Source organism: Vombatus ursinus, unplaced genomic scaffold, assembly GCF_900497805.2.
Source record: "Vombatus ursinus unplaced genomic scaffold, bare-nosed wombat genome assembly UNPS02014852.1, whole genome shotgun sequence".
Taxonomy (NCBI): Eukaryota; Metazoa; Chordata; class Mammalia; order Diprotodontia; family Vombatidae; genus Vombatus; species Vombatus ursinus.
In genome coordinates, this window is record NW_020954630.1 from 940,796 (window position 1) to 1,012,884 (window position 72,089).

At 38.6% G+C, this 72,089-nt stretch overlaps 2 pseudogenes; both read left to right on the forward strand.

Moving 5' to 3' along the window:
• The first annotated feature begins 20,392 nt into the window (after positions 1–20,392).
• Positions 20,393–21,955, forward strand: LOC114027100 (annotated as a pseudogene).
• A 21,336-nt stretch (positions 21,956–43,291) lies between these two features.
• LOC114027184 lies at positions 43,292–52,242 on the forward strand (annotated as a pseudogene).
• The last annotated feature ends 19,847 nt before the right edge of the window (positions 52,243–72,089 follow it).

Sequence of the window (72,089 nt, forward strand, 5' to 3'; positions counted from 1 at the left end):
ACACCACCCACTTGTAATTCATCTGGCCCTTTAAAAACAGCACTACATGCACCATCCCTTATCCAGAAAGTCCTCTGGAAGGACGATGAAGGAAACTGGCAAGGCCCATCTGTAGTGTTGTGGAGAGGGCCGGGGTATTTATGTCTTACAGATTCTGATGGCCAGAGCCACTGGGTACCAGAAAGAAGAACAAAACGAGTTGAAGAAGCCCCAGGAGAGACAACAAGGGCGGGAGAAGAAACACAGTCAACAGAAAATTCAGAGAGAGCAGAAAGAAAAGAGAGTTAGGATGTCTAATCTGAGTAAAACTGTTTTCAGTTTTTGCGCAATCAGGACTTTGCCACAGGTTGCACCAGCTCCAGTGCCCTGGGAGACACGAGAGAATGGCTGGGGGCACTTGGCGTTGGCAGCATCCATCTTTTAGGAGTTCCAGATACAGGACTTATATAGTGGACAGCAATTGCTTGCCTCAAAAATAGAGGAACTGGCCAATAAATTTGCCCAAGCCCTCCAAGTGAAGGCTGATATTGATCAGCAGCTGGAGGAGCAGATTGAAAAAGTAGCATTGGCTACTCAGGACATTGGGAATGAACTTATGTGGCTGGAATTGAGACAGCAGTTGCCATGCGATGGCTGATATTGATCCATTTGTGTAACACCCTTAAACCATAACGCCACTTGCGACACCGTTTCACAAAGTATATGACACTCTCCTTTCTTTCCTAATTGATGTAATGTTACCCGTGCCTTTCCCAGATCTAGGCTACAAATCTTTCCTCTGTACTCCAGGCTTTGCAGGTGTTAATTAGACTGGCACGGTACATATCTGACACTTGGCACCAACACGAGACTGATGATATTGTTCATCACCTTAGTGATTGGATTAAGCATATGTCTTTCCCCATCCCCTCCTTTGTAACCCATTGGGCATTTATACTCTTTTGCATTTATACTGTTATTGTTACTACCCACTATTTTAGGAGGTTTTCTTAGGATTCTTAGAGGTTTTGTAGAGGCACTCAGTACCGAAGGCCTAGTATGGAGACCCCGTCTCCACCCCTCTATTAAACAAAAAGGGGGAATTGTGAGGGACTGTCTGATGTTGGCAGCTACCAGGTTGGGTACTGTGGCAAGGGTAGGGTAAGATCTGGGTATTTTGGAAGTTGAGGCAGGGACTGTGGTAGGCAGAGTCGTGTGTACTGGGATGGGCTGGATTCGGAGAAGCCATGAGGCAATTGGGCAGTGCTATGAGATAAGCTGGGTGCAAGGAAGTAGCCGAGCCTGAGCTCCTGAGGCAAGGGGCGGTGCCACGTGGGAGTGGGATGGCAGAGGACTGAGTTCCCTCTGCTTAGTCCCCTCCCTATATGCAACGTCATCCCCAGATGCCTCTTGTGACCTTCCTGACCTCCGGGTCCCTTTGTGCAGCACTGACCCAGTCCCCTCCTGAGTCTGACTTCCTAGGTCACGTACTCTTGTCTATGAGTCAATCCCAGATGCCTCCTTCCTGTATCCAATCCTAGCCTCCTACGTCACTCCCTCCCCCTTGGTGTGCTAAACTCAGACAGCCCCTTCTGGTATCTGACCCTACAATCTTTGGCTAGTAGCGGGCTGGGGAGGAGGGGCTAAGTAGGTACTTAGGAACAAGCGTGGTCAGATCACACACGTGCGCGCTCCCCTGGCTCCTGCCCTGTTGCTCTGGCCTTGTTGCTTGGGCTTGCTATGATGGTTTGCTGTGTTGGCCTCTGAATAAAGCTCTGGTGTTGGCACCTCCCGATGGCTTGTCTCTGTGTGGTGATCCGGCTGAGGACCGAAGACCCAGGAGTGGGTAAGACTCTGGCAGTGCACTTCTTTTAAGAGAAGTGGGTACTGGCGCACGACTGGCAGAGGGCCGGCGTGCGGCCCGTATACCATATGACTTAGAAGAAAATGAAAGCTACTCTGTGCCATGAGTGTTCCAGGAAGAAGGAGGAAGCGGGACTTTCATGTCAGTAGAGAACACACACACATACACACTGCCCTCCTGTTGTTACTTCTCTGTTGCCTGGTGTGCTAGGCAGTGAGGTAATGAGGTGAGGGGGTTGGATTCTCACTCTAGCTGCAGGGAAGAAAAACCAGGGAAAGACAGATGACTGTGGTTGTTGTGAAAGGGAAGAGGAACAGTCCTTAGACCCCAAAGCAGGCCTGCACAACACATGGCCCACAGGCAGTATGTTGTACAGGCCTGTTTTACATCCTCTATATTTTTCAATGGCCACCTAAAATCCTTTGGCAGACTGTAAGTGACACATGGGCCAAATGTTGTGCAGGCCTGCTCTAAAGGTACAAAGTAGAGTAAGGGTTTGGATTCGTAGAAATGAGAGAAATGGGGAGGAGCCAGGAATATGAAGGGAGGGAGGGGGGAGCCATAGCCTCCACCAAACTTAAGCAAAGCAAGCACTCATAGGAGGTCGGAAGAAGTGATACAAGGACATTCTCAAGGTCTCTCTGTAAAATAATCTTCCAAGCAAATGTACCTTTGGCAATTGAACAATATGGTCAGCCCATTAGAGTTGTACTCTCTGCAGTAGAATTTGGATGCTTGGCAGTCCAGTTTGTGAAATGACCTCAGTGCCCTGTACCTCATCTTGTCAGGTGATCTTCAGAATCTTCCTGAGACAATTCAAATGGTCACAAGTGATTCAGTTTCCTGGCATGGCACTGGTATACAAGTTGCACAGACATAAAACAATGATGTCAACACAGTGTATCTCTAGACCTTCAGTTTGGTGGGTAGTCTATCCTTCTCTCCCACATTTTCCTTCAGAGGCTCCCAAACACTGAGCTAGCTGTGGTAATGCTTCATGAGCCTCATTATCTATGTGTACTCTGGAATGCGTACTTCCAAAGTTATCCACAACATTCAATATTTCTCCCTTTGCTGTAATGGATGGTTTCACATACAGGTGGTCTGGTGCTGGCTGGTGGAAAGCCTGTGTTTTCTTATTATTAATTGTTATGCCAAAATTAGCAAAGCAATAGAGAATTGATCCATACTTTGTTGAATCTTGGTCTCAGAGGCTGCACTGAGTGCATAATCATCTGCAAAGAAAAAAAGATGTACCAATTCTTCCTCAACTTATCCTTGGCTTATAGCCTTTTCAAGTTAAATAATTTAGTGTCAGTGCAGTAGGTCAGTACTTGACCTTGATGCTGTTTTCATCCTTACTGAAGTCATAAGACAACATTGCTGAAAACACGATGCTAAAAAGCATGGGAGCAAGCACACAGGCCTGCTTCACTCCACTGATGACCGGGAAAGTGCGAGAGCATCATCTGTCATGCAGAATCTGGGTAAGTATGCCATCATGAAAGTGTAAAATACTGATCAACTTCTCTAGGCTCCCAAATTTTGTCATAATTTCCCACAAGTTCTCACAATTGACAGTATCAGAGGCCTTGTTCAGATCAATGAATGCTGTGTATAGGCCTCCGTTCCTGTCCTGGTATTTTTCCTGGAGTTGTCTGGCAGTGAACTCCATATCAACCCTTGGCCCTTTCTGAAGCCCTACTGAATCTCAGGTGGATGACCACCTATCAGGTGAAGAATCAGCCAATTCAGGAGGCCTCTGGCAAGAACCTTGCCAGCAATGATAAAAGAGAGACCCTGATGTGATTGTCACTGGATAATCTATTTCCTTTATTTTATAGAGATGGACAACGGAAGTGTCCTTGAACTTCTGGGGCGATAGCCTCCTCTTGCCATATAGCCCAGAAGATTTCAGTCAGCTTTTGTATGAGCAGTGGACCCCTACCTTGTAAATCTCAGCTGGAATAGAATAGGCATCAGGCACTTTGCCACACCAGAGGAGCCTAACGGCATTTTGCAGTTGGAAGTTTGGATAGACAGGGATTGACTTCAACCTGAGCTATACATATAGTCAGTGGCTTCAGCACTGATTGATGAGAGATTGTTTAGAACATTACGAAAGTGTTCAGGCCATCTCTCTAGGATTATGTCCTTATCACTAATCAATGTGGTTCCATCAGCACTGGGTAGTTGACATGCACCACAGGTCCATAAATAGCCTTCAGGGCATCATAAAAGCTCTTTGGATTGTTACTGTCAGCATAAAACTGCTTTTCATCTGCCTTCTTACTGAGTCAAGAATTCTGCCTCTCTCTAAACTTTGATCGCACTTGAGGTAAATGCTTCTTTCTTAGAGATGAATGAACTATCCTGCTGGTAAAACCCTGTAAAGTTCTCATTTTTCATTTCTCAATTTCTCCATCATTTTCACCAAACCAATCATGGTGTTTGTGGGTGTTTTAGCCAGATGAGTAAAAATGCAGTGTTGTACACCAGGTCTCTGAAAGCTGCTCACTCCTTTTCTATTCCACTGTTGCCAACCACGTATTAGCTCAGCTTTTCCTCTAAGTTAATAACAAACTATTCCTGCTCAGAGAAGCACCCTAATCTGTTGACATTAAATCTTCTGGTAGTCATTTTGCTTTGGGATTGCAACCTTGTTGAATGCAAATATTTAATTTGGAGAGAATAAATCTAGGATCAGTCCAGCACTCTGTGCCGTGTATCACCTTTGTCACTCTCAGATCCTGTCTGTCTCTTCTCTTTACAACATAGTCTATTACATGCTAAGGTTTACTGGGAAGGTGTATCCATGAAGTTTTATTGCATTTATGCAAATAGAAGACAGCACTGGTGATAAAACAGGCCATGAGATGCACAAGTCTTCAGTAGTAAGCAACCATTGCTGTTGCTGTTTTCAACTTCATTCCTCCCAAGGACTCCCTGCCATGTCTGGCAGTCTGTGCCTGTTCTAACATTAAACTCACCTAGAAGTATAAGCTCAAACTCTTTTAGCACATTGATGATAAAGGTCTCCAAGTCTTCATAAAATTTTTCTTTGACCTCATCAGGGTTGGTTATGGTGGGAATATGGGAACTGTTGATGACAAGCTCGTGACAATGCAATTGGCACTTGCAGGAAAGTGCCACACCACCATCATCATTGCCTACGCTCCCAGCATGATGAACCCTGATGAGGTCAAAGAAAAATTTTATGAAAACCTGATGACCCTAATCATCAATTTGCTAATTGTCATTCACTCCTTTTGGTAGGCATATAAGCTTGTTTACTAGAGTAGTTTAGATTGCGAAACCTACACCAGTTTTATGGCACTTCCTTTCACTGCAGTCAGCCCAGAAAAATGTGCATCCAGTTCCAATTTTGTTGTTCTGGCCTTCATTTGTCACTCTTGTTACACTTAGGGCTGATATTTGAATGTGATATCTACTGAGTTCTCTTACACCAGTAGATGTTTGACTTGTAGGTCTATTAGATTTTGTGTTGTCCATAAGCACAAGCACATTCCATGTACCGATGGTGAGTGGAATCATCTTTGCAAAAGTTTTTGTACATTTTTTTGCATGTTTTGACCACAGGGTGGGATCCCCTCCTGCTGCAGTAAGCAGGCCAGAGTTGGGTGAAGCACACAATTTTTCAGGTGCCTATTCTGTCCCCTACTTCATGCCAGGAGGTCAACAGTGCAGTCCTTTAAAAAGGCTGCTCAAAACAAACAAACAAACAAAAAACCACAAAAATAAAATAAAATAAAATAAAGGAATAAAAAGGCTGCTCAGAAACCCAGGGAGCTATTGATTCCCACTGCTGCTTCAAGCCAATGAGATGACCCTCTGGCATAAGCCACCTGTGTGCACTCTGTTGGAGAAAAAGCAGATACATCAGGTAATAACTTTTCACTGCAAATGGCAACCATGTTCATCGGGAATTAGGTAGAACTTGGACCTGACAGGGCCTCACTTCAACATAGTCAAAACTGAGGAAGAATGAAAGAGAGAGAGTGATTGCTGGCATAAAATCTTAGAGGTGAGGGGAAATGCCAACAAGAGATCAGATAGAGTAAGTGGTGTAGAGAAATCAGGTAGAGAAAACTAATGAAGAATAAGTATACTATGTTGCCTGGGACCAGAAGGGAAGAGAAAAGAATGACTGATAATGGCAAGTTCTGAGGACTGAGATAAGAGAGCTTAAGTTGGACAGTTTCAATCTTCTCAGGGAAGCATAAGTCTAAGTTATTAGATCAAATTAGTGTGATCTCAGCTCCACCTGCAGCACAAGATTCTAGGATCATACATCTAGAGTTGGAAGGGATTTCTGGTAATCTAGTCTCATTAACTAATTGATAACCATTTACTAAGTGCCGATTCTCTGCCTTTCACTGCCAAACCTAAATGCCAAAGGCAGAAGGTACTTGTAATGAGGTGAACTAGAAAAAGCCTCATGCTGAGGGTGGTGTTTGCAAAACAAAACAAAAAACAAAAACAAAAAACAAAGAAAAGAAAAACAGGATTCCAAGGGGCAGAGGTGAGGAGGAAGCAGAAAGAGGATAGCCAGAGAGGGACAAAGTATGATGTGTGAAGAACAACAAGTTTGGGAGTACTTGTTTGATTAGACCATAGAATCTATGAACCGGAGTAATGTGCATTAGTGTAGAAATTTAGATTGGGTCTAGATTGTGAAGTGATGTAAATGTCCCAAAGAGGAGGCTGTATTTGATCCTAAAGCTTATGGGGGCCACTGGAATTTATTGAGCAGGGATGGGAGAAGGGAGGTGATGATGAGCTTTAGGAGAATCACTTTGGCAGCTGCACAGAAGATGGAGGGAAGTGGGAGAGGTGAAGCAAGGAGACTAACACAGGAGGCTATTATGATCCTGATCTAAGCTGGTGGCTTGTGAGTGGAAAGGACAAGGATTCCCATGGAGGAAAAACAACAAGATTCTTCCACTTATTGAAGATCTGTAGTTGGTGAGGTTAAAGAATCAAGGATGACTTTATATTTTGTACCTGAATGATGAGGAAAATAGTGATGCCCAAGACAGAAATAGAAAAGTTTGGAAAAGGGGATGGATTTTGGGGAAATATGAGTTCTGTTTTAGTTGTGTTACTGATTTTAAGATCCCTATGAGCCATCCAATCTGAACTGACCAGTGGAAAATTGGTGATGTGGTGCTGGAGCTCAAAAGAGAGATTCTAGGTGGATATATGGATCAAGGAGTCACCAGCATAGAGATGGCCATTTAAATGATGAGAGTTGATGAGATCACTGAGTAATGAGGTGACCAGGACAGAGTATTGACTTCTACCCCCAGTTAGGAGGCATGTTAGGGATCATGATCTAGCCAAAGAGACTGAGAAGGACTGCTGAGACAGGTTGGAGTAGAACCAGGAGAAATGAATGTTGCAAAAACTCAAATAGGAAAAAACTTCCAGGAGAAGAAGGTGGCCAATAGTGTCAAATGCTGCAGAGATGTTAAAAAGAATGAGAACTGATTAAAGCTCATTGAATTTGGCAATTAAAAGATTATTGTTAATGTTGGAGAAAGGGGATGTTAATATTCGGTATTGGTGTAACAAAAGATAAAAGTGAAACAGTCCTAGATGAGCTTATATTACATTCCATATACCATTGGCAGTAACTTTGTGTATATAGAGGCAATTATGCTAATATATACTAATAGTGCTAATATATACTACTACCAATAATAAGTTAGCATTTATATTGTACTCTAAGTTTTACAAAATGCTTATGAATCTTATAAAAGTGAATGTTGAAAACTAAGAATTAATAAATTTTAAAAAATTGAATTAATAACTTTGAACAAAATGGATAAAACCTTACCCAAGAAAATAACCCCCTCAAAATCAGAATTGATCAAATAGAAACTAAAAACTCCACGAAATGTCAAAGAGTATTAAAACAAAGTCAGAAGATTGAAAAAATAGTAGAAAATGTGAGATATCTCATCTCAAAACCATCTGACCTGGAAAAAAAATCAAGGAGACAAAATTTAAGAATCATTGCTGTACTTGAAAACCATGGCCAAAACTAGAGTCCAGACATTATTTTTCAAGATATCATAAATGGAAACTGTCTAATGGTAGTAGAAACAGAGCCAAAGAAAGAAAGACTCCACTCATCACCCCAAAAGAAAAAATCCTGGGAATTTTCATCAAAGATGAAATACTGCAAGTATTCCATCTCTCATAAAATTAGTTCAATTACTAAAGAACCACAATCAAGATCACACACCTAGCATAAACTAGAGATCTATGAATGCAATATTCTAAAAGGGGAAAGATAGAATCTTGTAATCAAGAAGAATTTACCTTGCAAAGTAGGGTATAATCATGCTGGGCAGAAATGGATTTTTAATACAATAGAAAATTTTCAAGCATCTCTAATGAAAAGACCAGAGCTGCATAGAAACATTCAAGTGAAGTCAAGAAAAATCTAAAAAGATACATTTATGTGAAGAAGTTGAATAGCTCCATGGTATTAGAATGCTAACATTCTAATGGAGTTCCAGAAAAACAAATGTCCCCTCAGAACCTTAATGTCCTCATAGGACATAATAAGGGAAAAACAGAGGACCTAGAGGTAAACTGGTTCTGTTTGAAGAGGGGCAAGAGAAGGTAAAATAAAAGGAATACACTAATGTAGAAAAGAGAAGCATGTTAATCTCAACAGGAAAACAATGAGGGAGGATGCCATCTTAAGAGGAAGGATAATGCTTGGGAGGGAATAAGAGCTACAAACAAAGTAGACTCCCATATTCTGAAAAGATAATCAAAAGGGGGGAAATGAGAATTGAGCCAGAATCTAAAAAGGAACATATCAGTTGGGGAAGGGCTGAGCAAATTATGGTATTATTTATTCATGTAATAGAATATTATTGTGCCATAAGAAATAACAAAAGATGACTTCAGAGAACCCATAAAATTGATGCATGCAGAATGAAGTAAGCAGAAACAGAACAACTTATTTAAGAAAACCAACATTGTAAAGAAAAACAATTTGACAGACTTAAGGGCTCTGTTAAAAGCAAAAAGCAAACAAGTCTTTAGAGGACCCATGATAAAATATTACCCGCCTCTTAACAGGGAAATGCTGAATACAAGGTACAGAAAGAGATATACATTGTTGTATAATGAGTATCATATTGTTTGTCGTTCCAATAAGTGCAGGAGAGTCTGGAAGGAAAGGGAATGGGGAGCTAAAAATTTAAAAATTAATGTTAAAAAGAAATAAACAAAATAAAAAAAAGATGTATACATTGTTGTATTTGATCATTGTGGAGATTTATATTGTTTGATTATCCTTAATTGTCACATTTTTCTTTCTTTTTATTTTAATGGGGGAGCAGGTTGAAGGGAGAGAAAAGAAGGAAGTTCAGAAGGAAGTAAAGAAAAGTAAAGGTTTTGAAAGTAATATGTGGAATTTATTACACGATAAAAATAGAATTATAAAATGAACATTCACAATTTCATATGCAATGTTCTTTTTGGGTTCTGCTACGTATAGGCTCTTTTTGGTATTTGAGTTCAGAATAAAAATATTATCTATATCTTTTTTTAAAATGGGGCAATAGGATTCAGTGACTTGCCCAGGGTCACATAGCTAGTAAGTGTTATCTGTCTGAGGCCAGGTTTGAACTCAGGTCCTCCTGACTCCAAGGCCAGAGCTCTATCTACTGTACCACCTAGCTGCCCCAGTTTTTATCTTTTTTAAAAAAAGAATGTAATAGGGATAAGAACCCTCTTTGAAAAAAAACTGCTGGGAAAACTGGGAAAGAGTATGACAGAAACTAGGCATAGATCAAAATCTCACACCATATACCAAAATAAAGTCAAAAGGGGTTCATGATTTAGATATAAAGGCTGATACTATAAGCAAACTGGGAGAGCAAGGAATAGTTTATCTATCAGATCTATGGAGAACAGAAGAATTCATGACCAAAAAAGAGATAGAGAACATTATGAAATGCAAAATGGATAAGTTTGATTACATTAAATTGAAAAGTTTTTACACAAACAAAGCCAATGCAACCAAGATTAGGAAGGAAGTAGAAAATTGGGAAAGAATTTTTACAGTCTCTGATAAGGGCCTCATTTCTAAAATATATAGAGAATTAAGTCAAATTTATAAGAACATAAGCCATTCGCCAATTGATAAATGGTCAAAAGATATGAACAGACAGTTCTCAGATGAAGAAATTAAAGCCACCTATAGTCATATGAAAAAATGCTCTAAATCACTATTGATTAAATAACTTTGAGGTACCACATCACACCTATCAGATTGGCCAACATGACAAAACAGGAAAATGATAAATGTTGGAGAAGATGTGGGAAAATTGGAACACCAATGCATTGTTGGTGGAGTTGTGAAATGATCCAACTATTTTGGAGAGCAATTTGGAACTATGCCCAAAGAGCTATAAAAATGTGCATACCCTTTGACCCAGCAATAGCACTTCTAGGGCTATCCCAAAGAGATCATACAAAAGGGAAAAGGGCCCACATGTACAGAAGTATTCATAGCAGCTCTTCTTGTGGTGGCAAAGAACTGGAAATTGAGAAGATGTCCATCAATTGGGGAATGGCTGAACAAGTTGTGGTATATGAATGTAATGGAATACTATTGTGCTATAAGAAATGATGAACAGGCTGACTTCAGAAAAACCTGGAAAGACTTGTATGGTCTGATGCTGAGTGGAGTAAGCAGAACTAAGAGAACGTTGTACACAATAACAGCCACATTGTATGATGATTAATAGTGATAAACTTAACCCTTCCCAGCAATACAAGGATCTAAGACATCTCCAGAAGCCTGTTGATGGAAAATGCTATCCACATCCAAAGAAAGAACTATGGAAGTTGAATTGCTATTTTTTTTTCTCTTCCATTGAGTTTTGTTTCCTCTTTCTGATGGTTCCTCCTATTGGTTTTAATTTTTACTTACAACATCACTAACGTGAAAATATGTTTAATAGGAATGTAAATGTATAGCTTATATTAGATTGTGTTCCGTCTTGGGGAGGGTGGTGGGGAGGAAGGGGGAAAAAATTTTAAACTCAAAAGTATATGGAAGTGATTATTGACAAATCAAAATAAATTGATAAAAATAAAAAATTTGAAAATTTGAAAAAAATTTGACAAAAAAAATTGGAATAGGAGGAGACAAAGTGGAGTCACTGATTAGTGCCACTTTTTTCAAGAATTTCAACCACCAAGCAGAGGATAGCTAGTTGGGATAATAGGTTCAAGTAAGGGCTTTGAGTATTGTATATTTATATTTTTGATCTGAAACTGTTCAAATCCTGTATGAAAATTGTTTCTTTAGACACATATTCTACAAGGTTTTATTTTTTAATTAAGACAAAGTTCTTTTCCTATTCCTTTTGGGTATCAACAGGATCATCTGTTAATGGTGGTAATATCTTAAATCTTCTGTTTTACACAAAAATGTCTTTTCTTTCCTTTTCATCACAAAACTGCTCCATGTGAAAAGAACCTTAAAGGGAGAGTGGAGCTTACAGGGCAAGGGAAGGTGGAAAGCTCACTTATCAGAAGATTTTAGTGGGAAGGGAAGACGGAGCTTGAAAATAATGGCCAGGGAAGCAAGCAGGAAAACGGCCTAAAGAGAGGCAGGTACCAAGGGAAGGGAGGTGGGGTAGGGAAGGAGGGAGAGAAGAAGGGCGGAAGAGAAAGAGAAAGAGGAGAGAGAGAGAGAGAGAGAGAGAGAGAGAGAGAGAGAGAGAGAGAGAATGTTTTGTTAATCCACAAATCTAATAACTAAGAATTGGCTGCATGTTAGTCTAGAGGAGTGTTTTGTGCTTAGTAAAAGTCTTTCTCCTGGTTCCTCAGCTCAGGAATCCTCTTGGCTCAAAAAGACTAGCCAGGCGTGAGCACACCCAGTTAGGTAACCTTAGACCTCTCTTTCTCTTAATCGTCCCAGTTTTGGGAAATGGGCAGTCCTTAGGTCAGACACCTTTCATTTTCCATTTGCCTTTTACTGCTCACACACACCCACGCTCCAGGCTCCAGGCACAACCCACACCAACACTGACCCCAGCTCTGAGGAGGGAGACAGAAGGCTGTGCATTTTGGTAAAGCCACAGTGCCGGTTGGCCTACCTCTGTGGGAGGGTGGGCTCCCTGCTCTACAGTCTGCTTTGTTTCTGTGCTTGCTTAGCTTTGGCTCTTGTTGAGTCGAGATGGAGTACATGTGTGTTGGCTGAGTCCTCACTCCCTCAAAAGAGCCCCAGGGTTGGTTCCTGGAGGGCAATCCTCTCTCAGGTGAATGATTGTCTTTTCATGCTTTGCCAGATCTATGAGTGAGGGCTGTTCTTGAGGAGAGGTGGGTGAGAGAAGCTGAAAACAGGCCCATTGCCTCCAGTCAAAGGGCTCTTCAAAATGATTTATAAAAGTGCTCAGATTCAAAGCACAACAAAGTGACTTTTAATCACACTGAAACCAAACTAAATATTTACCATTTCCACCCAAAATATTTTAATTCAGAGACCTGAAGACAAATGTTGGCACCATCATATGGCAGAAATTACCATTCAGGTACAGCCATGGAGAAATGTGGAATGCCCACATTATGGGCAAACAATGTCTATTCAGAATGAACACTCCCCTTAGTTATTCGCTTTATCACATTATCCCTGTATGACTCATTTGGGGCAATGAAGACACTGACCAGTTAGGTACTTGTTTAAGATCATGTAACTAATGATGAAGGGGATTGGATTTCAGATAGACTAGGATTGGGTCCTTTCCCCCAACCCCCAATGAACTAGTAGATACATTCTCTTGTCTGTTAACATTGTTTAGGAACTTTGAATCATTCACAACTAAAGTAGCAGAGTGATATTTGTGCATTTGAGAATTTTTAAAAATTTATTTCTATGTTGACAAAGCTTTACCCTTCAAAACCCCAAAGGCAAAATATGGGCATTGTAAGTCACTTTAGAATTTTAATATGTTCGTGATGTCATGATAAGAAGTATCAATAAAAAGTATTTTTAACAAGATCTATAATATAGCTATTCTATGTGACATCAAGAAATTGACCTAATTTCTGTGGACCTCAGTTTTGTCATCTAAAAAAGGAATATATAGGGCTAGATGATATTGAGTACTCTTCCAGTTCTAGAATTATGGTCCTATGATCAGGCTTACCTGTCTTGCAAGACTGCACCATCTAAAAAAAACAAGATTGTTGGGGCAGCTAGGTAGTGCAGTGGATAGAGCACTGGCCCCAAAGTCAGGACGACCTGAGTTCAAATTCGACCTCAGATAAAACACTTGACACTTACTAGCTATGTGACCCTGGACAAGTCACTTAACCCCAATTGCCATAAAAAAAGAAAAATAAATAAAAATAATAAAGACAAAAGCTTTAAAAAAAAAACAAGATTGTGTGTGTATATCCACATAGGTATATATTTATGTATGGATATTTATCTATATGTGTGTACATGTGGGCAGCTAGGTGGTAAAGCTGGTAGAGTGCTATGCCTTGAGTCAGGAAACCTCATATTTTTGGGTTTAAATCAGGCCTCAGATACTTACTAGTTGTGTGACCCTGGGCAAGTTACTTAACTCTGCCTCAGTTCCTCATGTGTAAAATCAACTGGAGAAGAAAATCTCAAACTACTCTAGTATCTTTGCCAAGAAAATCCGAAATAGGGCCACAAAGAGTCAGACACAACTGAATAAGGCAACCTAATGTATGCATATGTATATATGCATACATATATTTACATATGTGCATATCATGTATTAGACATGTGTGTGTTTGTATGCGTGTGTGTATGTAAACCCCAAAGAAAGAAATGAGAGGCAGAGTGGAATAGTGGATGGAAGGCTGGCCTTAGAGATGGATTTGGGACAAGAATTTAAGACCTATCTCTGATACTGGCTGTGTGACCTTGGGCAAGTCACTTAACCTCCCAATGCCCCAGGCAACTTTCTAAGGCTGTAAGTTGGTGAATAGGTGCTGACCTGCACTGGTAGAGGGAGTTTTTTATTTTATGATATTTAATATGAAAGTGAATATGCATTAGAATGTCTTGTAGTTTTTGTCAAATAGGGAATTCTTTCCTATTTAATTTTTGTTTTTCTGATTTATCCACCACTGGGATATTGAGTTCCATTGTTTCTGAATCTCTCTTCTTGTCTACTTGATTTTTAAAAATCTAAGAAAACTGGAAAGCAGTCTGGCAGAAATTAGGCTTAGTCCAACATCTTTGTATTCACCAATATTCCATTCCTACAGTTCCCTCCCCCCAATGAAAGTCATGGATCCTGTTCAAAACACATTTTAAACTCCTGCTGCCTTTCATATACCAAGACAGTAAGAGTAGTGGGGATGGGTTTGCCTTGAAACATCCATGTTGTCACTCAATTCATGCAAAGTGTGTGAAACAGCTGGGCTAGATAGAGTGATTCAATCTGTGACCACAGACAGGTGCCAAAATAACTGCTTCCTCCCTTCCCTCTACCCCAACTCCCACTGGGAATGAGCCCATGCATTTGGCCTCATTAGTACATTCTAAACAACTGAGGTAACTTGTCATGAAAAAGAAAACTATGGATTCTGATAAAGTATGAAGGCTACTTCTGAGTTTCAGTGAATTGAGATCTGTCTGGTTCTTTCTCAACCTTTCTTCTTCTTGTCCCCACAAATCATCCAATGGTATCTATAAACATACTCCCAGAGAAGCAGATGGAAGGGCTATACTTCTGTTTATTTATGGAATCTTAGAACCAGAGGATGTTTTATCGACCAAGAAGGAACTGTGGAGTTTATCTAATCTAAATTCCCCAATTTGCAGACGGCAAAATAAGCCAAGGGAATGGATATTATTTTGGCCAGGATCACAAAGCCAGTTAAAGGCAGGTCTCCTCACTCTGAACTGCAGTCTCTTTTTTACTTCACCACAATTAGCAATGACTTCAAAAATTCTCTGTCTACAGAAGTTGCACAGAAAGATAGCAGTATGTTGTGGAAAGATCCTCGACAAGATGAGTCAGGGGTCAAGCCACGGTGAGCAGCAACCCAGGACTACCCAGGACAGCGCTGGAATGGAAGATGATTGAAGTGGGATAGGGTTCCCATTTTCTTTTGGCAACTGAGATTGTGGTCTCTTTCTAATGAGACAAAAACTGCTCTGAATGATAATCTCTATTTCCCTGGTCTACCCTCAGTTTGACATCTTTCCCTCTCCTTCTGGGGCAGGCAGGACTTTCCCCTACATGATGGCATCAAGGAGTACCCTTCTTTCCTCTGGTGGTCTGAATAGCCCTATATAGCTTCATGCCTCACATCTCACGTTTCTCCATCAACTCTCATCCCTGTGAGAAAATAAGAACCCTGGGAAATAGATAACATCTCAGACTGTGAGCCAACAGAGGTTGGGGGAGAAAGGGAAGGGGATCATTCATTCTGTTCACTCAATCTGACTGCTCTCTGTGCTGCTCTCACATTAACTGTTTTTGCACCAGAAGAAAAAAAGTAGTTGTATCTGTGCCTAAGGGTATAAAAATACAGATGACAGAATGTCAAGTTCTAATGACACAGGTTACTATGTGCAAACTCTTGAACCATTTCTCAGATGCAGACAACTTTTCAACCCTGGCAGTATTCTTTTTAAAAATATTTCATTTTTTCCCCAATTACATGTAAAAATAATTTTTAGCATTCATTGTTTTTTCTTTTTAAGTTTTGGGTTGTAAATTTTATCCCTTCCTCCCTCCCCTCCTCCTTCCCTGAGATGGTAAGCATTCTGATATAGGTTATACATATGCAATCATGTAAAATATTTCCAAGTTAGTTACTTTGGACAAGAAGACTTGAAAGGAAGAAAGAGAAAAATAGTATGCTTCAGTCTGTATTCAGACATTAATTCTTTCTCTGTGGTAGTAAATAGCATCGTTCATCATGAGTCCTTTGGGATTATCTTGGATGATCGTATTGCTGAGAATAGCTAAGTCATTCAGAGTTCTTCAATGTACAATATTGCTGTTGCTATGTACAGTGTTCTCCTGGTTCTGTTCAGTTCACTTTGTATCAGTTCATGTAATTCTTTCCAGGTTTTCCTGAAATCATCCTGCTTGTCATTTCTTATGGCACAATAATATTCAATTAAAATCATATACCATAACTTGTTCAGCAGTTCCTCAACTGATGAGCATCCTTTCAATGTCCAATTCTTAGCTGCCATAGAAAGAGCTGCGATAAATATTTTTGCAGAAATACCCCCCCACCCCTGCTTTTTAATCTCTTTGGGATATAGACCTAGCAGTGGTACTGCTGAATCAAATGGTAGGCAGTTTTATAGCCCTTTGGGCATAGTTACAAATGTCTCTCCAGAACAGTCAGATCAGTTCAAAACCCCACCCTCAGTGCATTAGTGTCCCAGTTTTCCCACATCGCTTCCACATTTATCATTTTCCTTTTCTTGTCACATTGACCAATCTCATAGGAGTGAGGCAGTACCTCATGGCTATTTTAATGTGCATTTCTCTAATCAACAGTGATTTACACAATTTTATATGACTATAGATAGCTTTGATTTCTTTGTCTGAAAACTACCTGTTTATATCCTTTGACCATTTTTCAATTGGGGATTGACTTGTATTCTTATTAATTTGAATCAATTCTCTCTATATTTGAGAAATGAGGTCTTTATCAGAGAACCTCCCTGTAATTTTTTTCTTCCGGTTTTCCGATTTCCTCCTCATTTTTGTTACATTGAATTTGTTTATGCAAGAACTTTTTAATTTTATACAACCAAAATTATCTATTTTACATTTCATAATGCTCTCTATATTTTGTTTGATCTTCAATTTTTCTCCTATCCATAGATCAGACAGATAAACTATTGCATTCTCTCCTAATTTGCTTATGATATCACCCTTTAAGTATAATTTTGACCCATTTTAACCTTCTCTTGGTATACAGTGAGAGATGTTTTTCTATACCTAGTTTGTTCCATACTGTTTTCCAGTTTTCCCAGTAGTTTTTGTCAATAGGAGTTTTTGTCCCAAAAACTTGGATCTTTGTGTTCATCAAACACTAGATTACTACAGACATTTACTACAATGTATTGTGTATCTAATCTATTCCACCAGTCTATTTCTTAGTCAGTACCAGATTATTTTGATTACTATTGCTTTCTAAAACAGTTAGAGATCTGGTATGAGACAAAAGTTGCTTTGAATGACATCTCCATTTCCTTATCTAGGTCACCTTCCTTCACATTTATTTTTCATTGATTCCCTTGATATTCTTGACATTTTGTTCTTTCAGATGAATTTTGTTATTTTTGCTAGTTCTATAAAATAATTTTTGGTAATTTGGTTACTAGATTAATTTAGGTAGAATTATCATTTTTATTATATTGGTCAACCAATCAACAATTGATATTTTTCCAATTTTTCAGATCTGACTGTTTTTGTGTGAAAAGCCTTTTCCAATTGTATTCATATAGTTCCTGAGATTGTCTTAGCAGGTGGACTCCCAAGTATTCTATATTGACCAAAGTTATTTTAAATGGAAGTTTTCTTTCTATCTCTTGCTGCTGGACTTTGTTGGTAATACATAGAAATGCTGATGATTTATGTGGGTTTCTTTTGTATCCTGCAACTTTGCTAAAGTTGCTAATTATTTTGATTAGTTTTTTTAGTTTATTCTCTAGGATCCTTTAAGAATACCATCCTATCATCCACAGAGTGATAGTTTTTTTCCTCATTGCCTATTCTCATTCCTTCAATTTATTTTTCTTCTCTTACTGCTGTAGCTAGCATTTCTAGAATAATATCGAGTAATAGTGGTGATAATGCACATCCTTGCTTCATTCCTGATCTTATTGGGAAAGCTTCTAGCTCATCCTCATTACAGATAATACTTGCTGATGGTTTTAGATAAATGTTACTTATCATTTTAATGTATGCTGCATTTATTTCTATGCTCTCTAGTGCTTTTTTTTTTTAAATGGGAATGGGTGTTGCATTTTGTCCTACATCTTTGGAGATAATCATATGATTTCTGTTGGTTTTGTTATTGATATGATCAATTATGCTGATAGTTTTCTTAATATTGAATTAGCCATGCAGTCCTTATATAAATCCCAGCTGCTCATTGTGTATGATATTTGTAATCTATTACTATAAGCTTCTTGTTAGCATTTTATTTAAAATTTTTGTATCAATATACGTTAGGGAAATTTGTCTATAGTTTTCTTTTTCCATTTTTGCTCTTCCTGTTTTAGGTATTAGTACCCTATTCATGTCAAAAAAGGAATTTGGTAGGATTCCTTCACCTATTTTTCCAAATAGTTTATATAGTATTGGGATTAATTGTTCTTTAAATGTTTAGTAAAATTCACTTGTGAATCTATCTGGCCCTAGGGATTTGTTTTCCTTGGAGAGTTCATTGATGGCTTGTTCAAATTCTTTTTCTAAGATTGGGTTATCTAAGTATTCTATCCTCTTCTTTTAATACATACAATTGATATTTTTATAAATGGTCATCTATTTCATTTACATTGTCAGATTTATTGGCATATAATTACACAAAATACTGTTAATAATTGTTTTAATTATTTCTTCATTAATGGTGAATTCATCCCTTTCATTTTTGATAGTGGTAATTTGGCTTTCTTCTTTCCTCTTTTAAATCAAATTAACCAGTAGTTTATCTATTTTACTGTTGTCATTTTTCATAAACTAAGCTCCTAATTTTATTCATTAGTTCAACGGTTTTCTTACTTTCAATTTTATTAATCTCTCTTTTGATTTTCAGGATTTTCAATTTGGTGTTTAATTGGGGATTTTTCATCTGTTCTTTTTCAAGTTTTTTAATAGTATGCCAAATTTACTGACCTGCTCTTTCTCCATTTCAATGATATAAGCATTGAGTTATGTAAATTTCCCTCATAGTACTGCTTTGGCTGCATTCCATAAATTTTGTTATGTTGTCTCATTGTAGTGATTCTTTTTAATGAAATTATTTATTATTTCTATAATTTGTTCTTTGATTCAGTCATTTTTTAGGAACAGATTTTTTAGTTTCTAATTAATTTTAATCTCTCCTTCTACAGCATTTTTTGAATACAATTTTTATTACATTCTCACCTGAAAAGGAGGCCTTTAATAATTTTGCTTTTCTGTATTTGGTTTTGAAGTTTTTATGCCCTAATACATGGTCAGTTTTTGTGTAGATTCTAGGTAATGCTAAGAAAGCAGAATGATCCTCTCTATTCTCATTCAATTTTCTCCAGAGATCTATCATATCTATCTTTTCTAGACTTCCCTTCACTCCTTTAACTTCTTTCTTGTTTAGCTTTTGGTGAGATTTCTCTAGTTCTGAGAGAGGAAAGTTGATGTCTCCCACTAGTATTATTTTATTGTCTATTTCTTCCTGTAACTAATTTAAGTCCTTTAAAAATGTAGATGCTATACCATTTAATGCGTATATGTTTAGTATTGTATTACTTCATTTTCTGTTACCTTTTTAGCAAGATTTAGTTTTTTTCTTATATCTTTTAATTAGATCTATTTTTGCTTGTTCTGACATCATGATTGCAATTCCTAGTTTTGTTTTTTTTTTTTTTTTACTACAGCTGGAGCATATTAGATTATGCTCTAGCCCCTTACATTTATCCTGTGTGTGTCACTGTACTTCAAATGAGTTTCTTGTAAACAGCATATTGAAGGATTCTGATTTTTAATCTATTCTGCTATCCACTTCTATTTTATGGGTGAGTTCATCCCATTCAAATTTACAGTTATGATAACTAACTGTGTATTTCCCTCCATCCTACTTTCCTCTTGTTTATCTTTCTCTCTGTCTTGCTTTTCACCCTGTACTATAGCCAGTAGCAACATTATTGTAAGATAATCAACCCTGAATGACTCAGTTATTCTCAGCAATACGATGATCCAAGACAATTCTGAAGAACATATGATGAAAAATGCTAGCAACATATAGAGAAAGAACTGATAGAGTTTGAATGCAGATTGAATCATACTTTTTAAACTTTACTTTTATTGTATTTTTTTAACCTATATCTTCTTCACAATGTGGCTATGAATATTTTCCAAGGTGGTACATGGAAGGTAGGCAGGGAAAGGATTTGGAACTCAAAATTAAAATAAAACAAATTTTAAAAATTGTTTTTACATGTAATTGAAAAAATTTTAAACATTAAAAAAGAAACAGATTGGGTCTTTATTTTAAGTCAAACCAAGATTTCACATGTAAATACTATTGAAAGATTATTTCTTAATATCTCCATATGCTTTCAAAGGTACTGGGGGGGAGAGGTTAGATTAAATAATAACCACCACAATAAGAATAATAGCTAAAATTTGTAGACTACTTTAAGACTAGTGACATGTTTTATATGCATTACCTCATTTGTTCCTTATAATAACTCTGTGAGTTAAGTAATTAAATGGAAACATGTGAGGGTAGAATGACAAAAACCTCAATACTATGTACCACCAGAAAACTATGAGGTGAGCCTATTTCTGAGCCAGAGTTTTAGCATGCTTCTTGCTAGACCTAATGCCAGAGTGCATGTGACTCTGAGGCTGAAGCTAAGAGCATAGACATGTCTGTCCTGGGTGGAAAGCGAGACTGAAAGGACAGCAGTTGAAGGTAGAGCTTAACCCTGTCCCTCTCATTACCCACATCTCAGGTTATGGACACCAAGACCCCAGCAGAAAGCAACTGGGACTTGTCCTGGTGGGTTAAACAGGAGCTGGGAAAAGTACGACAGGGAACAGCATCCTTGGAAAACGAGCATTTGAGGCAAGACTAGCAGCAAAGTCGGTGACCAAGAACAGCGTGAAAACAAGCAGATTGTGGAATGAGCGAGAAATTGTAGTTGTGGATACTCCTGGGATTTTTGACACCCATGTGTCTGATGTGGACACTTCAAAGGAGATCAGTCGCTGCCTCATTATGTCCTCCCCTGGGCCTCATGCCATCATCCTGGTGGTCCCACTCAGTCGTTATACCAAGGAGGAACAAGATGCAGTAAAGAAGATCCTGAGGATTTTGGGTTCCAAAGCCAAGAAATATATGATCCTTTTATTGACCCGGAAGGATGATTTGGAAGGTTCTGATTTGCATCAATACTTAGGTGAAACTAGGAATGAAGCTTTGAAAGACTTGATTGGTCAGTTTGATGGAAGATACTGTGCATTCAACAACCGAGCAACTGGAAGTGAGCAAGAGTCCCTGCTAAGAGACCTTCTCAGCTTGGTTGAGGAAGTAGTACAGAAGAATGGAGGGAGGCTCCTGCTACACAAACCAGATGTATCAACTGGCTGAGAAGATTCAGAAAGAAACTGAAGCATTGCAAAGATCCTACATGCAAGACCGGGAAAGACTGAAAAAGGAAATAAGACAGGAATATGAAGAGGAAATCAAAAACTTAAAGGATGAACTAGAGCAAAAAGAAAGAAAAGAAAATATGTTTAGGGATCTTGTAGAAAAAGAAGCTTTCTATGCAAATAAGCGAAGAATTGCCAGACATGAGGTTGTGAGCCAACATAAATTCAATGAAAGAATCATGGATATCTTGACATCAGGAGTTTCTGCCATTCAAAACATATTTAAGGTTTAAGGAAAACCATCTTTTGCTCTATGCTCTAACTTCTTCTATTAATCCTCAATCCTCTTCCTGGGATTTTTCTCAATTCTCCACAATCCTCAGTCCTCAACTCAGCTCCCCTGAATCAGTTCTACAGCTCAGGTCTTCAAGAATAAAGATGGTTGTCAATAATTTATCATGAGAAATGTCCAGATTTCTCTGAGAATAAAGGAATAGGACCCCTTTTTTGTGAAAATTGAGAGAAAAAAATTTTTTTACTGCTTTGGGGACTCTTCCACCAAGATCTGGAGGAAAGTAAGGAATACAGAGCAAAGCTTGTACTAGGAAATCAGCTCTACTTCCCATGTCTTCTCTTTAAAAGCACCATACCAAAATGGACAATTTTACTTACATAAAATTTAAAAGTTTTTGTGCAAGCAAAACCAGTACAGCTGACATTAGAAAAGAATCAGTAAATGGGGAAAAAAATCTTTGCAACATGCTTCTCTACTAGAGGTCTCATTTCTAAGATATCTGGCAAACAGATTCAAATATATAAGAATAAGAACCATTCTCCAGCTGATGTGTTCAAAGGAAACAAACATTTTCCAGAGGTAAAAAATCCAAACTATCAATAACCATATAAAAATGCCCTAAATTACTAATAAGTTTTAGAAATGCAAATTGAAACAGCTCTGAAGTTCCATCTCATATGTATCAAATTGCAAAATTGACAAAAAAGAAAATGATAAATGCTGGAAGGGCTGTAGGAAAACATTCACATTAGTACACTGTTGGTGTATTGAGAACAGCTGAGAGAGAACAGGTCCAGACATTCTAGAAAGCAAATTGGAAGTAGGCCACCAAAGCTGTTAAACTGTTCATATTCTTTGATTCAGTAATATCATTGCTAGATTCTATATCCCCAAAGAGATTAAAAAAAAGAGGACTCAGATGTACAAAAAATTTATAGCAGTCTTTTTTGTGGTGTCAAAGAATTGGAAATTGAGAAAGTGAACATCATTTGGGCAGTGGTTAAGAAATTACTGTACTTGAACATGATGAAATACTATATGGTATATTATACTTTAAGAAATTATGAAGGGGGTAGTTTCATAGAAAGCTGGGAAGACTTATAGGCATTGATTCAAAATGGAGTGATCAGTACTAGAACAATTTATACCATGACAACATTATTGTAACAAACAAATACCTTTGAAATATTTAGGAACTCTAAACAGCACATTGACTAATCATAATTCCAAAAGACATGTGATGAAACATGTTGCATGCCTCCTAATTACAGAGGTGATGAGTTCAGAGTACAGATTGAGATATGTCTCATTTTTGTAAAATGTCAGCAATGTGCAAATAAGTTTTGCTTGACTATGTATGTTTGTAATAGGTTTTGTTTCTCTTTATTTCTCAATTCAGGTGAAAGGGAAGAGAGGTGAGAAGGAGACAGAGTAGATTTTCATCCATTGAAAAAATAATTTTTTCTAATAAAAAAGAGCAAAATACCAACTGGATGCAGGACTTCACCTTTCCATTACTAATGACATCAAGAAACATTTCATATTAGCTATTCTCATTGACTTTTAGCAGTTATCTCCTTATATTAATGAAGTGATATTCCAAGGGTGAGGAAATGAAATCATATTCAATTATCTTCATATTCAGTAAGGCTGGAGTTGCCCAGAGAGTTCCTATGTTATAATGAGATGACTTATCTCATTATTCATTTACTGAAGTTTACAGAATTCTCTCATTGGTTGTTAATGATACTAAAAATAACAGTGATGATGATGATGATGATGATGACAATAACTCATGTATAGAGTTTTTAAAAATTTACAAAGCCTTTCCTCTCAGAAACTTTGTGAGACTATGGCAGGTGTCATCCCAATTTTACAGATGAGGAAACTGAGGCTCAGAGAGACTAAATGAGTTATTCATTGTCATATGCCTAGTAAATGTACAGAATAGTATTCAAATCTGCATCTCTCCTCACTCCAAGTCCAATACTTTTTCTATTATAGTGTCACCTTTCCTGTTAAATTAGTGTTGGCTAAAAGTCTCAGAATTCAATCTGCCTAGTACAGATCATTTTCAGTGTATAATCATAGGATAAATGGAGTAACCAAACTGTAATGACCAGAGAAGGTAAAAGAAGGACATTTACTCAGAAGATGAGAAAATGTAGTTCCATGTATTTATTCTCATTCTACTAGATTATATGCTTCAAATAATAAAAGTTCATTTTTGTCATTTTCCAGGAGTTATTTCTGTGGGGTGTTGGCGTGAGGAGAATTGGGGGAAAAGGGGGAAAGAACATTGCCATTTCTCTAGACAAATGCAGGAAGATGTCTTCCAGGTAAAATTTCTGGTTGTCTTGTGGGCAAGAGTTGGTTTATTCCCCATGGTAATGACCCTTGCTTTGCAATTCTTCATGTTCAGTGTCCATTGACCTTTCTTGGACCCAATCTCTGCTGACCACACCCATTCCCAAGAACTCTTCTCTCCAGTTTCAGGAGGTTGATTTTTTTTTGAAGTATTTATTAATTTTCAGTCACATTGGTTAGGTCCTTGCCTTGAATCAGAGCTCCAGTTATCTGAAGTCAGATCCTCATAGTTGAATGACAGAACCTCTTGATTCAGAACAACATCCTGGAGAACATTTCATTGGACTCTTGATGGTTCTTCCAGCTTCCTTTTGTCCTCTCAAGGTCACTCTCCCAACTTCTGCCTGATATCAAGATTTAGGGATCTGATGGCATGTCTCTTACAAATCCTAAAAATACCTCAGACTATTATAATATGCTCTTAGAAAAACATAGTGCCTGTATGATGGTGGGAGATTATCCTCACTCTTTCATCTACAACTCTTCTCATTCTGTCAAATGTACATATGTCTGCCAGGTAGTGGAATTCTGATTTGCAGTGGCCCTGAACTTCATATTTCTCCTCCCTCTTCTTGTTCTGATGCTTCCATAGCCCAATGGCCATATAAATAACCATTTGTGATCAACTAATTGATCTCAAAGCCTTGCCTGCTTGTTTTTCAAGTCAACTATTGATGGCATGATGGTGAATGGCTTCAAGATCATGCTATAAGATGACCATCAGTCGAAGGACCTGAGTTTATTTAGTCTGGAGAACAAAAGATTTGGTGTTAGATTGGGTTAGACAAGTATTTTCAGGTTTATTTTTCTTTGCCCCAGATGGAAGAACCAGAAATAATGAGTGGACATTCCAGAGGCAGATTCTAGCTCAATGTAAGGAAATGTTAAAAACTTATTTCTATCTAAGAATAGAAGGGGCTGCCTCTGGAGCTGATGGGCTTCAAATGACCTCTGGAGAAGTATTTTTAGGGGATGATATAAAGATTTTGTTAGTCAGATATGGATAAGTTATACCCCCTCCCTGCATCCCTAGGAGCTCAAAATCACATCCCAAAGTCCTTTCCAAGGATCCTTGAAGTCAAAACTATTTTCATAATAATGCTAAGACATTTCCATTTCCAATATGTTAAATATTGTTAGGTATAACCCACAAAAACAAAAGCTTATTGATATCTTCAATAATCTTTATAATATAAAGGAGTCCTGAGGACAAAAAGTTTGGCAACTCCTCTTATACATCACAAACCATAGCCACAGCTGGCACCAAGTTGGATGTCCCTTCCCCTTCCTCCGCTGCCCCAGGAACTATGAGGTTACCTGGAACACTTCAGTCAGAACTGGTGCCCATAAAAACTGCTCTGCCCCTTCTCTGCCCCTACCTGACATCTTCCTTCCAATGCCTCCTTTTACTCTTCTGGTTACACATTGACATACCATATCTGCCTTTGTCTGAGTGGCTTGAAAACTCCCTTTCTATTTCAACCCTTAGGTACATTGTCCACTTTCCAATGGTGGTAGGTCAATTATGGAATTCCCCTGAAATTTTAGCTTAAAAAAAGAGGCAACAGTATAGTTTAGTGGTTATGGAGTTGGAAGCAGGAAGATCTAGTTTCAAGACCTATTTCTGTCACATCTTACCTGGTTTAATTAAGTCCCCAATGCTATAGGCAACTCTCTAAGACTGGAAGTTGCAGAGAAAATGATAACCACACAACTCAAATGTCAGGGCAACACCAATGTAGCACTTGGTCAAAAATAGACAGATCTCACCAACACCCCAGCAGGGATCTTCAAAACAGCCTGGAGGAGGAATGCATCTGCCTTTGGAACCCAGCCATCCTTTTTGTAGGGCAAGATGAACATGTCAAACATGTAGAGATGAGGATGCTGGAGCCAACCTCAGAACAAGAGTGCCCATGAATCCTGCCTCCAAGCCGGTCTCCCCCACCCTGACAAAATCCCCCCCCCCAAAAAAATCCCTGCAGTCGCCCCTCCCTTCTGAAGATCTGGATTATCAGACAGAAAACCAGCATGTGCTGGTTTCCAAAATGGAAATAAATATGATTTATCAAGCAGGCTATACCTACGTTCCAAGTCCAGACAACAAGGATAATTTTGCCTCCTCTTCTTTCTCTAATGTTAATGATGGTTTAGGAAGTGAATCTCTTTCCAGTCTAAGAAAGATGAAGCTTCATTGAAAATTCAGAAATACAGTCTTTGGAGACCTGTAGCGTGGATTCATCTCATTCTGGCGGCCACCTCAGTTGCCTGCCTTTTCAGAATCCTTCTCCAGGTCAGTAGTTGGGTATGGAGACATTTACTTCAACACTGGTTCCATGTTATTGAGTGGAGATAAAGACCATAGATTTGAGTGGAGTTGCAGTCCAATTGCGGCTCTGGCCAATAGCAGGGACCCTGCCATAGGGCCTGAGAGCACTCACTCTTTGCCAGCCAAGATGCAAAGCTCAAACTAGGGGGGAAATTTTCAGGAAAGACCAGTGGGCTCTAGCCTTCTGCACAAACAGAAGTGATCTTCCCCTTGCCTCCAGGACCCTGGCTATTCCCAAAGATACAGGGGATACATTAGCACATCTACAAGCAGAGAATGAGGCAGAGGGTTGCCCTCCTGAGTAGCCATTTTTCCTCAGGCACACTATTTTTAATCTGGAAAGACTTTTCTTAGCTGCGGTTTTAGGCAGCAGTCCAATAGACTTGCATAATGTTAATTCAAGAACAGCTTTATTTTATATGTGGAAAAGGGTCTTGCATGGAATAGTTTTAAAACAAAAAACCTCACATACAAAAACACCACCTTGGATTAAATTCATGCTATTCTGAAAACTAGATCTCTGGATTGTACTTAGCAATTTTATTTTGTATTTTTGCAGGTATTAGTATACCTAAACTTGGGGACACAAGCATTTTATGACCCTATTGCAGATCTTCTGAACTATGAACATCTGTGTTTTTTCTTTGTAAATTTGTAAAATTTTTATGTAAAAGCAAAGTTTGCCAAGAATCAGAAAGGGCACTGACTTATTGGGTATTTTTCTTTTTACAAAGCTATATTCACCCCAATGTCTCTGGCAGTCTTTGGACCTTCTTCCAATGTGATTGTGAAAGGTGTACTTTGTCCTCATTTGAGAAAATAGAACACAATATTTCTCTTGATCCAAGTTCTGTTAAAAAAAAAAGTCCCTGTTATTTTTCTTTCGAATTTCCAAATTATTGTGTAGCCTAGCAAAATGCTAAAGTGACACAATGGGCTATATATACAAACTATGTTGTGGTGAGGAGGGAAAGTAAGTGCCTTAACAGGTCAGCTTAAAGTTTGGAAAAATAGCTTTTACAACTCATTTTTCAAAAGGAGATTGGTGCCTTGAATGGAAGAGAGCCCACTCTCAATTCACCTAATGCCCACCCTCCCCCACCCATCACCCCTCATTCTTTTCCCCCTTGCCCACCCACCTGCCTGCCCTTGGGTTGGGTGACTAGTCATTACCACCTCCATTAAAAAAGGGTGAAACTGAGAACAAAAAAGGATAAAGCTCCTCTCAGTGCATTTTGCTACTTGTCAGAAGTTCTGCTCAAAGAGTTTGGTGAGGGATCTGACTAAAAGCATTAAGGTGAAAGAGGATTTTTATTTTATCTGTGAGGTTCAGTCAGCCATTCTATCTCCATTCCCATGGATACTTGAGAGTTGACAATAAAAACCAAGGTCAGTAACAGAATGGGAACAGTCCTATTAGAAGAGATAAGGGACAGAAAGAGCATTGTGAATTTATCTAATTACCATTTATTCATTTCCTATCAGCCTGCTCCACGTATTTCATTGGTTGAATGACAGCCATTGCCCAGAATGATTGCAGAGCTGGCAAAAGAGGGAAACATTTTGATAACAGTTGCCCTTTACTCCCCCCTTCTTCTAGATAAAATTTGACATGACATGTCCTGAGTTCTTCTGCCAAGTGTTTATGGAGTTTTAGCTCATTTTAACATTGTTTTTCTTTTGTAAAATAGAAGAGAATGGTCGAATAATCCTTATTTAAGCTGCAAGTGGTACCAATTTTAACTCTTTGCTCACAAAGGATCATCTAAAAGGGTAGCCAAATGTAAATAAACAAGGGTTTCAATTATAACTAAATAGAAAATGTCATCCCTGGAAATTAGAGTTGGGCCATTTAGATATTCTGATGATAATTCAGTGCCTGATTTGGAGTTTTAACTTGGAAAGATTACTCAATCCAAACAACCCATAGTATAAGTTAATTTTCATTTCCAAACATGCTTTCTCCACTCTTACAACTTTAGGCTCTCTCCCTCAGGAAAAACTTGAACCCCATTTTATGCAAAAGGATTTCAGAACAACATGTGGAAAGAATCTGATAAATGAATGTAACTGTTAAAACTTAATGCACATTCATAAACTTTTTTGAATGATAAAACCTTCCATTTCACTGCTATGAAATGAGTTGGTATCAGTTGGCTTTTAATTTTTGGTGGAGTTTTTCTGGGGGAAGGTAAGGATGGGGTAGAAGGAAAAAATCCCAAAGTTTTATTTGAACTTTAAGTTACTAACAATTTCATAATTAATTATTACATTGCAGAGGTGAAGAAAAAAATCTATAAAATTAGCCATATAGGTACAGCATTCAAGTCTCTGAAGTTAAGTAAGGTGAGTCTGGTAGCTTTTGACTTTGCTGTAAATGACAGTATCTAAGTTATTCCTCATAGACACACTAGAAAATCCTGCTGCCCATAAGCAGCCAACCTGGAGATGAAGATATTTATGTGACATGAATAGCCTGTGTTTTCAAAAAATTAAATATTTTATATAAAATTGGGGAAAAAAGAAAATGAAAAGCAGTATTAGTCAAAATTCCTAATTCAGGAATTCTCTCAATCAGTGAACTCACAGGTCCAGTCCCTATTCCTTTCCCTACTAGTCAAAAAGAGAACCAACCAATCAACAAGCAATATGATAGGTACTGTGCTAGGTGCTAGAGATAGAAAGCCAAAAGTGGAAACATCCTTGTTCTCAAGGAGTTTACCTTCTATTAATGGAAACCAACTTTCTGACATGATTTGGGGATTTCAGGTAGTGGGGAAAAAAAAAAAGGCAAGAAGTGCTGACTTCTTCCTCTAGCTCACGCACCTGTGAAAAGTGAGGGAGAAGTTATTCTTTCCCTACCACCTTTTCTACTTCCCTTGGGCAGACCTGCCTTCTATCAACTGATTATTTGTAATACTGTGGGTGAAATAATATAGCTCTCTAGCACCCCTTCCCCATCATCAAATCATCATGGCTACCAACTTGCAGTTTCAACTTAGAAACTAAATGGAGAATTCAGCTCTATATGGCTTTTTCTTCTGAGTGCTATAAGATGATCTTCAGTTGAAGTACTTGGGGTTCTTCAGCATGGAGAAGACAATCTTTGGAGTCAGGTGTTGGGTGGGGGTGGGGGTGGTTGAAGGACTCTGCCCAAGTCAATGAGAATTTATTAAGTGCTCAGTGTTTTCCAGGCACTGTGCTGCGCACTAGGAATACAAATACAAGTTAAACAAAAGGCAGTCTGACTTTAAGGAGCTTACATTCTACTGAGGGAATAACACAACAAAGAGAACTAAAAGAAAGAGGAGTACCAATACAGGACCATGGAAAAAAAGCCTGGAAGGAAAGGAGTGAAGCCTGAAGAGGAATGAAGAAATGGCTGACCCAGGACTTTTTCTTAAAATAGAGGTTCTGAGAGGGACCAAAGAAAGGCCTGTTCCTAGGGGATTCATGGGTAGAGAGTATTTTCAGTGAGAAATCCAGAAATAAAGTGAATTGCCAGGGTTAGGAGGTTTCTATGACATGGTAGAAAAAGTCTAAAGAACCAGGAATGTTGTTGTTGTTGTTGTTGTTGTTATTTGTTCTTTGTGTTCAAAGAAGACCAAATGACATAATGATGTCAATGTACAATGTGCCTGTGGATCATCATATCAATATGAACTCAGAAGGCTCTACCACAAGTTGGACACAGATACTCCATAGAATTGTTTGGGAGCAAGATGTCTCTAAATTTGCATCTCTCACATTTCTTTTGAGCCACCACAATTCTGTTTTGCTCACAGAGCACAGTGCTTTCTTGGATGGAGGTTCACCATGATGGTTGATCCTGTGCCAGTATTTACCATGTCTCACAACTGATTCCAAACTTCTTCAGGGAGACCTTGAGAGTGTCCTTGTATTGCTTCTGTTGACCACCATGTGAGTACCTGCCTTGTGTGAGTTCTCCGTAAAATAAACTTAAAGGCAAATATATATTTGGCATTCAAACAATGTGCCTAGGCCATCAAATTGTCACTCTCTGCACTTGAGGTCAAAAGTTTGGCAGTTCAGCTCAAGAAAGGACCTCAGTGTCCAGGACCTTGTCTTACCAGGTGATATTCAGAATCTTCCTAAGACAATTCAAATGGAATTAGTTCAATTTTCTGGAATGATGCTTATAGACTGTCCAGGTTTCATAGACATGAAGCAATAAAGTCAGCACAATGGCTCTATAGGCTTTCAGTTTTATCTTCTTTCCCTCATATTCTTTTGGAGTCTCAAATACTGGACTAGTTCTGGCAATGTGTGCATCAACCCCATCATCTATATATACATTCCTTGAAATTATACCACCATGAAAAATAAACTTATCTACAGCATTCAAAATTTTTCTATTTGCAGTAAATGATGGTTCCATGTATGGATGGTGTGCTGGTGGAGAACCTCTGATTTCTTGGTGTTGATCATTAGGCCAAAATTAGCACAAGTAGCATAGAATCAATCCATACTTTGTCGCATCTCAGCCTCAGAGGGTGCACTGAGTACACAGTCATCTGCAAACAAAAAGTCATACACCAACTCTCCCTGCACTTTAGTCTTGGTTTGTAACCTTTTCAAGTTAAATAATTTTCTATCAGTGGGGTTGTTGCTCTTGATGTTGTTTTCATCTGACAACATCACTGAAAATATCATGCTAAAAAAGAATAGGAGCAAGCACATGGCCCTGATTCACTCCACTGGGGATGGGGAAAGTGCAAGAGCATTGTCCATTATCCAGAGCCTGAGCAAGAATGCCTTTGAGAAACTCACATACCATGATGATGATCTTCTCTGAGTGACCAAATTTCATCATGATTTTTCACATGCACCGGCAACTGACAGTATCAGAGGCCTTAGTTAGATCAAGAAATATTGTGGATTTGGGTTCAATTAGCATTTCTTTTTGAAGCTTGGTTTGTAGCTCTTTTTACATTATTGTCTTCTTTTGAGTTTATGTGTTAATCCTCCCTGCCACTGTAGTAACTTTCTATGTTGTTGTTGTTTGCTCATTTTCTAGTGTATTTCTTAACCTTTGACTTTATGTTAAGGATGGGTTCTGCTCATCTTGTGAGGGGGAAGCACTGTCAAAAACTTCAGGCTTTTGGTTCTGCTGTTTTCAGATCTAGCTGTGGGGGTTTGCAAGTTTTTGGTGCTTCCAAAGTGTTGTGATCCAGGAAGAGATGAGGTCACTGCTCTTCTGATCTCAGTTCTGTGTTCTGGTCTTTAACCAAGAAGATCTACTGGTCCCCTGTAGCTGCATGAACTAGCACCTCTCTTTGACTTGGAGCTGTGACCAGAGCCCCTGCTCATTTGTGACCAATGACCAGTGCTCCTCTCCTCCCTGGAAATGCAACACAGAACTGTGAATGGGCAATGGAGTTGCCAATCAGCTCCAGTTATATCCAGTGCCAGCAAAGAGTCCATTGTAATCTCTTGCTGACCAGTTGTTTGACCCCTTTACCATCTCTGGGCTGAGAGTTCCTGAAGTTGCTGCTACTGCCCTGAACTTAGAACTATTCATCAAAAATACACTCTCTAAAGCAAAAAGAAAAGCAATCCAGTAGACCTTAGGGGTCATCACACTGTCCCTAGGTTCAAAATGAGCTAATGATTATACTAAGACATTACATGAGGCAAACAAAGGTTGCCATCTCGCCAGGATACATACCAACTGCAAAACTTGTATTCCCCTCTGTTTTTCCTTCTCTAACTAGAAGTGGTAGCTGAAAGTGACAGACACATGGAGAAGCTTCACCTCTCTTCAACTCCAGTTTATCTTGAAGGATTAGTTGCCACTGACATTCTTATCAAAACAACAACAAAAAGCAGTGATCTGACCCACTAAACAAGAATCACCCTACACGGCTCACTGTTTCTAGCTACCACAGTTCAGACAAAATGTTTTCAGTCCCCTGCTGTCTTTGAAGTTCTCCTTCTCAATTCCTATGCCAGATTCCTTTCTCAGATTTCTTTTCCTTCAATCACTCAGTGATGGTCTTGACTTTCAGTGACTCACCTTTAAATTAGAAAGGTAACAAATCCCCAAAATCCTCCTATGAGAATGATTGAATGAGTTGTGGTATGTGATTGTGATGGAATACTATTTTGCTATAAGAAATGACAAACAGAGTGGTTTCAGAAAAAACCTGGGAAGACTTATAGAACCTGATGCAAACTGAAGTGAGCAGAAACAAGAGAACATTGTACACAGCAGTTGCAATATTGTGTGATGATCAACTGTGAATGACTTAGCTATTCTCAGCAATACAAGGATACAAGACAATTCTGAAGGACTTATGATGAAAAATGCTATCCACCTCCAGAGAAAGAACTGATGGAGTCTGAAGGCAGACTGAAGTATACTTTTCTATTTTCATTATTTTTCTTGTTCTTTTTTTTCTGTCTGTGTTCTCTTTTGTTCTTTTTTTTCTGTCTGTGTTCTCTTTTGCAATAGCTAATACGGAAATATGTTTTGCAAGACTCCACACGTATAATCTATATCAAAGTGCTTGCCTTCTGGAGAAGGGAGGAAAAGGAGGAAGGGAGGGAATTTGAAAATCAAAATTGATGAAAAACAAATGTTAAAAATTATTTTCAAATATTATTGAGAAAAATAAAAACATTCTCTAAAAATTATAAAAGACAACCCCCACAAATTCCCACATGAAACAAATAAAACTCATACCTGTCTTCAAATGTTTGTGATTTTACTTTAGTTTAATCCTTTTTACACAAAAAAGAAAGAACAGGTAAATGCAAATGAATTAATGTAGCAGAAACCCCTGTAATTCTAAGTCATCAATACAGTTTAACATTTCATTTTCTGACCTTTAAACTATTTTTTCATACTCATATATTTCCATTTTTTTAAGAAATAAAAGTCTTTTTCCAACTCTTTGTATACAAATGAAGCATAGTTCTGCATCACTCACCAGGTCGGTCAGGAAGTAACCATTTGTTAAGCACTTGCTATGTGCTAGGCATTTTACTAAGCACTGTGGATCCAAAGAAAAGAGCTTATATTCTGATGAACAAGACAGCATGTAAGTAACTAGGTACATGAAAGGTAGATACAGATTAGGAGGAAGGTAAGCAGCTAGGGGCTCCAGGAAAGGCTTCCTACAGAAGGTAATAGTTGAGCTGGATCTGGAAGGAAACCAAGGAATCCAAAGAGGCAGAGATAAGGGAGAGGTCTGGAAGTGAGGAGAACAGTCAAGTATGAGGGATAGTCAGTACAAAGGCATGGAGATGGGAACTGAAGAATCTTGTTTGGGGAACAATATATAGGCCAGTGTAGCTAGATCTTTGAGTGCATGGAGTGGAGCAAAGTGTGAGAAGATTTGGAAAGGTAAGAATGGGGCCAGGTGATAAGGAGGTTTAAATGCCCAGTAGAGGAGTTTAGATTTGATTCTAGAGGTAAGAGGGAGCCCTGGGGGATCATTGAGAGAGCAGGGTCTGGGGAAGAGGTGACATGATCAGACTTACCATTTAGAACAATTGCCTTGGAAGCTGAGTGGAGGGTGCATTGGAATGAGGAGAAACTTTAGACAGGAACACCAGTCAGATGGTCATAGTCCAAGGGAGAGGTTATGAGGGCTTTAACTTGAGTGATAGCTATGGGAGTAGAGAGGAGGGCATATATACATATATAAGAGAGATATCTTGAAGGTAAGAACAGCAAGATTTGGGAATAGATTGGATATGTGAGGTGAGGGAAAGTGAGGAGTCCAGAAAAACACTGAGGAGTGAGTCTGGGTGACCAGAAAGATGGTGGTGCCTTCAAGAGTATTAGGCAAGCTCATAAGAGGGGAGAGTTGGGTAAGGGGTGAAGGAATAGAAGAAATTCTGTTTTCAACATGTTGATTTTATAATGCTTATGAGACATCCAGTTCAAGATGTTCAAGAGGCAATGGGTGATTTGATTCATGACTAGAGGGCTGGAGAGAAACTAAAGCTGCATATATGGGCCTGGGAATCATCTGCATAAAGACAATAATTGACCATGTATGGGAACTGATGGGAAATAGGAAATAAGACCACCAAGTAAGATAGTATAAAGCAAAAAGAGAAGAGCACCCATGGCAGAGCCTTAGAGGACACTCATGGTTATTGGACATGACAAATGTTTGTTCAGTCATTTCAGACTCTCCAAGACCCCATTTGGAATTTTCTTGGCAAATATATTGGAGTGATTTGCCATTTCCTTCTCCAGCTCAATTTATAGATGAAGAAACTGAGGCAAATTGGGGTAGGTGACTTGCCCAAAGTCACACAGCTAGTGAGTGTCTGAGGCCAGATTTGAACTTACAAAAAGGAGTCTTCTTGACTCCAGGCCCAGCACTCCATCTACTTGCCACTTAGCTGCCCCATGACATAAATGAAGAACTAGCAGAGGAAATTAAAAAGAAGTCAGAAAGAGAAGAGGTGAAACAGGAGAGAAGAGTGTCATAAAGCCTAAAGAGATGTTCTAGGAGAAGGTGATCAATAGTGTCAAATGCTGTAGATGAAGCTTGGGGGGAAGGCCATTAGGTATGACAATTAAGAAATAACTGGTAACTTTGGAGAGGATTGTATCAGTTGAATAATGAGGTCGGAAGCCAGATTGGAGAGGTTTGAACAGTGAGTTAGAGAATAGGAAGTGGAGGCATAGAATGTAGATTGTAGGTGACTTTTTCAAAGAATTTAGTGACACAGGGTAAGAGATATATAGGATGATTGCTAACAAGGATGGTAGGATCAAGTGAGGATTTTTTTTTTGCTTTAAATATTTTTCCCACAATTATATATCAAGAAAAATTTCAGCATTAATTTTTACAAGATTTGAGTTCCAAATTTTTCTCCCTCCCTGCCTCCCCTCCCCTCTTCTGAAAATAGTAGGCAGTTTGATATAGTTTATAGATATGCTATCACATAAAGCAAGTTTCCAAACTCACTACAGTTGTGGAAGAAGAAATAGATCAGAAGGAAAAAAAAACATGAGAAACAAAATAGTAAGTGAAAAAAATGCTTCCATCTGCATTCCCTGAGTCCATCAGTTCTTTATATAGATATGAATAGTATTTTCCTTTATGTGTTCTTTGTACTTGTCTTAGATCATTGTGTTGCTCAGAAAAGCTGAGTCATTCATAGTTGGTCATCACATGATGTTGCTGATACTGTGTACAATGTTTTCCTGGTTCCACTCATTTCACTTTGCATCTGGTGTACAAGTCTTTCCAGGTTTTTCTGAAAGGTGCCTGTTCCTCATTTCTTATTGCACAATAGTATTCTATTAAATTCATATACCACAGCTTGTTCATCTTTTCCCCATCTGATGGGCATCCTTCTCAATTTCCAATATTTTGCCACCATGAATAGGGCTGCTATAAATATGTTTGTACATGTAGGTCCTTTTCCCTTTTTTATGATCTCTTTGGGATCTAGACCTAGTAATGGTATTACTGGATCACAGGTTATGCACATTTTGATTACCCTTTGAGCATAGTTCAAAACTACTCTACAGAATGGTTGGATCAGTTCTCAACTCCATCAATAGCTCATCAGTGTCTCAGTTTTCCCACAACTACTCCAACCCAACATTTGTCATTTTCCTTTTCTGTCATGTTAGCCAATCTGATTGGTGTGAGTTGATATTTCAGAGTTGTTTTAGTTTGCATTTCTCTAATGAAAAGACATTGAGACTGCTACTTCATATGCCTAGAAATAGCTTTGATTTCTTCTTCTGAAAACTGCCTATTCATATCTTTTGATCATTTATCAATTGAGGAATGGCTTGTTTTCTTATAAATTTGACTCAGTCCTCTATATATTGGTGAAATGAAGCCTTTATCAAAAACATGCTCTAAAGATGTTTCCCAGGTTTCTGCTTGCCTTTTAATCATGGTTGCACTGGTTTTGTTTGTACAAAAGCTTTTCAATTAAATATGATCAAAATAATCTGTTCTACATTTTTAATGTTCTCTATCTTTTGTTTGGTCATGAATTTTTCCCCTCCCCATAGCTCTGACAGTCAGACTATTCCTTGCTCATCTAATTTGATTGCGTCATTGTCTTGGTACCTTTTAGCAAGATGTAGTTTATGTCTTTAATTACGTCTATTTTGGATTTTACTTTGTCTAAGATCAGGATTGTTGCTCCTGCTTTTCTTTTTAACTTTAGCTGAAGCATAATAGATTATGCTCCAGCCCCTTACCTTTACTCTGTGTGTGTCTCTGTGCGTGAAGTGCTTTTCTTATAAACAACACATTGTAGAGTTCTGGTGTTTGATCCACTCTGGTATCCACTCTTGTTTCATGGGAGAGTTCATCCCATTCACAAATTATGAATACTATTTGTGTATTTCCCTCCATCCTATTCTTCCTCCCATTTCTCCTCTCTCTCCTTTTACCCTTTCCTACCTAACCAGTGTTTTGCTTCTGCCTACCACCTCCCCTGATCTGCCCTTCCTTCTGTCAGTCTCCATACCTGACCTTTACTTAATGTCCTCCCCTCCAACTTCCCTGTCAAGTTAGAGATTTCTATATCCAACTGATTCTGTATATTGTTCCATCTTTAAAGCAATGCTGATGAGAGTAAGGTTCAAGCAACACCCATTGCTCCCGCTCCCATCTTCCTCTCCACTCCAACTGGTCTTTCTCACTTCTTCGTGTGCGATAATTTAGCCCATTCTACCTCTACCTTCCTTTTGCATCCATTGGCTCCTCTTTTTCCTCCCTTAATTTTTTTGTCATTCACTCAAATTCACCTTATACACCTCTGTCTAGGTATATTTCTTCTATGTGTACTGTTAGTGATACAGTTTTTAAGAGTTACAACTATCATCTTCCTGTGTAGAGATGCAAGGAGTTTAGCTCTATTGAATTCCTTATATTTTCTTTTCCCTTTTTACCTGTTTGTGCTTCTCTTGAGTCTAGCTATTTGAAGTTAAAATTTTTGTTTAGTTCTGGTCTTCTCCTTATAAAGGCTTGAAATCCTTCCATTTTGTTGAAAGAACATTTTTTTCCCTTGATGTATTATGCTTAATTTTGCCGGTTAAATGATTGTTGGTTGTAACCCTCACCCCTTCGCCCTCTGGAATAGCATGTTACAAGACCTCTGATCCTTTAATGTTACAGCTTCCAAGTCCTATGTGAACATGATTGTGACTCCTCAATATTTGAATTTTTTCTTTCTGGCCACTGATAGTATCTTTTCCTTGACTTAATTGTTCTGAAATTTGGCTATAATATTCCTTGGGATTTTTATTTTGGGTCCACTTTCCAGAGGTGATGAATGAATTCTTTCAATGCTTATTTTACCCTCTAGTTCCAGAACATCAAGCCAGTTTTCCTTAAAAATTTCTTGAAAGATGCTATCCAGGTACCCCTTTCGATTATGGCTTTTTAGGTAGTCCAATGATTCTGATATTGTCTCTCCTGGATCTATTTTCCAGGTCAGTTGTTTTTACCATGAGGTTTTTTACATTTTCTTCCATATTTTCATTCTTTTGAATTTATTTGATTGATTCATGATGTCTCACAGAGTCATTAGCTTCCACTTGCCCAATTTTCACTTTTAAGGTGTTATTTTCCTCAATTAGCTTTTGTACCCCCCCCCCCCCATTTAGCCAATTGTACTCTTTAAGGAGTTGTTCTCTTCAGTGGATTTTTGTATCTCCTTTTCCATTTGGCCGCTTCTACTTTTTCAGAAGCTTTCTAAGCTGTTGAATCTTTTTTCATAATTCTTTTGTATCACCCTGATTTCTTTTCCCAATTTTTCTTCTATTTCTCTTACATGATTTTAAGCTCATTTTTGAGCTCTCCCATGAGTTCTTTCTGGGCTTGAGCTGACTTCCCATTTTTGTTTGGGGCTTTTCCCATAGGTGTTTAGACATTGTCATCCTCTTCTGAGTTTGTGTCTTGATCTTCCCTGTCACCATAATAACTCTATGGTCAGATTCTTTTTTGTGGTTGTTGTTGCTTGCTCTTTTTTTTTTAATATACCTTTTTCCTTTCTTTTAAACTTGATCTCAGCTCCCAGGGTGGAAGGAACTCTGTCTTGGCTTCTTGTGCCAGAGGCTGTAGGCCTGGTCTGTATACTTGGTAATGTACTGATGTTGCCCTGAGGCTCATACGGAACCCTCGTTTCTAGTGTTGCAATAAGGGTTTGTGATGGGGATTGTGGCTGCTGCTGCAGGAGGCCATAGAGGTCTGACAGCTTACCTGGTGCTAAGCTGGAGCCCTAGTGGTAGCACCTGACTGGCTGAGGCCAGGTAGGGTTTTTCTGTGTTTTCCTGGGGCTGTGCTGAAGCACTCAGAGGCCTGGCCTGGGCAGGAATCCTGACCACCTGGGGCTTTCCTGAAGCACATGATGGTTCTGGGTGCTAAGATATGTGGTGGGGGTGGGGTGTGTCCTGGTGTTGGTGTTTGCCTGCTGCACCATATTGGGACTCAGGATCTCCTGCTAGTTTGCTGAGGTGTGGCTTGTGCCTGGCTTGCAAGGATGCTTCCTGTCCTGGAATGCACTCAATTTTTACCTGAGTGAGATAGACCTTTCTTGCTGATCCTCCACATCTCCCAGCTAAAAGACTGCTTCACCCCTTCTTTCTGTTGGCTCCACTGTTCTAAGATTTGTTCTAGAGTGCTACCATATTTCACTGCATAATTGTCACATTTTTATTCCAATTTTTTTTTTGCAAAAAAGTGGGGTGTGACCATTATGTGAAGCTTTTTTTTTAAAAAAAAAAGTATCAGTATTACTTAAAAATCATTTATGACTATACTGGCAGACAAACTGTACAGTTTAGTTAATGTGGGACAATGCAAGTCTTCTCATATCACATGATTTACTCATGGCAGTTTCACCGGCCCACCCAGTCCCCTTGTGCCTACAGCTCTTCCTGACAATACTGTTAGTACTGCAACACTCTAAACAAATCACACAAGTTTACTTTCAGAAATATACTGACAATATATGTGCACCGAGAATTCTAGGCTCATGACTCATGGTTCACAATGAGTAAGAGATAAATGTGTATCCATACATCACCAGTGAATACATTGCTGCTCTGTTTACCTTTGAAACAGCATGAAGAAGAGAATTATACCATGCAATGACTATGTGATAAAAGGTTACAAATTAATTTTTCAACTGAAAAAAAAAAAGGTGTGCCGATTATGTGGTGGCAATGATTATGCAGTGAAATATGGTATTTTATGGTTATTTGGGAGTGATATGGGAGAGCTAACGTCATTTACTGCTTTCTCTGGCATTTTGCTTCCCAAAGTCCCAAGGGAGGATTTTGAGTTATCAGATTTATGCCACAACTCATTTTCTGCCCAAAGCTGTTCATATTCTATCTGAAAGCTGTGTTTCTTTATAAACATGTAACGAAGGACTGATTAATAAGCCCAGTTCCTATGAGCCTTAGCAGAGAGCAGTTGATGCAGTTCATCACGTGGAAGAAGCAGGGGAATCTGCTTTAGGAAAATTGTGATGAATGTATAATAGAAACGCCTTGGAAAGGCATTTGAAGTATGCATATTTTGGAGTGTGCGCAAACATTCTTTCACTAATTCCTCAACCCATCAATCATATGGTCAGTAGCAGTTTCTTTGAGTGGCTGCATTTGGACATGAATTTGGTAGAAATTTTGTTTCTAGAAAGTTTACTAGGTGTCTGAGCCCACTATCTCCCCAGAGGCCAAGGAGTTATAGGGGAGAGTTTGTCCCTGAGGGGATGGGGGAAGTGTTTGTATTTGTTCTCCTTATATCTTTAAAGTAAATATTCCTTTGTATAAAGCTAATTGATGTTAAGTAGCAAAATAGAACTGTGGCTCTAGTCACTGGTGGCTAAAGGGGAGAAGCACACTCTTTGCAGATGATATGATCATATACTTACAGAATCCTAAAGAATCAAGTAAAAGACTACTTGAAATAATAAACAACTTTAGCAAAGTTGCAGGCTATAAAATAAATCCACATAAATCATCAGCATTTCTATATATTACCAACAAAGCCCAATAGCAAGAGATAGAAAGAGAAATTCCATTTAAAGTTACCGTAGACATTATAAGATATTTAGGAGTCTACCTACCAAAACAAACCCAGGAACTATATGAACAAAATTACAAAGCACTTTTCACACAAATAAAGTCAGATCTAAATAAATGGAAAAACGTCGGTTCCTCATGAGTAGGCTGAGCTAATACAATAAAAATGACAATTCTACCTAAACTCATTTACTTATTCATTGCCATAACAATCAAACTAACAAAAAATTATTTTATAGAGTTAGACAAAATAATAACAAAATTCATCTAGAATCACAAAAGGTCCAGAATATCAAGGAAACTAATGAAAAGAAATCAGGGGAAGGTGCCCTAGCTGTTCTAGATCTTAAATTGTATTATAAAGCAGCAATCATCAAAACTACTTGGTACTGGCTAAGACATAGAGTGCTGGACCAGTGGAATAGGTTAGGTACGCAAGACACAGTAGTCAATGACTATAGTAATCCACTATTTGATAAATCCAAAGATCTCAGCTTCTGAGACTCACTATTTGACAGAAACTGCTGGGAAAACTGGAAAAGAGTATGGCAGAAACTAGGCATAGACCAAAATCTCACACCATATACCAAAATAAAGTCAAAATGGGTTCATGATTTAGATATAAAGGCTGACACTATAAGCAAACTGGGAGAGCAAGGAATAGTTTGTTTACCTTTCAGATATATGGAGAACAGAAGACTTCATCACCAAGCAGCAGATAGAGAACATTATGAAGTACAAAATGGATAATTTTGATTACATTAAATTGAAAAGTTTTTGCACTAACAAATCCAATGCAACCAAGATTGAGAGGGAACTAGAGAATTGTGAAATAATTTTTACAACCAGTCCTTCTGATAAGGGTCTCATTTCTAAAATATATAGAGAATTCAGTCAAATTTATAAGAATACAAGTCATTCACCAATTGGTAAATAGTCAAGGGATATGAACAGGTAGTTTTCAGATGAAGAAATTAAAGCCATCTATAGTCATGAGAAAAAATGCTCTAAATCACTATTGATTAGAAAAATGCAAATCAAAACAACTCTGAGGTACCACATCACACCTATCAAATTGGTCAACATGACAAAACAGGAAAATGATAAATGTTGGAGAAGGTGTGGAAAAATTGGAACACTAATGCATTGTTGGTGGAGTTGTGAAATGATCCAACCATTTTGGAGAGCAATTTGGAACTACGACTAAAGGACTATAAAAACACGCATACCCTTTGACTCAGCAATAGCACTTCTAGGGCTACATCCCAGAGAGATCATACAAATGGGAAAATGACCCACATGTACAAAAATATTCATAGCAGCTCTTTTTGTGGTGGCAAAGAATTGGAAATTGAGAAGATGTCCATCAATTTGGGGAATGGCTGAACAAGTTGTGGTATATGAATGTAATGGAATACTATTGTGCTGTAAGAAATGAAGAGCAGGCAGACTTCAGAAAAACCTGAAAAGACTGGTATGGACTGATGTTGAGTGAAGTGAGCAGAAGCAGGAGAGCTGTACACAGTAACAGCCACACTGTGTGATGACTAATGTTGATAGACTTAGCCCTTCTCAGCAATGCAAAGATCTAAGACAATTCCAAAAGATTCATGATGAAAAATGCTATCCACATCCAAAGAAAGAACTATGGAGTGTGAATGCAGATCAAAGCATACTATTTGCTATTTTTTTCTTCTGTTTTTTGTTTCCTCTTTCTAGTGGTTCCTCCTATTGGTTCTAATTCTTCCTTACAATACCACTAATGTGAAAATATGTTTAATAGGAATATAAAAAAAAATAAAGGGGAGAAGGGGAAGCATACAAGGAATAGGGGATAGAGCTAATGGCCTTATAGAAAAGACACTCCAAACTTGACGATTACCTCTAGGGAGATGTAGCAGCCTGTTAGTGCTAGGAAAGTAGGCCTTGAATACTTGGTACATATCTATTTTACCAGTTTTGCTTTTTCTATTCAGAAGTTCTTTTCCTATTTATTTTAGACATCCAAAGGTGTGTTTGCAACAATGGCAAAATCTTACATCTCTCAAGAGCTGTTTTAAATCTTTTCTTTATAAAAAAATTACATTTTTTCACCTTTTCTTCACAAAACTGTTCCTTGTGAAGACGTCCTTAAAGAGACTGTTGAAAGGTACGTTGACTTAGTTCCCCATTGTTCCCAGCCCTGCTTATCAATCAGAGTTGGGGGAGTCTCTGGTAGACAAGGAGGTACTAAGCCCGAAGCTTTTTGTGTGACCTGATCTTTATCACATATCCCTACCTGCAGATTGTCATGTTCTTCCTACCTTGGAGAGGAACTGAGATGCCTGGGCTTAATGTCTTCCACTGAGGTAGACTTGTCTGATTTGTCTTAAAGTAACCTGTAAAAGTTCATGTTGATCCTCAGTGATCAGCATTCCAACGTGTTGCTTCCTTGACGTATATGAGTGCAATCCATTTAATTCTGTTTTTTTCCTGAGTTTTGCCTCTTTAATCAGGGCGAAAGCCCAAATGAAGATTTTTACTTTCAACAGGACAAGAGAAGGGGGATAACTCACTTATCAGAAGATTTTTATGGGAGGAGAAGGAGGAGCTTGAAAATCATGGCCAGGTGAGCAAGGAGGAAATGGTCCTAAGGTAGGAAGGGAGACAGAGAAGGAGGGAGAGTGAGCAAAGGTCTAGTTAAGCCAGAAATCTAATAATTAAGAGCTGGTTACATATTAGCCCAGAGAAGTTGTTTTATGCCCAGTAGAAATCTCTTCCTCATGGTTCCTCGGGTCAAAGACCTTCTTGCCTCAAAGGAGGTCAACAGGGACCAGCACACCCAGTCAGGTAACATTAGAAGTCTCTTTCTCGTTATCTCTCCAGTTTCTGGAAATGGGAGGTCCTCAGATAAGACAACTTTCATTTACCATCTGCCTTTTGCTGCTCTTATACACTCCAAGCTCCAGGCATACCGTATGTAAACACTGACCCAAAAGCTCAGCTCTGTGAGGAGGGAGACAGAAGTCTATTCAATTTGGTAAAGCCACAGTGCCTGGATTGGCCAGGTGAGGGGTTGATGGCACCTCTTGAGGAGGGTGGGCTCCCTGCTCTGTCCAGGAGCAGACTTGCCCCTCTCAGACAGTCTACTTTATTTCTCTGATTGCTTAAAATCTTAGCTTTGGCTCCTGCTGAGTCTGGGTGAAATAGATGTGTGATAGCTAAATCCCCACTTCCTCCGAGAGCCCCAGGGTTGGTTCCTAGAGGACCATCCCTTCTCAAGTGAATGACTATCCTTTCACACTTTTCCAAATTTGTCAGTGACAGCTGTTCTGGGGGTGGGAGGATAAGAGAGGAAACCTGCACTTGATCAGCAAATCTGAAAGAAGGCACAAACCAACCTCCTGCCCATAGAGTCACATCAGGGTCATTATTGAGTTGAAGTTTGGGTCACTATAAAGAAAAGTGACTCATAGACAAAGTCATTAACCTAAAATCAAAAGCCAGTCTTACCCTTAATCAGAGAAGGTGGTGTCCTGAGTGTTGTAGTTGAAAGACCAATTTCAGTTTCCCCAAAATGCCCCCCTTTCTTTTTCCTGCCTCAAATACCTGTTCCGGATATCTATCTCATGATTAGACATTAATTTCTTTGAGGTAAGCATAGCTTTGTCCAGGTGTCCTCTAGCTATATTCTCTTCCTAGAGGAAGATTTACTCAGCCTTTCCCAAAGGAAGGGAAGAAAGCCAGCTGAAGCTACCCTTCCTTCCTCTGACCTTCCTGGTGGGTGATTTGCCCATTCCTCTCCATTTCTGGGTTTTCCCAACAGTCCCCTGGGAAAAAAAAAAAAAGAAAAGGGGAGGAAAAGGAGGCAAAGAGGCATCAAAGCAGACTGAACTCACTTCACAATTTTGCTGAACTCTGCAGTGAGCCATCTAATAGTAACCCAGATACGACTGCTGTGATACTAAGAGCAGCTGAAATGATAGGGAAAGGCCATGTCATGGAGCTGGAAGGGCCCTGCAGAAGCAGCTATGTGGGGCTTGATGGCTCCATTTGTTCAACCTAAGAAGTGTGTGTCTGGAAGGGGAGGGGGAAAAAGAGTGGAAAAGAATGGTCAGGGCAGCCACCAGGAAGGTATGGGGAAGGATGAGGAGCCAGAGCTGACTCTCTGCTCCTTATGCTGAATTTGGAGGCTTTCTTTTTTACTTTCTCCTTTCTTTCTTGTGATGAAGACAACTTTTAGGCCTTCTCTCTGGGAATTCTGTGACTATTCAGTGTCATCTCCCCAGCAGGGTCACTGTCCCAGTGACACTAACATCTGAGTAATTTATTTTGGTACCCCCAAACCTCCTCTTTATATACTTTCCTCCATGAGCTTTGGCAGGGAAAGTGTCCTTTCTTCACCAGGAACCCAGGGTTCTAATGCTGTCCCATTTCTCCTGTCAGGGAGTAAAGTCAGCTAAAAATCTCACACATAACTGCTACGAAAGTATTGGTGTCAGTCATCCTGCCCATAAGCCATTTGTCCTCTAAAAGAGGAACTCAGGGAGAAGACAATGCTTAACTCAAAAGAATGCCCTATGAAGGAGATAGTTCAGGAAGAGGTAGGGAGACATTTTAGGAGAAGAGGTTTACTTGATGTCCTTTAGACCCCAAGATGTAATGTAGCCAGACCATCTGCTGTATTCATGGATAAGGAACACCTTAGATAGATAGACCCTTTCTAGTTGTAGAGGTATTAAGAAGATAGTTTCCATCACCTGTCCCTACCCTTCCCCCAGAGACTGGTGGGAGCCTTGGACTTGGGTAAAGCCTGTTCTTCCCAAGGCCATAGGAAAAGCTGAGAGCTTCTGCTCTGGCTCCCTGCCAACCCTGGGGTAAGACTAACCTCTGACTTTAGTGAAGTCACTTCCTTCAATCCCTGGTTTACTCTTCTACTGTTTTGGCACGTTGAGGTTTACACTGAGAAGCAGCAAATAAAATGAGGGTTCCAACTGTTTCTTCTGTAGGGTTTTTATTTTGTTTTGTTTTGTTTTGTTGCTGTTTGAGAGAAGTGGCTGCATTTCCTGTTTAGTACTTTCCTTTGGCTCCAGAATGAGGCTGTGTATGGGGTGGCAGCCTAGAAGCTTCTAGAGGGTGCATCTATAGCCTTCTTTACATCTCCCTTTCTGCATAGACCTTTACATTTGTAGAAGAACAGTCTTCCTTTCACATCTACTTTGCTCTTTCTGTCTTTTAGAGAAAAGCTGAAAAAGCAAGAAAGCCATTCATGCCCCATGAATGTAATCCATTTGGCCATATGGAACTGGACTAGATGTCCCTTATGGCTTCCTTCAGCCCAAAGAACATTGCTGCTGCTCTCTGTGAAACTCCAATACTCATTTTTACCAGTTAAAATGGAATGATTTTTCTACTCTCTTAATAAGGAATAAAGAAAGAAATAACCCTTTTCCCAGATGAAAGAAGGGATTTTGTGACTTCAAGTTAGCATATGATGGCTTCTTGGCAGCTGGAGTTTTCCTTAGCAACCAGGCTTCCCTGGTTATGACCTGGTATATGACCTTTAGACTAAGGATTTCAAGCCAATGAAGATATTTTTAATCTATTCTGAAACATAGCAGACTATTTAACACTTTTAAAATTGACTACATAATTTATTTCAGAGATAGGACAACAAATGTTGGCACCTTCATATCGCAGAGATTACATATTTGGATGTAGTAATGGCAACAAATAGTAATGCCCACATTAGGGGCAGATATCTGTTTAAAATCTAAAGATCCTGTTATTTTCATACTTTCTCATATTTCCTCATTTGAACTCCGTGGAGAAGTGAAGGCACCAAGAAATTAGTTACCTTTCTTAGATCACACAGCTAGTGAGTGAGGAGGCTGTGAATGGAAGCCAAGACTTCTGACTCAAAGTCACTGTTGTTTTTTCCCAAGATGAATCAGTTGGTAGATATATTCGCATAGCCAGTAGCAGCACTGTGCAAGAATGTCAACTTACCGGTAACTAAATTAGAAAGTGATCTTTGCACATTCAGGTAAGTTTTTAGTACAATATTTTTGTGTCCATTGTCAAGAATGTTGAATGTAGTCACCAGAGGGGCTACTTGACCCTGACTCCATGGTGGAAGCCCACACCTAACCTCCTTCCCACTGGTTTTGTGAAACTCCTACTTGCTATATCTACAACCCACTGTTCTGGTCAGATATCACTACTCTCCAGCCCTCTAAATAAACCTTCAATTACTATGCAAAACAACATATGTAACAGTTTGCAAGGTTATGCTTTCCATGAGACTTCTTCCATGTTGAAATGTATTTAAACTCTCCAATGTCTGCCCCTCTTGGGCTCCCTAGTATCTTGGTCCTGCAGTGGTGGCCAGAAACGAAATTTCTTCGATTCAGTTAAGGACCCTAGTGTTTGCTACTCTGGCATTACTTTTTGTTTCGGGTTGACAAGAAAAATCTTAGTTTGGGCTTTGCCCTGTTTGATAAGGCAAACTCAGGAAATAAGGCAAAGGTCATTTATTGTTACACCAGTGCAGTAAGCAGCACTGACTAAAAACTGCCACAGCCTCTATAGTCAGGAGTAAACAACTTTCATGTAAGAGCAAAAAAAAATCTAATTGGTATATGTATAAGGAAATGGGTTTTATGTCATGTTGTCTTTCCCTCATGTCTAAGTACGCACACCCAAGACTTATTTCCAGACTACCATTTCCTGTAGACTGGTAGCCCATATACCCACAAGTCAAACAAAGTTTAAACATGGAGTCAGTTAGGCTAACTTTTCACACTCATAGAACTTTACTCCCCCAAAGCCCAAAGTCAAAATATGGGAATTGCAAGCCTATTCTTAAATTCTCAAAGTTTTAATAGGATTGTGATGTGCAATGGGAGAAATAACTCCTCTCTGAGTTCCTGTTGTGGGTAACTTCTGCCGAATATGTATTTACCATATTGCAGAAATTATACGGGTAAAAAAATCTAGGTTTTATTATTATGCTCAAGCATAAGCAAAGAAGATCTGAAAGCCAATTATAACCCTAGGCTTCTTATAGACAAAATTACATTAGAGTGACAGAGAAATAATTCTTTTATATATTGTAATTCTGTACATTCCTCTTAGGTCAGAAAATTAAAGAGACGATAATTCATAACCCCATACTTCTTTCAATGTTATGAGAGTTGAACAAACTTAGTTACTTGTCACGTATCTGTGTTTTGGTCTTAGAACACTGCACTATCTCTAAGAAATGAGTATCATTTTATATTTAGCTTCACCAAAAGAAGGAAATACAAAGCTACATAGAATATTGGGTAGACAGCTGGCCTCAGAGATAAGGCACAAGGAAACAAGGAGACAAGGAATTTTGGTAGAAGGACACAAGATCTCTGCCACCTCTGCCATATACTGATCATGTGACCCTGGGAAAGCCATTTAACTTCTCAGTGTCTCAGGACAACGTCTTCAGCTTGCACCTTGCAGAGTGGGTGCTGATGCACTAGTAGAAGGAGGTTTGTCCCCAGGAATTCCCTAACCCCGATGAAAACCATTGATCGTCTTCAGAAAAATAAGAGGAAAGTGGGGAGTGCCAGACAAATTGAAACCACAACTCTTTCCTCTGATAGAGATTTCAGCAAAGAGTTAAAGTACTGGGGGGTTAAAAATCTCAGTTAAGCCGTTCTAGATTGGGAGCAGGGGAAGCCAGAGTCAGGGCACTCAGGGCTGGCCAGAGGCTCAGCAGCAGCTCTTGGTAGGCAAATCCTGACCCTTAGGCCAGTCCAGATGAGAGAAGGGGATGAGGCACAGACATGGCCTGGAGGAAGTGGCTAAATGTCAGCTGGTAGCTTTAGGCCACTGTGCCATAAGGGAATAGGTCATGGCTGGTGAAGAAGTTATGGTCATTTTCAGAAAAGGCTGCCCTTGGTTGGCATCATCACAACAGTGATGGGAGAAGGCAAAGAGCAAGTAGTTCCCCTGGAGACTTTTGGAGAGAGGACCAGGCCAAGAAAACCACACTTACAAACCCTGCATCTGCTCTCTGCTACTTGGTCTCCCTCTGTTTAGCCTCTCCCTCCTCCCGTCCATTCTCTAATAGTTGTCAAATTGATTTTCCCGAAGCACAGTCTGAGCAAGTCACTCCCTTTCTCAATAATCTCTGTTAGCTCCCTACTGTCTCTGCAGTAAAATATAAAACCCTCTGTTTAGCATAGAAAGCTCTTTGGCCCCAACCTACCTCTCCTATGATATCTGTAGTACTCCTCTTCATGCATTTTCCAGTCTAGTCAAACTTGTCTTCTTGCTATTCATCGCCCTTGCTACACTATCTCCAGTCCAGGACCCAGTGAAGGCAAGTGATGTGGCCAAGTCCAAAAAGCCAGTTAAAGGCAGAAGTGTGGACCAGAACCTAGGTCTCCTGAACCTGAGTCACAGTCTCTTTTTACTTCAACACAATTGACAATGACTTCAGTTCTCATTCTTTTTCTACAGAAGTTGCACCCTGTAATCATCAAAGGCTATAGTGAAGACAATCCTGACAACATGAGTGAGGAGACAAGCCATGGTGAGCACACACCCAGGACTCCCCTGGACAGGGTTGGAAAAGGAGGTGACTAAGATCAGATAAGGTTCCCTTTTTTTTTTAGCAACTAGGATTTTGGTCATTTTCTAAGTAGACCAAAGCTTCTCTGAGCAGCATTCTCCATTTGCCTGGCCTTCACTCAGTTTCTCTTCTTTATTTTCCTCTTTCCTTCATATTCTCTAATTCATTCTCTTTTTTTCCTTCCTGTATGTTTAACCAGTCCCCTTTTTGTCACAGCAACAACAATAGGAAAAATGGGGAATAAGAATCAGTTTATTTCCTCCATCACTAAAATGGGCTCTACTGGATGAGGTTGGCCATAACCAGGACATCTGAGGGTTGCCACTCCGTATCTAACCTATTTATTCTTTCTGATAAGATGTTGTACTTGTGTAGTGTGGAATGGGAAGGAGAAATGAGAACATGGCTGCTTTAGTGACTACTACATCCTTTGTGGGAAAATATTCCCTGCTTGTTTGAGGGCTATAACTAGACTGGATCAGCTGCTGACATTCAGGAGGCACCCTTCCTTCTTGTATATAACCCAATGTCTCCACTAGTGTCCACCCCTGAGGGGAAAGAAAGGTAGTGGAAATGCCAGCAGTGTTAGGTGGAGGGCCAACAGAGGATGGGAGAGGAGGGTAATTGGATCAGCTACCCCCTCCATCTAATTAGAATATTGGTATGATACCACCCTTCAATTTTCACCTATCACCTGTTTTTGTTCCAGGGGAAAAATACTTCAATATATTTGTTTTTAGGGCTTAAAAATTTAATTGCCAGAGCATTCAAGGTCTACCAAGAATGGTTACTATTATGTATAGAATCTTAGACCCCCCCTGCCAATTGCAGATAGTTCTTCATCCCTGGCTCCATCCTTGGAGCATTTGCTGCTTACCGGACCTAACCCTTTCTTCTCTCTTTTACCCATTTTTCCTCTTGGCTTTTGCCAACCAATCAACACAATGTTGGATGTGATATTATAGCATTTGACTTTTTCAGGTTTTTGTTATGGTTACTCAGGCTATGCTTAGGTATGGTTTCTTTTTTATGAACTGTAACTGTTGGCACAAGGCGTGTAAGATAAGTACCTAAAGAATGGCAGAGACAAAAAGCATTATGTAAGTGTTGAGGATGAAAAGTTGATCATGGACTTAGGTCATTAGGAAAGATTTCAAGAAAAGGCTAAGCCCTGAAATTGGTCTAGGTTCTAGAGAAGTAAAGAACAATCTGACATTCCTTATGTGGAGAATGGAGTGAATAAAGTCTTGGCAATGAGAAAGCTGGCAGTGAATCTTGGAAACAGTAAAGAGAGGATGATTTACAAAGGAGTGGGTTATAAGATTTAAAAAGTAGACTTGCACTGTATTGTGGAGAGCCTAGAATGTCAGGCTGAAGTATTGAGCTTTTATCCCATATAATGAAGTGCTATGAGAAGCCACTAAAGGTTGTAAAAGATGGAAGTGACATGATGAATTTTTTATTTTTTTTTTTGAGGCAATTGAGGCAATTTGGACAATTGACTTGCCCAAAGTCACACAGCTAGTACGTGTCAAGTGTTTGGTCTGAGGCCGTATTTGAACTCAGGTCCTCCTGCTTTCAGGGCTAGTGCTCTATCCACTGTGCCACCTAGCTGCCCCAGAATATGGTATTTTAAAAAGAAAAATCTGACTCTAGTGTATGGAAACATAGATTAAAGGTAGAAGGGGCCCAAGTCATTTAATCCAACCTCCTCATTTTACATGTGAGGAAACCGGTGGAGCATTGGTGAGGTGACTTCCCAAAGATCACACAGGTAATAAGAAGCAAAGCCAGTATTAGAGCCCAGGTCTTCTGATTCTGAATCTAGGACTTTTTCCACCTCTGTGGATTGAGAAAAAGATATTAGACACCATTTATGGGAATGTTACAGTAATCTAGGTCTGAAGTAGGGTATTAGGAATGGGAATAAAAAGTTAACGACAGAAGAGAGAAACATGTAAGTTCAATGACAACACAGTCTGTGGATCATTTACCTTTAACTTCAGGCTCAGTGCAGCGCCTTGCACATAACAGTCACTCAATTAATATTTTGTTAAACTAATTTAAAGACAAAAAGGTTTGTGAATGTTAAGGTTATGTGAATAAGGTTAGCTCTCGAAGTATTTGAGAGTTACAGGATGGGCAAAAGAGTCAATATTAGGTTCCAACAATCAGCAAGGTAAATCTTCCTGAGCCAGAGAGCTACATGCTTGTTACTACTGAAGGACATAATGCCAATGTGCATATGACTCTGAGGCTGAAGCTAAGAGCAGAGACACAGCTATATTGAGTGGGAAGAGGGACTGAAAGGATAGCAGTTGAAGACAGAGCTTAACTTTGTCTCATTCATTACTCACATCTCAGGTTATGGATACCAAGACCAAGACCCCAGCAAAAAGCAACTGAGACTTGTCCTGGTGGGTAAAACAGGAACTGGGAATAGTGCAACAGGGAACAACATCCTTGGTAAATGAGTATTTGAGGCAAGACTAGCAGTAAAGTCAATGACCAAGAACTGTGTGAAAACAAGTAGATTGTGGAATGAGCGAGATATTGTAGTTGCGGATACTCCTGAGATTTTTGACACTGATGTGTCTGATGTGGACACTTCAAGGGAGATCACTCACTGCCTCATTATGTCCTCCCCTGGGCCTCATGCCATCATCCTGGTGGTCCCACTCAGTCATTATACCAAGGAGGAACAAGATGCAGTAAAGAAGATCCTGGGAATTTTTGGTTCCAAAGCCAAGGAACTACGCGGCTGCGTAGCTATGATCTTCCTGCCTCCTCACATCCATTACATCAACTGAAACATCAACAACTTTATTGCTTTAAGAAGGAATCAAGGCTGTGCATGCAAGGAACACATGATCCTTTTACTGACCTGGAAGGATGATTTGGAAGGTACTGATTTGAACCAATACTTACTTGAAACTAGGAATGAAGCTTTGCAAGACTTGATTGGCCAGTTTGATGGAAGATATTGTGCATTCAACAACCAAGCAACTGGAAGTGAGCAGGAGACCCAGCTAACAGAACTTCTGAGCTTGGTTGAGGAAGTAGTACAGAATAATGGAGGCTCTTGCTACACAAACCAGATGTATTAGCTAGCTGAGGAGAAGATTCAGAAAGAAACTGAAGCATTGCAAAGATCCTACATGCAAGACCCGGAAAGACTGAAAAAGGAAATAAGACAGGAATATGAAGAAGAAATCAAAAACTTAAAGAATGAACTGGAGCAAAAAGAAAGAAAAGAAAAAAGGTATAGGGATCTTTTAGAAAAAAAAAGAGATGCTAGAGCTCAGGTTGTGAGCCAAAAATCATTCTTTGACAGCATCATGGAAATAGTGGGATTTGCTCATGACATCATTAAGATATTTAGAGATTAAGGAACTTGTTAAAACTATTCTATGTTTTCTGCTACTTTTCCAGCTTCTTTCTCTTTTGGCTATTGATGAATAGTCAGGCATTGTAAGGCACTGAGGTCTTCAAAAATAAAGACGATTGCAAACCTTTGGTCATAAGAACTACTCTAATATTCAATAAATAATATTTTGATCTGAAAATAAAAGGACAGATTATTTTCCTTTGAAAATCCAGAAAAGGAAATTCTACCACATTCTGAACTTGATTTTGTTCCTTCCAAGATTCAGAGGAGGAAGAAAGAAACAAGAGTCATGCTTGTAGTAAGATTTCTCCATCCCATCCTCTCTAGAAAGAGAATGTATTCTCTGTGTGGTGACTCTTACGTGTCAATTGTGTCATTATCAAGGAACATATATACTTAATATTAGTGCAGGAATTTAGGGTTTGCAAAACACTTTACATAAGGTTTACTTATAAACACATAATTACATACAATTCAAGTGTCATTTGATTTAATCATCATAACAACCCTGTAAGATAGATACTATTTTATCCATATTTTATCAATAAGGAAATTAAATCTCAGAATCTAAGTGACTTGCTCATGATAACAGGGTTACTAAGTGCCTGAGGCAGTTTTTGAATTCAAGACTTCCTTTCTTTAAGTCTGACACTCTACTCACTATACCACCTACTTGCCAGTTTCACATTGGCCATTAAGTCCTTGATATTCATCTTAGTCAAATAGTGTTTGTAGAGGAAGAGATAAAATCCTGTTATATTCATGATTCTTAACCTTAAGCTGGAATTACCCATAGATTTTCTGCTTCATAATGATACATTCTCTCATTTCCTGCTCATTTAAATTGCCAGAATTCTACATCATTGACTGTCATGTTACTAGTCATTGTGATGACAGTTCATTTATGTAACTCTAAGATTTACAAAAACTTTCATCATAACAAACCTCTGAAATAATATTGCAGATATCACTCTTATTTTACAGGTAAGAAAACTGTTAACTCAGAAAGAACTGTTTTTTTTCCCATTGTCATAGAAGTTGTTAGTGTCAGGGTTAAAATACAAACCTGAGTCTCTTCTGAGTCCACTGGACTCTTCAAGTCCAGTGACTTTTTTTTACTATACCACACATCTTTCATTTCTTCTTTCATACTTCTTTCATTAAACAACTATTTACCAAACATCTCAAAATTCAATCTGTCCTGTGCAAATCATATTCAGAGTGTAATGATGAGGCTAGTGAAGTGTTAAATCCCTATAAATTCATAAATTCCAGTTCATAAATTCAATCCATATAAGTTCATATATTTGGAGTGAAAGACTCTGACCCAACAGATGAGACAATGTGGTTTAATATGTTCATTTCACTCTGCTAGTTGAACTGTATGATTTTAACGAAATTTTATATTTCTGATTTTTTCAGACATTGCCTCTGTTCTGTATTGACATGGGGAGAGGAAAGGGAAGCAATAGCACCATAAAACCTGGGCAAATGAAGACAGGTTTCTTTTTTCATTTGTTTATAAAAAATTTAGGAGTGTCTTTGTGTTTGTGTGTGAATTGGTTTCTACACCATCATAGGGAGCCATTCAATTAAATTCTTCACAATTTGTTCCTAGATCTTCTTTGGACTCATTCTCAATTGATCACCCCACATTCCAAGTATTCTACTTTTTCATATCAGGATAACCCAAACACCTTGCCAAATAAGTAGCTATATATGTGTGGAGTGAGACCAAAGGTGTCCCCTTTGCAGTTCCCTACCTTGCTTCATACATAAACACTCTTTTCTTGTCCTTAGATTAGCAAGATACACAACATAGTATAAAAATAGATGTGCTTATTTGTAGAATGATCACTATCACTTTCATAAAAAACCACTTATGTTGGGTACTTGCCTTCCAGAAGAGTTTTGTTTGTCTACAAAAGTCCCTGTAGTTAAGGAAAAAAGGCCTTTAAGATCAGAGAAAATGCTCTGTAAAGTTTTCTCAAATCCCTGGTCACTTCAAGTTCTCAACTGATCTCCCAGGGACATTTCCAACTTCTACTGATGATGAGAAGGAATCTACTAATATGCCCCCTTATAACTCCTAAAAATGTCTTGGACAAAGTCTTTGGTGTTACAGTGTGCACTTAGAACATGCTACCCATGTTATAAATATAGATGTCTCTCTTTGTGTGAGCTACATACAACACTTGGCTCAACATAGCCATAATCTGTATGCCTACACACTATATCTTGCTGCAGGCCTGAAGAGCATGTTCTTCAAAGACACCCCCAGTCCTTTAGGTTGCATCTAGATTGTAAGAGGATAAGTAGTAGCCTTGCTCCAGAGCCCCATCCTCCCAGAGCCAGAAAGAGGATTAGAAGAGTAGCTCCAGAATCTATATGCACTACATGTGGCACCATGTCTGAGATAAACATGGGGCCCTTCAACTTTGTGTGGACCAGCTAAAGAGATTCTCTACCCAGGACTTTTGTTATTGTAGACCCTCATTTTCAGGAAAATTTTTCCCTCTCTTCTCTTTTAGATCACAATTGCACATCAGTTTTCTAGAGTGTTTTCTTATAGAAGACCAGTTTCTTTGTCATGACTTTTGCTTGTTTGAATGCTTATTACCAATTATATCAATGTATTATATGACTGTACAAAGTATAAGTATTAATCTAATATAAGCAGAATGAATTTAAATCTCTTAAATACTAGTGCCTAGAAGTGCACCTAAAGCATACTGTGATAGCTCACAAATGCTTATGTTTTTCTTTTGCCTTTTAAAGAGAACCTAGAATACTTTCCTTATTGTTGCCTGAGTCCAGACAGTTTGTCTGAGTTCATTGTGGACTGCAGGTCTGTGGGATAAAATTTGCCTGTTAATCTACAAAGCCTGAGTAGTTAACTCCAAGTGCTCAATCCTCTTTTTAGGAACCCTGCACATCTTTGAGGGATTCTCCAAGTATTTTTTCTTTAAGGTAATCTGCTTTAGGATAACCTGAGATAACTAGTGAGGGATGAATTAGAAATTGCATTTGGATTGTGGGATGGCAGGGATTCATTGGGGGAAATTTTGGTACATGGACTTACAGAAAATTAGCTTGGACCTATAAGAGGATTGCCTATCATACAATGTTATGAGTTGGGAACTGAAGAGGTGTGAGTTAGTTCCCTAATTCTCACAACATGAGTCAGTATTCTTGCAAGCAAAGAAGATGTGGTGCAGACCTAGGGCAGCTGGAGTTAACATTCTGCCCATGGGCATTGATCCAGGATGAACAAAAGGACAAAAGTAATATAAAAGTGGTTTTTGAGACTTTGGTAGAGAGGTCCCTGAGACCCACCCACATGGAACAGCCTGGCTGATTGCCTTTTTACCCTTCCCAGAGGTTTTTATTTGTTTTTATCCTATGAACTACATTATTTTTAAACTGTCTTTGAAAATTGTTTCTACCTGAGGATATTGGGATGATTTTAGTTAAAAGACTTTGTTTAAACCCTTGGCTCTAAGTGTTCCCTTTTTACCAACTTCAGGATAACAATGCCCATGTATATGAAATATTTTTGTGCCCATTGAGAATTTGTGGTATGCTATATGTAGTAAAGGGACAGTTAGGAATTTTGTCGAGATCTCAGTTAGATGGTCTTATGCACTGAAGGAATCGTAAAAGAGTTTTCAATCAGAAGTGTTTGGCTTCTTACCTGAAGAGGGTGACTTCCATTATTCTAGTCTTCTAATCTATTGAGATCATTCTGTATCCTAATTCTGCTGTTTCCTGTGATAACTATTCCAACTTTGGGTCACTGAAAAATTTAATAAACTTGAGACGGATAAATAGATAGATAGATAGATAGATAGATAGATAGATAGATAGATAGATAGATAGATAGATTCATCAAAGTAATTGATGCCAATATAAAATAGCACAAGTCCAAGGATGAATCTATCCAAGGGAACAGTAATACAGAACTCCCTTTAGTTTGACATGGATCCATTAATGACTGTTCTTAGATTGCAATTGTACAACCGCTTATGAAACAACCTACTTTATCCCCATATAGCCCACATATCTCCATCTAAGCACAGCAAGACTGGATTTCACCAAAGTTTCTGAAAAAATATTCATGATGTTGAGGTAGATATATTCTGCTTCATCTTTTTTACTTTATTCTGTGTCTGTCTCTCTGTTTCAGGTTTGTTTCTTGTAAACAACATATTATAGAATGCTGGTTTTTCATCCACTCTGCTATCTGCTTCCATTTTATGGGAGAATTCAGTCCATTCACAGTTGTGATTACTAACTGTGTATTTGCCTCCATCCTATTTTTCCTCCTGTTTGTCCTCTCTCTCCTTTCACACTTTCTCTCATCAGCAGTTTTTGTTTTTTGCTTCTGTTTACCACCTCACCCAATCTGCCCTCCCTTCTATCAGTTCTGCCTCTCCCTTACTTAATCACCTCCCCTCATAGTTCCCTGTTGGATAACATAGATTTCTATATTCAACTAATTGTGTATATTATTCCCTCTTTGAGTCAATACTGATTAGAGTAAGGTTCAAGGGATGCCTGTTGCCCACCCTCCCATCCTCCCTTTTACTGTAATAATTTTTTTGTGTCTGTTCATGTTAAATAATTTACCCCATTCTACCTCTCCCTTCCTTCCATACCCAATATACTCCTCTTTCTCATCCCTTCGTTTTTTTTATGTCATTCCCTTAAATTCACCTTTTACCATTACTCTATGTACATTCTTTCTAGCCATACTATTAATGGGCAATTTTTAAGAATTGCAAGTATCATCTTCCCATGTAGGGATGTAAACAGTTGAGCTCCTTTGAATCTCTTATTTTTTTTCCCTTTTCCTCTTTTTAGGCTTCCCTTGGATCTTGATAATGGACATCAAAGATTTTGTTCAACTCTGGTCTCCTTATGAAAGCTTGAAATCCTTCTATTTCATTGAAAGACTTTTTCCCTTGAAATATTATGCTTTATTTCACCAGGTAGGTGATTATTGGTTGTAGTCCTAGCTCTTTTGCCTTCTTGAGCATCATATTCCATAACCCCGTATCCTTTAAGGTGGCTGCTGCTAAGTCCTGTGGCATCCTGATTGTGGCTCTCCAATATTTGAATTGTTTTTTTCTGGTCACCTGCAATAATTTTTTCCCTGACCTCATAGTTCTGTATCTTGGCTATAATGTTCCTTAGAGTTTTTATTTTGGGATCTCTTTCCTGAGATGATCAGTGGATTCATTCTTTTTTTAAAAAAATGTATTTAGTATTTTATTTTCCTATATTAAATGTAAAAACAATTTTAACATTTGTTTTTAAAACTTTGAGTTCCAAATTGTGTTACCTAAGTTTACCTATCAGATTTACAGAGAACAGAAGAATTCATGACCAAACAGGAGATAGAAAATATTACAAAAAGCAAAATGGATAAGTTTGATTACATTAAATTGAAAAGTTTTTGCACAAAGTCAATGCAACCAAGATTAGAAGGAAAGTAGAAAATTGGGAAAGAATTTTTACAACCAGTGTCTCTGATGAGGGCCTCATTTCTAAAATATATAGAGAATTAAGTCAAATTTATAAGAAAACAAGTCATTCCCCAATTGACAAATGGTCAAAGGATATGAACAGGCAGTTCTCAGATGAAGAAATTAAAGCCATCTATAGTCATATGAAAAAATGCTCTAAATCACTATTGATTAAAAAAATGTAAATCAAAACAACTCTGAGGTACCGCATCACACCTATCAGATTGGCCAACATGACAAAACAGGAAAATGATAAATGTTGGAGAAGATGTGGGAAAATTGGAACACTAATGCATTGTTGGTGGAGTTTGTGAACTAATCCAGCCATTCTGGAGAACAATTTGGAACTATGCTCAAAGGACTATAAAAATGTGCATACCCTTTGACTCAGCAATAGCACTTCTAGGGCTGTATCCCAGAGAGATAACACAAATGGGAAAAGGAACCACGTGTACAAAAATATTTATAACAGCTTTTTTTGTGATGGCAAAAAATTGAAAATTGAGAGGATACCCGTCAATTGGGGAATGGTTGAACAAGTTGTGGTATATGAATGTAATGTACACAGTAACAGCTATGTTGTGTGATGACTAATATTAATAGGTTTAACTCTTCTCAGCAATACAAGGATCCAAGACATCTCCAAAGGCCTCATGATGGAAAATGCTATCCACAAAGAAGAAAGAACTATGGAGTTTGAATGCAGATCAAAACATACTATTTGCTATTTTTTTCTTCTGTTGTGTTTTGTTTCCTTTTTCTGTTGTTTGCCTCTATTGGCTCTAATTCTTACTTACAACATCACTAATGTGAAAACATGTTTAATAAGAATGTATATATATATATGTATAGCCTATATCAGGTTGTGGAGCCATCTTGGGGAGGGAGGTGGGGAGGGAGAGGGAGAAAAATTTGAAGCTCAAAAGCTTATGGAAGTGATTGTTGATAATTCAAAAGAAATTAATTTTAAAAAAGAAATAAAAAATTAAAAAATTATTTAGTATTTTATTTTCCCCAATTAAATGTAAAAATAATTTTAACATTGTTTTTAAAACTTTGAGTTCCAAATTGCCTTTCTTCCTCCATCTGAAGCCCCCTTTAAGAAAGCAAGCAATTCAATATAGGTTATACATGTGCAGTCATGCCAAACATTCCCATATTAATCAGATTGTGAAAGAAAACATAGACCAAACAAACAAACAAACCTCAGGAAAAATAAAGAAAGGAAAAACATATACTTCAATCTATATTCAGACACCATCAGTTCTTTCTTTGGGGATGGATAGCATTTCTCATGATAAGTCCTTCAGAGTTGTCTTGGATTATTTTGCTAAGAACAGCTAAGTCCTTCACAGATGATCATCTTACAATATTGCTGTTACTTTGTACACAGTACATTTCACTTTACATCAGCTCATGTAAGCCTTTCCAGGTTTGTCAGAAAGTATTCTGTTCATCATTTCTTATCGCACAATAGTATTCCATCATAATTACACCCCACAATTTGTTCAACTATTCCCCAATTGATGGGCATTCCCTCAGTTTTCAACAAAGAAAGAGCTACTATAAATATTTTTGTACATATAGATCCTTTTCCTTTTCCTTTTTTTTTATCTCTTTTGGGATACAGACCTAGGAATGATACTGCTAAGCCAAAGATTTTTAAAGGTTTTTATAGCATGATTTTTATAGTCCTTTGGGCATAGCTCCAAATGGCTCTCCAGAATGCTTGAATCAGGTCACAACTCCACCAACAATGCATTAGTGTCTCATTTTTCCCACATAACCTCCAATATTTGTCATTTTCCTTTTCTGTCATATTGACCAATTGTGTAGGTATGAGGTAGTACTTCAGAATTGTTTTAATTTTCATTTCTACAATCAATAACAAGTTAGAGTATTTTTTCATATGGCTATAAATAGCTTTGATTACTTCATTTGAAAACTGTTCACATCTTTTGGTCATTTTTCAATTGGGGAATGGTTCTTATTTTCATAAATTTGACTCAGTTCTCTAGAGGTTTGAAAAATGAGGCCTTTATTGGAGAAACTTTCTTTAAAATTTTTTTCACAGTCACTATTGCTAACTGTATTACCCTCCATCTTATTTTTCCCATTTACTCTATTCTCTCTCTCCTTTCATCCACTCACTCCTCAAAAGTGTTTTGCTTCTGACTACCCCCTCCCTCAATCTGTTCTCTCTTCTGTCAACCTCCCTTCTTTTATCCCCTTCCCCTCTTACTTTCCTGTAGGGTAAGATAGATTTTTATACCCAATTGAGTGTATATATTATTCCCTATATGACATAATTCAGATGACAGTAAGGTACATTCACTTCATCTAACCTCTCCTCTCGTCTCATCCACTGTAAAAGCTTTTTCTTGCCTCTTTTATGTGAGATAATTTACTCCAATCTACCTCACTCTTTCCTTATCTTCCAGTGCATACCTCTCTCATCCCTTAATTTTATTTTTTAGATATCATCCCATCATATTCAATTCATATCTGTGCCCTCTGTCTATATATACTCCTAGCTGTCCTAAAAATAAGAAAGTTCTTATGAGTTACAAGTATCATCTTTTCATGTAGGAATGTGAACAGTTTAACCTTATTAAGTCACTTATGATTTCCCTTTCCTGTTTATCTTTTTATGCTCTTGTATCTTGTATTTGAAAATCAAATTTTCTATTCAGCTCTGGTCTTTTCATCAATAATGCTTAAAAGTCTTCTATTTTAATGAATATCCATTTTCCTCCTGAAGGATTATGCTCAGTTTTGCTAGGTAGGTGATTCTTGGTTGTAATTCTATATCCTCTGTCCTCCAGAATATCACATTCTAAGTCCTCTGATCCTTTAATGTAGAAACTGCTAAATCTTGTATTATTCTGACTGTGGCTCCATGATACTTGAATTCTTTCTTTCTGGCTGCTTGCAATATTTTCTTCTTGACCTGGAGCTCTGGAATTTGACTATAATATTCCTGGGGGTGTTCATTTGTGAATATCTTTCAGGAGAAGATCAGTGGATTCTTTCAATTTCTATTTTACCCTCTGATTCTAGACTATCAGAGCAGTTTTTCTTGATAATTTCTTGAAAGATTATGTCTAGGCTCTTTTTTTTATCATGGCTTTCAGGTAGCCCAGGAACTCTTAGATGAGCTCTCCTGGATCAATTTTCCAGGTCAGTTATTTTTCTAAAGAAATATTTCACCTTTTCTTCTCTTTTTTTCATTCTTTTGTTTTATTTTTTCTTTATTTCTCATAAAGTCATTAGCTTCTATTTGCTCAATCTTAATTTTTAAGAAATTGTTTTCTTCAAGAAGCTTTTGTACCTCCATTTCCATTTAGCCAATTCTACTTTTTAATGAGTTTTTTCTTCAATGAATTTCTGTACTTATTTTTTCTATTTGGCCAATTCTGCTTTTTAAGGCATTCTTCTCCTTATCAGCTTTTTGTATCTCCTTTAATATTTGACCTAGTCTGTTTTCTAAGGTGTTATTTTCTTCAGTATATTTTTGGGTCTTCTTTACCAAGCTATTGACTCATTTTTTCATAATTTTCTTGCACCACTCATTTCTCTTCCCAATTTTTCCTCTTGATTTTCTTTCTTACTTGATTTTCAAAATTCTTTTTGATCTCTTCCATGGTCTGAGGCAAATTTGTATTTTTCTTGGAGGCTTTGGCTGTAGGAACTTTGACTTTGTTATCTTTTGAGTGTGTGTTTTGATCTTCCTTGTCACCATAGTAACTTTCTATGGTCAGATTTTTTTCTGTTGTCTTCTCATTTTCCCAGCCTTTTCTTGATTGTTAACTCTTTGTTAAAGTAGGGCTCTGCTTTCAGAGTGGAGGGCACACTATCCTAAGCTTCATGGGTTTTGTGCAGCTGCTTTCACAGATACTTCTAGGGACCTACAAGTTTTTAGTTCTTCCAAGGTGGTATGATCTAAGGAGAGGTTTGTTTATTCCTCTCCTGGTCTGTGCTCAGGTCTGTGAGTGACCACAAGCACTCTTTTCTGTCCTGGAACTGTGAGGAGGGTCCTCACTCCACTGTGCCTATAAGCCCTGGTGTGTTAGTGCCTTTCCTCGCTCTGGGACTGCCACCCACGAGTGTGACCCAGATCCAAGTATGGACAAAGCAACAGAGTCCTGCCTCAGTGCTAGCAAAGAGACCCCTTTAATCTCATTCTAACCAGTTGTTCAACCTACTTACCATCTGTGGACTTATCAACTTTGGAAGCAGCTGCTGCTGCTGCTGATTCAGTGACTCCCAAGGCATGTACTTTGTTAGGTGGGGCTGGGTTTATGCTGCCAACGCCTGCACTGGACTGTGCTCCACTCCTCTGTAGGTGCAACAGACCTTTCTTGCTGACCTTCTAGGTTGTCTTTGGCTTGAAAAGCCAAGCAGGAAGCCTATTACTTGAGGCTGCCTTTTTGCTTAGGCACCCATCCAGTCGGCAGCTACCTGTTTGACTGGGGCTAAACTGAAGCACATGGAGGTCTGGTTGCTCGAGGTTTCCTGGTTGCCCAGAGTTATGCTGAAGCATGTGGGGGTTCTTGAAACTGGAGTCTGCCATTCCTCTGGCTATATAGAGGCAAGGGGAGGGGGGGTCGTGGTGTTGGTGCTGGCCTGCTCCACTGCACTGGGGCTCAGGATCTACCACTGGTTAGCTGAGGTGGGGCTTGATGGGATGCCTCCAGTCATGGATTGCAATCCACTTTTGCCTGAGTGAGAACGATCTTTCCTGCTGCTCTTTCAAGTTTCTTGACCTAAAAGATTATTTCACCTCACCTTTTTGCTGGTTCTGCTGTTCTAGGATTTGTCTTGGGGTGCTATTTTATGGTTGTTTGGAGGAGAATGTAAGAGAGGTATGGTGATTCACTGCATACTCACTATCTTGGCTCCCAGAAACCCCAAGACATACATTTTTGAAAAGGGATAATGTAGGAATTTGATTATCTTGACTATGAATATTTCAAAACATTTAAAGAAGTGGGAAGGCAGGAGAGGAAAGAAATGTTTCTTAACTGAAAAATAAAAATTTTAGTACTATCAGAAAAGGAAGGTGAAAAATACCATTTGTCTAAGCCCAACCTTGAGAGACAGGAAAGACTAAGGATTATCACTTTCAGAATAAATCACACAGTTTTGTTTCTTTTGCTTTCCATATATTAAACTCAATTCTTCTCTAGTTTCTTTAAAGATACAAACATTAAAGAACTATAGAGTTGTTGTTGTTTTTAAGACAGTCTCCTTATCTTATCTAGTGTGGAAGGAAGAGTATGACAACTCTATACTGAAAGATAATACTACTAGATGAATTCAGAACTGTCTAGTATATTCTAGTGAGTGTTTAACAACTGGCTCTCAGGGCAGCTGGGTGGCACAGCAGATAGAACACCAGTCCTGGATTCAGGAGGACCTGAGTTCAAATCCGGCCTCAAGCACTTACTAGTTGTGTGATGTTGGGCAAGCCACTTAACCCCATTGCCTAGCCAAAAAACAAAAAACAAAAAACTGGCTCTCCAGGGAGCAAAGTATATTTATTATACAATCTTAAATTTAATCTGCATTATTAACATTTTCTCTATCACTTTTTAAAGTCTAGACCATCAACAAAGCAATAAATTAAGTCCTGATTTGTAGCATTTACCAATTTCCAAGGTGTAAAAGCTCACAATGAAAATTTAACAATGAGCACTTAAAAGTCAATTCAAGCTACATCCAGCACATTCCTGGAAATTTGATGGCTGGACTCAAGGAGCAGTTGAAATGGTTTAGTATCAATTCAGTAAATCTCCAATGGCATGGGATCTGTGTTTGACTCTGTGCTATTTAGAATTTTTTATTAGTGACTTGGGGTGGAGCCAAGATGATGGAGAAAAAACAGGTACTCACCTGAACTCTCCCCAAAACTCTTCCAAATATTTTTAAATAATGCCTCAAAACAAATTCTAAAATGTTAGAACCCACAAAAGGACAGAGTGAAAAAATTATCCAGTCCAAAACAAGTTAGAAAGTCAGCAAAAAAAGTCTCTTGCACCACAGAGAGAGCAGAGTGCAGTCCAGCATAGGCTGCACCCCCAGCAAACCAGCAGTAGGCCTTGGGGGCAACTGAATCAGTAGTGACAGAGCCTTATTTTAACAAAGAGTTAAAAGTCAAGAAATAATCTGGGAAAATGAGAAAACAACATTCTGATCATAGAAAATTACTATGGTGACAAGAAGATTAAAACACAAAGTCTAAGCTCTTACATCCAAAGCCTCCAAGAAAAATATGAATTTGCTTTTGACCATGGAAGAACTCAAAAGGGATTTTGAAAATAAGAGAGGTAGAGGAAAAATTGGGAAGAGAAATGAGAGTGATGCAAGAAAATCATGAAAAAATGAGTCAATAACTTGGTAAAGGACACACAAAAATATACTGAAGAAAATAACACCTTAGAAAACAGACTAGATCAAATACTAAAAAGAGGTACAAAAAGCCAATGAGGAGAAGAATGCCTTAAAAAGCAGAATTGGCCAAATGAAAAGGGAGATACAAAAGCTCACCAAAGAAAATAATTCCTTAAAAATGAGACTCGAGCCAGTGGAAACTAATGACTTTATGAGACATCGTGAAACAATAAAACAAAATCAAAAGAATGAGATAAAGAAAAAAATGTGAAATATTTCATTGGAATAACAACCAACCTGTAAAATAGATCCAGGAGAGCTAACCTAAGAGTTATTGGACTACCAATGATAAAAGATTGTGTCTAGACACAATCTAGTGTGTGGGGAACTTGTGACCTCAAGGCCACATGTGGCCTTCTAGGTCCTTGGATGTGGCCTTTTGACTGAGTTTTACAGAACAAATCCTTTTATTAAGGGAATTTGTTCTTGAAGTTTGGATTCAGTCAAATGGCCACACTTGGGGATGTAGAGGGCTCTATGTGGCCTCAAGGCCACAGGTTTCCCACCCCTGGTCTAGAACTAAAAGGTATGAAAGAATCCACCAATCACCTCCTAAAAGAGATCCCCAAATGAAAACTCCCAGGAATATTATAGCAAAATTCCAGATTTCCCAAGTAAAGGAAAATTACTGCAAGCAGCTGAAAAGAAACAATTCAAATATTGTGGAACCATAGTCAGAATAACAAAAGATTTATCAGGGCAGCTAGGTGGCACAGTGGATAGAGCACTGGCCCTAAAGTCAGGAGGACCTGAGTTCAAATCCGGCCTCAGACCAAACACTTGACACTTACTAGCTGTGTGACCCTGGGCAAGTCACTTAACCCCAACTATGTAAGCCAAAAAAAAAAAGATTTATCAGTTTCTATATCAAAGGATCAGAGCACTTGGAATAACATATTCTGGAGGGCAAAAGATTACAGCCAAAGATTACAACCTAGAATCACTTGCCCAGCAAAACTGAGTATAACCCTTCAGGGGAAAACATGAAAATTCAATGAAATAGAGGACTTTCAAGAATTCCTGATGAAAAGACCAGAGCTGAATACAAAATCTGATTTTCAAATACAAGACTCAAAAGAATCATAAAAAAGGTAAACAGGAAAGAGAAATCATAAGTGATTCAAAAAGTTTAAAAAAAAGTTTATTTACTTTCTTACATGGGAAAATGATACTTGTAACTTTTTAAAACCTTTTTTAGGACAGTTTAAAGGAATATACATAAGCAAAAGACATAGGTGTGAGAAGAATATGATGGAATGATTATCTAAACAACATAAAGGAGTGAGAAAGAGAAATGCAGTGGGAGAAGGGGGAAGGGCAAGGTAGAATGGTGTAAATTATCTGACAGAAAAGAGGCATTAAAGAGCTTTTATTGTGGAGGGGGAAATGAGGAAATTGAAGGGAAGCACATGATCCTTACTCTTATAAGAAGTGGATCAAAAAGGGAGTAACATACATACTCAGTTGTATATAGAAACCTCTCTTACCATATAGCAAGTAGGATGGGAAAGATATAAGAGGGGAGCTGACAGAAGGGAGGGCAGATTGTTGGAGATAAAAGTCAGAAGCAAAATACTTTTGAGAATGGATAGGGTGAAAGGAAAGAAAGAGAGGGAGATAAACAGGGTGAAAATAGAATGGAGGGAAATAAATAGTTATCATAACTATGAAAAATTTACAGCTAGTTTCTCTATAAGAGAAATTTATATCTCCATAAGATGTAAAGATGTCATTTATCAAATACACAGAGAACTGAATCAATTTTTTTTAGAAATAAGAGCCATTCCTCAGTTAATAAATGGTCAAAGGATATGAATAGGCAGTTTTCATGTGAAGTCATCAAAACTATTTATATTTACATGAAAAAATGCTGTAAATCACTATTGATTAGAGAAATGCAAATTAAACAACTCTGTGCTGCCACCCCATGCCTATCAGATTGGCTAACATGACAGAAAAGGAAAATGACAAATGTTAAGGGGGTTGGGGACAAATTGAGGCACTAATGCACTGTTGGTAAAGTCGTGTGATGATTCAATCATTACATAGAGCAATTTGGAACTATGCCTAAAGGGATATAAAACCATGCTTGCCCTTGAACCCTGAAAAGATAAAAACCAAAAACATATACAAAAATATTCATAACAGCTCTTTTTGTGGTGGCTAAGAATTGGAAATTGAGAGGATGCCCATCAATTGGGGAATGGCTGAGCAAGTTGTGGTATATGAATGTAATGGAATACTATTGTGCTATAAGAAATAATGAATATGATACTCTTAAAAAGCTCTAGAAAGACATGAACTGATGCAAAGTTAAATGAGCAGAACCAGGAGAACATTGTATACAGTAATAGCAATACTGTAAGATGATCAACTGTGAATGACTTAGCTATTTTCAGCAATACAATGATCCAAGATAATTCTGAAGGAGTTATGAAGAAAAATGCTATCCATCTCCAGAAGAAGAATTGAAGGAGTCTAAATACAGATTGAAGCATATTTTTCTTTACTCTATTTTTCTTGAGTTTTTTTGTCTGTGTTTTCTTTCACAATATGACTAACAAGAAAATGTTTTGCATGAGTACACATATATAATCTATATCAAATTGTTTGCCCTCTCAATGAGGGGGGAGAGGAGGGAAGTTGGAGAAAAATTGGAACTCAAGAATGTAAAAATAACCAAATGTGTTAGTAACTTGGATAAAAGTATAAATAGTTTACTTGTCAAATTTGCAGATAACAGAAAGCTGGGAAATGTAGCTAACGCATCAAATGGCACTTAGGGTTCTAAAGAATTTTGAAAGACTCAAACAGGGGGTCTTGACATCTTTTATGTCACATATCCCTTTGACAATCAGGTAAAGACTATGGACTTTTTCTTATGATAATTTTTTTAATTCATAATTTAAAGAAATGGTAAATAGCAGTTAAAGGTTAGTGAAAGTAACCTCATTCAAATGTATATGCTCCCCAAAATCCCACAGATCCCTCAGTCTATGGACCCTAAGTTAAGAATCCCTGGACGAGATCACTGGGCTAAATTTAATAAAATGAAATTCACAAAGGATAAATATAAATTCTTGCACTTGAATATGAAACAAATTCATTTCACAAGTATAAGATAGTGAGACATGTCTAAATAGCAGTTGTTCTGAAAGAGATCTTGGAGTTTCAGTGGACTGCAAGTTCAATATGAGTTATCAATGTGAGGTGATAGCCAAAAATTCTAATGTGATCATGGGCATAGCTTCCAAAAGTAGAGAGATATTTCCACTTGACTCAACCTTTGTCCCACCTCATCTGGAGATTATTCAGTTCAGTTATGGACCCAGCAATTTTAAAAGAATGCAACCAGGATGGTGAAGGGGCTTGAGCTACTGATATACACAAATAGGTAGAAGGAAATGGGTGTGTTTAACCTGATGAACAGAAGACTCAAGAGGGACATGATAGTTATTTTCAAGCATCTGAAGGACAATTAGACTTGTTCTATTTGGCCAAATCAGAGGAAATGGGTAGGAGATACAGAAGTCAATTTCAGGTTGATATCAGAGAAAACTTCCTAACAATTAGAGTAGTCCAAAAGTGCAAAGGGTCATTAATTTCTTTTCCTGGGAGTCCTCAAGCAGACAACTACTTCAAGTCAGATAACCATTTATCAGGTGTGTTCTTGTGGGGATAACTTCATATGTACTAAACTAGATGGCCACTGGAATTCCTTCCAACTCTCAAATTCAATACTGTTTCCACTGTGTTACAGCAGGGACAACTTCAGATCTACTCTAATCGTGGATTTTTCAGAGAATTCTCATTGAAACCCTAAGATATGGGATGATCATTTTGCATCTGTGTATCATCAGATCATAGTACAATGCACAACATGTTCATTACTTGAGAAATATTTCCTGTTGAATCAAATTAGAGGTCTAGAAGTACCCAACTAAAGAAGGTCCAGGGTCTATGTCCTGACAGATGACACACTTATCAGCAATAATGTTAAAGTAGATTAATTTAGTCAATAACATCATTCCACCCCACTTAAGTAATAATATGTTCTGGTACCTTAATGGGATGAGAATGAGTCTTAGTCAATCAATCATAAGCTTTAGATGTGAATGTGAATGTCAATTACTGATCAAGCTGAGAACTAGAGCAATTCAAGAGGTTGAAATAAGTGAGGCATTGTATAGATGAAGACATCAAAGCTCAGAGGGCTTAGGCATAATCAAGAATGATAGATAAGAGGTGGTATGGGATTAGGACTATTCAAGTGGTATAACAACATTCTAGAGTGGTTCAGTAGAAAAAGAAATCATTTCTAACCAAGGTGACTTGTGGGTTATGGCATGTCTTTCATTCTCAAAGAGGACCATGATGTCAGGAAGATGATGCCATGACTTGCAAGTGAATTGGTTTTAAGTGAGGGAGGGCTGTGCAAAGTCATCAGCTTCACTTTCTCCCCTGGAGCCATCAGATATAGATCAGAATAACTGGAGATGGCCCAGGATGCAATGGGAGACTTTGGCCTTTTTAAGCCAAAGTCTTTTTGCAAGGTTTTTGTGAGTTATCACTTTGACTGTGGCAATGCTCACTTAGTAATTAGGGCTGTTTAAGAAGTGAGCCAAAGGATGGTCCCTTTAATTCAGAAAAAAATCTAACTGGGAGGGGAAGACCCTTACGGTTTCTGGACAAAAGAGAAACAATTTCTATTTACATTCCCTCTGATCCATCAGGGCCCAAACAAAAATCATTAAGAGGGTAGGGACCTGCTGTTGGCCAGTCAATGAGAGCCAGAGTGAATATGACTTTAAGGCATGATCTTTAAGAAGGAAATCTAGCCAGTAAACCCCAAGATATCTAGGTAGGCTTCAGCCTTCAAAATGTATCTTCCTTTGGGCAGAACACCCTCTGATTAGGACATGACACGGAAGGAGAGGAGAGAAGAGTTGGCCAACAGGAACTGGCCAGGTGGGTCCCCGGTGGAGCATCTCAGACTACTCACAGGTTGTGGTTTGTCCTTCATTCTCCTCCTTTTCCATTTGGCCAATTCTACTTTTTAAGGAGTTGTTTTCTTCAGTGTACTCTTTTTCCATTTGGCCAATTGTATTTTTTAAGAAATAGTTTTCTACAGTCAATTTTTATCCTTTCTTTTCCAAGCTATTGACTCTCTCTTGCATACCTCTTATTTCTTTTCCCAATTTTTCTTCTACCTCTCTTATTTGACTTTTAAAATCTTTCTTGAGCTCCTCCAAGAAGGCTTTTTGGGCTTTAGACCAGCTTATATTCCCCTTTGAGGTTTTGGATGTGGGTATATTGACACTGTTGTCCTCCTCTGAATTTGTAGTTTTATCTTTCCTGTCCCCATAGAAAGACTCTACAATCATTATCCATTTCGGCTTTTTGCTCATGATGTTTGTCTATTTCCTGGCTTTTTTAAAGTTGAGCTCTCCTGCTGGAGCACAGGGGGCACTGTTCCAAGCTTCTTGTGCTGGGGGCCAGGGACCTGGTTGGTCACTGGCTTTGTGTGCTCGGGCCTCAGGTGCGGGCAGCAGGGGGCTTTAGGGGTCTGGCGCTTTACCTGGTGCTGAACTGGGGTCAGCAACACTGAGGCTCTCAGGGTGAGGGGGAGAGTCAGGCCCCTGGAGGATGCCTGCCCACCCAGGCTGCTCTGAAGCAACAGAAGGTTTGGTTGCTGGAGGATACCTGTCAACCTGGAGTTGTGCTTCCTGGAGTTATGCTGAAGGGCAGGGAAATTTGACTGCTGGGGGACACCTGGTAGTTTTCCGAGAAGGAGTCTACTGGTTCCCCTGCCTATGCCAAGGCACTTGGAGAGTAGTCACTTGCCTGCTCCACCATTCTGGGGCTCAGGATCTTCTACTGGTTTGCTGAGGTTGGGGTTGCTGGGTTGCTGGGATGTACTGCTCCCATTCCACCAGAGAGAGAAGGACCTTTCTCATTAATCCTCCAAGCCTCCCGGGGCTAAGACTACTGCATTGTGTCTTTGTGGTGGCTCAATTGTTCCAGAATTTTTCCTGGGGTGATATTTTCTGGGTTTTAAGAAGTCAATAATGGAGAGTGAGAGTGACTTACTGCTTACTCCACCATCTTGGCTCCCAGAAGTCTATTTGTCCTTCATTCTCAAAGAGGACTGTGACTTCAGGAAGATGATGCCATGACTTGCAAGTGAATTGATTTTAAGTGAGGGAGGGCTGTGCAAAGTCTCCTCTGGAGCCATCTGGGTCCAGTGGCCAGGTATAAATCAGGACAACTCGAGATGGCCCAACTGCCAAAGTGGCTAGGGATGGTCTCAAAGAAGAGCTGGCATGTGAACTAAGCTTTGAAGAATGGGTAGGACTCTGATAGGTGAAGGATGGGGAGAATATTGTTTGGGTGTAAAGAATGACAGGAGCAAAGGATTGGGATCAGGAAAGAATACATCATTTGGGGGAGTCGTACATAATTCACATTTTGTGGACTATTGTTGTTTATCATTCTTTTTGAAGAAGACCAATGACATCATGATATTAAAGATGAATAATGTCTCGATTTGCTTTTGAGTTGGATTTAAGTGAGGCACAGCTGCACAAAATCATTAGCCTTATTCTCTCTTCTAGAGGCATAGAAGTCCAGTGGCAAAACAAAAGTTTAGACAATTGGTGATGGTCCTGGATGCAGTGAATGACCTTGGCATCTTTGATGTCTTACCAAGTTCTAACTGCACCATAGCACTTACTTCAACTGCCTTCATGGCTGCTGAAACAAATTGTTCTGGTCTGCCCATTCTACCCAGAGAAGTCTTCACATGATGAGGGTAGGCATACTCCTAATTTACCAATGAATTTGAAGCCTGTTGCTATCCTTAATCTAGTTTAGCCCATCTGCCAAGATGGGGGTTTGGCTGCTGTGAATGTTATAGTTTCTGGGAGCTTCAGGTGAGAGGTGGGTGAGCACTAAAAAGGGCTCTGCAAACTTTCTCATCAAAGGTGCTAATCCTCCCTGAACACTCTGTACACCCTTGGACTATGTATGGCAGAATAGTCTACCAGTCAGTAAGTATTTATAAGTATAGTTGCTATGTGCCAGGCACCATACCAAACTCTGGGGATATAAAGAAATTTTTGAAAATCACTGTCTCTGTGCTCAAGGTCAAATGGAAGTTAATCTCTGTCAAATCTGAAAACAAATGACCAAAAAGTCAGAGAGGTTATGCAACAACTGTTAACTCTGAAAAGACAGAAGAGCTCACACAGGTTATTACAATCGCAGTTAACTCTAAGAAGTAAAATAGAATAAAACCAAAGAGCTAACAGTGTCCATAAGCAAAAAGCTTTCTTTATTCCATTGGAGGAAGGAAACTAGACACATGTGTCAGAGTCTTCTGTAGGAGAACACCTACTTTAGTGAGGTCAAATCTTAATAAATATAGCAATGGCTATACAGTGAACTCTAACCCTGACAGTAACGGGTAACAGAGACAATGAGACAAGTTTGATTCATAGCAAGGCTTCATGACTGGAACATTGTTCCTGCAGGCATTTATCCAGGCTCAGGGACCACCTGGTGCTGGAGCAAAACAATTCTGGGATTTTGCTGTGGCAGAGTTCATCTAGAGGATGAGTGCAAAGGATTGTGGTTTATGCCAAGCTTAGGGCACAGCTTGCATGCTGGGCATTAGCTCTGGAAAACAGTGCTAACTCCTAATAGTAAAAAAGAAAAGTGTAGTCTTGCATGGAGGATCTTGACATCTCAGAGGAAAGGCACTGGGGTTGGGAGATCAGGAGTTGGGAAAGGTCTTTGCAGAAGGTGGGATCTCAGCCAAATCTTGAAGAAAGTCAGGGAAGTCAGGAGGCTTTGGTGAAGGGGGAGA